Below are 72089 nucleotides of genomic sequence, written 5' to 3' on the forward strand. Positions count from 1 at the left end.
CAAACTGAACGATCGGAATCAAGTTATTGTAAGGACAGCTTTCACATTAGACAAGATATATTCACGAAATTTCATATATGTTATTTTATAAGGCAACAATGTATTCTCCGAAGAAATTGTTCAGATCGGTTAACTATAGCATATAGCTGCCATACAAACTGAACGATCGGAATCAAGTTCTTGTATGGACAACTTTCACATTTGACAAGATATATTCACGAAATTTGATATGTGTTATTTTCTAAGGCAACAATGTAATCTCCAAAGTAATTGTTCAGATCGGTTAACTATAGCATATAGCTGCCATACAAACTGAACGATCGGGATCAAGTTCTTGTAAGGACAACTTTCACATTAGACAAGATATATTCACGAAATTTCATATATGTTATTTTATAAGGCAACAATGTAATCTCCGAAGAAATTGTTCAGATCGGTTAACTATAGCATATAGCTGCCATACAAACTGAACGATCGGAATCAAGTTCTTGTATGGACAACTTTCACATTTGACAAGATATATTCACGAAATTTCATATATGTTATCATTGCATATGCTGTTGGTATGGCCAAATAAAATTTCGAAAAAGGGAAGTTCGACTTACTATCAGAAGTTATGTGAGGGAATTATTTCTGTGTTTCTTGTAAGTCGATTTTAACAATGACACGGCATTTTAATAACATTAATCAGCTTACCTAAATAAGGTGCCGTAGTACATACTTATCTTCAACCCATAATTTTATGATATCATTATATCATTCTCTGAAGTCGTATCTCCAGATGAAAAGCCGAGAGCGCGAAAAAGCCTGCACTTTTTGAGTACAAGTTATAGTAGTTACTACAATTTAATAAAATTATATATTTTCCGAACGTGTACAAACGCATTGACATTTAACAGATTGATCTTTACCACACAAGTATTATCCATGTAAGACACACACACACACACACACTTATGTTGATTTACAGATTATATCGGGTATTTCTCTAAGTGTTGTCTCGGTGGGAAAATAAATGCGCACGGGTGCTGCGGCTGTTGCTGCGCAGTCTCCATAAAATTGATATGCACTCGTAAATTTTAATATATTGCAAAAAACTGTCAGGGCGATAAATTAAGAAATAAATTTCAATTTCACTTTAACTTGAAAAGTTGTTAAAGTCATTACTCTGTATTTTTTTGTTGTGAGTGTGTGTTTTGTTTTTTTTTTTTTGCTGACTTTATCTCGTTTATTGCAATCATATTTTCCACAACCCAGCCGGGCGCACAGTGACTGCTGCCGCCACACAACCACTGTATGCAACCTCAAAAAAAAAACAACAAAAATAACAAACAATATTTCTATTTATTTGACGGTACTACCGCATTGTTAATGTTGTTGTTGTATATTCAAGTAAACACTTTATTGCATTGTTTTGTAGTTGTCGTTATTGCCATATCTGTGTATTGTGTCGTTATTGTGTTAAAATTGTGTGGCGTTTTCCATTTGCCTCGGCACAGTTGCGTTCGCTGTGGCTCGTTCGTTACGCTGCAGCACACAAATTGTGATAAATTTATTTTAAAGTGAATTATATGCCGGACAGCTGGACAATAATAAATTTCATAGACATTTGTATGCCCAATATTCGTACAAATGCACATGCATTCACTAAGCATTCAAACATTAATACACACAAACACATATACACATATAAATACATGTATACAAACATATATGTATGTAAGGATACATGCATGTAATATACGTATGTTGGCTTGGCGCGCACAATGGGTGCGCTCAGCCGAATGACAGCCAACAAATAACAATTGCAGCATGGCAGGCAGCCCTTCGGCATTGTTGTTGTTGTTGCTTTCAACAAGTACACTAAAAGAAATCGCATTTTATCAAACACACGCTGAGGTCAAGAAATATACTAATTGTGACAGTTTGAATGCAAGAGTCAGCCCTTCTTTAATAAGTCAATGGTGAGTAATGGGCGTTTAGAGATTTATGCGCAATGACCCCTAGAAGTGTGCTCTTGTATTAAAACCATACAATTATTTTTAAGGAAAACAAGAAAAAATCTTCACTTCGATTGCATCGAAGCTATAATACTCTTCAGAAATTCCATGTAAGAACTTTATTCCGATCATTCAGTTTGTATGGTAGCTATTTTCCATAGTGATCCGATATCGGCGGTTCCGAAAAATGAGCAGCTTCTTAGGAAGAAAATAACGCATGCAAAGAGTTAGATCGATATCTCAAAACTAAACAACTGGTTCCCATGTACACAGACAAATGACAAGACGGACATTCATACTACTTAGAAGGCGGAAAATTATATATTAATGGTGTCGCTGCCCAGCTACTTGCTGCTTTCGTTAGAATAAAGACTGCCATCAGCGCCGACCAAGAAGTGCGATGGACAGTACAAGGACTGAGGACATATAAAGGAGCGGAAATTCGGTGTTGGATTCATAGTGGGAGAGAGACTACGTCGCCTAGTACTGGCATTCACCCCGGTTGATCGGCCAATATTTGAGAATTTCAATGCAAATTTCAAAACCTGTTGTACTAATAACGGAATATCTTTGTGCCTAAAATAGATACAATTGGATTTTTAAACATTTGCTCCATATGATTGGTGCTTATATGTGAGGTACCTTAATTAAACCCTGGGAACATTTAATACTAATAATGGATAAAATCGGGTCGATAGTACCCCAACTCCCATATAATACATTTAATGATTTTCGTTTTTGTAACAAATCTTATGTGACTATCAGTGGATGAGTTATATATAGTATATGTATATATAAAATTGCTTAGATTTCGATACTCAGGTTGACGTTTTACATCTTAAGGTATTTCCCTGGCTTTAATTCTTGCAAGTTGCAATAGTATAAACTGTTCGGTTACATCTGAACTTAGCCCTATCTTACTTGTTTGTTTAAAATCTTCTGTATAACTTTTCCGTTATTTTCGTTTACGTCAATTTATTTACTAAATATATGTAATTGGGTGCAGTAAACCTGAATTTTTAAAGAGAACATATCGTCCCCTTTTTGAGAAATTATAGTGTATGTAATATTTTACGAAATTGAGTTTTTGATGAAAGGTTTGGTAAAATATTATAATTACAGATGCGCCAAGTTTGCGCTGATTCCTTGCAATGATAGCGAAGGCGATGAAATTAAAACTGTTTCGGAAAGTGCGGTAATAAATAAAACTGGATGTGCAAGTTCTTATGAATAATCTTCAATTTCCAAAAGCATTGCTAAAGCATCCTACAAGGACACCCATAAAAGACATAACAGATCTTCGGCATATACATTCGCACAAATAACCTTCCGATGTTTTTGGCTGTAATTTTTTTAAAAAATGAAAAGCTTTGATTCTGCTTGTGGACTATTTTTATTTGGTTTTTTAAATTTTTTTACATCAAGTCGAGAATTTGATATCGTGTAAATGGCAGCCGCCACAGTTGATTATCCTTTGAGCCCTTTTTATGGCATTTTCCATCACTTTGGCCAGAACTTCCGGCGATAGGTCCTCACATTCTTGACGTATATTGTCTTTAAGAGTTGCAAGAGGCTTGTTGACATAAACCCGCGACTTCTAAAAGCCCCACAAAACGAAGTCTGGAGCGGTACATAATTAGCTTAATAAACGAACATGTCGAAAACTGATAATGAAAATTTTGAAATTTTCTCAAATGATGGTTGAGTATACACTTTAACAATAAACTTGGATGTCTTCTTCTGTCATGTAAAGGAGGATACTTAAACAATTTTTACCTAAAAAAGGTATCTCAAATAAATATCATAAAGAGTATCTAAATTTAAAATATTCAATAAATATAAAATGATAAAAATGAATCCAAGAGGAATAATGAATTTTATGAATTAAAAAAAATTCCGTGAAAAACTAAAATCCTTTTTTTATAAGTTAAAATTAAGCTTTTATACGCATTTTAGCCGTCGTTGCCAAAGTTAATCACTGCATGGTCAAAACTTTTGAATTTAATGTAATGCCTATGAATGGCAATATTTACAACATGTGAGGAAGAGCTAGGTTCAGATGTAACCGAACATAGCATACTCTTAAAACTTGCAAGGATCAAATACGAGGAAATATCTTCAGTCAAAACTTAATATTAACAATCTCTCAACTTGCAAGGATTAAAGCCGGGATACTACTACCTTCAGGTACATAAGGCTTGCTAGCTACAGGTTTATGGGGTGTAGGACAAGTATTTACCCAATTTTATTCATTCTAGGCACAAATATGCACCGTTATTAGAAAAACACGCTCTCTCAATTTTATTATAATAAGATAACTCATATATTGTCCGATATATGCGATATAAAGTTACCCGGAAGTTCGAAAATCTTTATATTAGACCTCTTATACCTAAGGAAAGTATCCACTCGATTCACCCATTTGTAACAGATAGACATACTATTATCAGGAAATAGTTCTCTCTGAATTTCAGTTATACCTTACACATTAACCGATATTTTCGGTAAGAAGTTCACAATGGGAATTGGGGTTCACATACTCGATATCTGGGAGCTTGAGTAGTTATCAGACTTGGACTACTTTTGGTCATAAGGCGGCATACCTCAAAGGCACTATTCGTGTAAATTCTTATCCGTATACTTTGTTTGGCTCTTGATTTGTATACTCTGGAAAGTTAAAGTATCAGATGGAATTTGAATTTGTGTTGATTAGGAAGTAGGAATGGTTGTGGACCGATTTCGTCCATTTTCTTGCTGTAATGTAGGAATGTAAAGATAATATTACCTACCAAATTTGGTTAAAGTTGTTCGTGTAAGTTCTGGGTTTTTACCTAAATGTTGGCGGTGCCACGCCCATTGTCTTATTTTGACTTTCTCCTATTTCCTATAAAGCTTTATTGGTTTAGAAGATACATATGTACATTAAACCTTTCAGAGCGCGGGAGCACATCCATTCTGCCAATACCTTTAGCCCACAGCTGTCATTTTCTAGCATGGGTTAATTTATTATATTAGAGTGCAACTAGAAATTTATTATTGATTTATGGAGAAAAGCTACCAACTATTACAAAATGAGTTTGTTTTTAATTTTCTAACGGTATGCTGAATAAAATAATTTCCGTTTCCGAGTAGGAAGGTACGTTTTCATACATACATAAGTACGTGTAGCTAATAGACAAACTGTCAAATCACCTCCACTTAATGGTGGAAGATTGTTGTTATTGTTTTCAATGCCGTTGTAGAGCATTTGAATGTTCGTGTGTATTTTTGTTGCACACCAAGCTGGGTGCGTGCGTACATAGTATTTATTAAAATGCCACAAATCAATTTAAACTTGACAACTTAACAGTCTAATCGAAAACAGCACCAACAACAACTACAAAGAATCATCGTAGAGGCGGCATTTCACGCTTGGCGCACCCCCCGCTGACAAATGCCAAACGCTACTTTGGAAAAAATAGCTTTTTTACTTATTGCTATTGTTGTTGTTGTTCGTGTTTCCGTATTGTATGCGCGCATGCCGCTTGTCGCTGCGCAGCCGCTCGCCGCAGCTGTCATATTGCATGCGCAGGCAGCTCAGCGTAAATGTTGAAAATCATGGCAAAACTAATAAATTACAATGTTGCAGCCACAATTTTAAAAGGCGGTGGTTCATACTCAATAAACAACAAAATTTCGTGCGCACATAATTAATCGATTGGCTCTGCGCGAGCCCCACTGTCCCCCTCCCTCCAACACACATCCCGTGCAACACACAAACCAATTCAGTGACTTCCTCAGCTTACCCCTTTTATGCACGCAAATAAGATTAAGATATATGAGACCATACATACTTATGTATATGTGTCTGCATAGCGTCAAGGTAGAAGGTATGGCGATTGGAACTGTTCAATTCAGCAACCACCCCACTCTCTGGCCAAGTAAATTGAATGTAAAACGTCGAATAATGCGAGGCTGGTAAATAAGTTGAACATATTTGAATTTCAAAGGAAAAATCGCATGAAACTTTTAATAGCCACACCATAATCGTAAATCTTTTACGCTGCGCATTCAACATTCTCATACCTCCTTGCGCGCAAGCCTTTATAATACGGCTCGTATACACACATACATACCTAGATCTGTGCAGCTTTGCCCAGCTATTTATCTGTAAAAAGTCATAACAACAACAAATGACATAACTGCAATATTAACAAGTAAACAAGAACTGCAAAAAAGTTTCACTTTTCACAACTTTATTTTGAACCTTAGCTTTTGCACGGCAAGCAGGAGGGAACACTTGTGTGCTATATATAAACAAATTATATATAGACTGTATTTATTTTGGGTGTGTTTTAGACATGTGATCTTTCCAAAGAAACAAATCACATATACATACATACATAGCTAAATGTTTAAACCTTTATTATAAAGATGAGGGTTTGCTATTATGATTTCAAAATGATTTCGAGTGACCGCCCCAGATTGCTCGAAAGAATTCAAGTCGAGAAGCCCAACTTTCGAACACATTTTGTAGCAATTGAGGTCGTATGCTAACAATAACGCGCCTATTATCTCCTCCAAAGCGTCGATCGTCTTGGAATTATCCGACTGGACAAGCGATTTCTCATAACTAAGCAAAAAATAATCCAGCGATGTTAAGTCGCACGATCTTGGCGCTCATCCTTCCTTTAATAAATTGACTGTTTCGCTGGCTGAAAGGCATGTAGCGCCTTTTGTCGGACCCAAAGGTCGACCAGACTAACGTCATCCAATTCAATCACAAAAGAGTCATTAATCATGGCGTTCCTCATTGGTTGTAACATTATGATCAGCTTTATTTTCAAATTAATATGGAATAATAATTCCCTTTGTACTTGGAGTACACCACATAGCGACTTCAAGAGGATGTAACGGCGTCTCAGCCGAGGTTTGTGAGTTATCATCACTGAAAAGGAGACTATTCGATTTAATGCAAGATGAAATTTATCTCTTGTGAAAATGAAGATCGGTGATTCACTAAACGTGCGACACGCTGGATATTTTGTACTAGTTGGACTTGTAAGCCCGCAAACCAAGATCAGTCTCCAGAATCTTCCATAAAGTGTATGAGCACAGCTCCAATTTTTGCGCGAGATGGCAGAGGGACCCATCCGGGTCTTCTTCGACACTCTGCTCTACAGCAGTAATAGCGTCTTCGGCTCCTTGGTAGATTATCTAATAAATTTACATTATTCAAAAATGTTATTCCATTGTATGTCTATTCCTTATGAAATGGCAAACATAACTAATTATAAATCAAGTAACAGCTGACAAAACGACCAACTTCGCAAAAAGTATTGCCTCATTGAAAATCACACGTCTAAAAAACAATCGCTAAATTCATATCAACAATTCTGTTGTCATTATTTTCAACATTCTTTGTAAAGAGAGAAATTGCAAACAATTCAGATTCATTGGAAATCTCTTCTAGTCTATAACCAAAATCAGCGTAAATACCTGGGACGATGTTAACGTCGTAGGCCACCTTAGTTTTCCTAAGCCTAAATTAGTAACTCAGAAGAAGAATTATAAGGGTATAGAAATAAAGAAATACTAACAATAAATAAGATCAATATAATAAATTAATTTCTTATAGTTATGTATATTTAGTCAGGACTATAAAAATCGATAGTTTTGTTCCCAGCTATACATCATGCGTTTCAGGAACTTAAAGATTTTGGTGGTTTTTGTAGGGGCGCGAATTATTCCATAAATAATTCTAAGTATGACGATCAGTTGACAGCTAAAATCTGGGTGCCTTGAAGAAAATGCTTTTGATACATTCTAAACGGTGTCTACATCTGGATCTCAAAGGCTCACTTCACCGGTTTGTATTCACATAACCCACAGAGAGAAAAAATTACTAAATCAAATTTGGATATATCAGCATTCAGCAGTTTTTGTTCCACTGTTCAATTCACGTTTGGAAGTACTTGCATAGTAGGACGTGAATCGGTCGGTCGCCAACTGAGCACACGCCGCCTGAACTCGCCATAAAATGTCAATTTGCCAGGAATGTACGCGCTATGCTTAGTAGCAAGCATACCTATACATATGTACATGTGTATGTAAAAACGAGTTAACTGCACAGCATATGACCTCCCCCTTTTTCGCGACGCGCCGTATCATCGACTCGTCTGTTCGCTGTCTGTCGCGGCACATAAAACTTTACCAAAACTCACCCATAAAATTTAATAGTGCCCTGACTGTGATTGAGTTTTTAATAACCCGCAGACACTTTGAACGCCACAAAAGGAACGCTGTAATAATAATAGTATGTGTTCAAATAAAACCGTGAGCGTAAAAAGGAACAAAACAAGCTGTTAAATTGATTTACGGCCAGCAGTTGGAGAGGTAAAAATAAGTCGCCACAAAAGCCGGCTACAACATTTAGTGCACAACGTGTTGACGTTCACCTATAAACAAGACAAATTCAGGCAAATGTGCTGTAACCATCAATCAGTAAATTAATTTACGATTATATGGCAACATAAATTACTAGATTGCAGTTTTACAGATTAACCAATAAATCTTGCAAGTGTTCACAAAATAGTACACACACCGCAGTTGAAGTAATTAAAAACAAGGGGCTAGAGCAAAGTTAATAAACTTGCAAAATATAGGGACGAACTCATCGAATTTAATACCTGATGTATGGAGGAAAAGAAAACTAACTAAGAACATCGTTAAGCACGATACTGCCTTGACTACCTGTTAAACTTGACTTAAGTATGCATAAGAAAAACCAAAATTGTATACTTTCGCAACATTTTTGGAGTGTTATGGATTTGTTAAGGTACACAGTATTACCAGCGTTAACCAAACGAATGGAACTTAATACATAAGACTTCAAATTGTCGGAGCTAACGGATTGATGGAGGTTCTCGAATGTGTTATTGGTACACATGTTCCTTTGGGTAAGTTTGTGTCCACAAGTAATACGTTCTACAAGGTGCGTTCCAAAGTAAACAGGACTTAAAAAAAACTTAACAAATGGTTTTTTCGGCAAAATCAATTTATTTTTTTCAAAATAGTCTCCTTCTGCTTCAATAAACGTTTTTTGCACGGTCCAAAAGCATGTCGAACGAGTGTTTTAGCTCGTTGGCCGGTATGTCCGCCAGTATGCCAGTGCAAGCCTTTTGAATGGTCTGCATAACGCTTTCCCTTCATGGGCAAATGCATTTTTCCAAAAAGGAAGAAGTCGCACGATGCCATATCAGGTGAATACGGGGAATGGTTAATGGTTAAAATGTGATTTTTGGTCAAATAATCGGTTTAATGACGTCGAATGTTGCATTCTGAGCAATTTTTGGTCGTCAGTCAATTTGTGCGGAATAAATCGTGCATCGTAAGCCCAAATGTTCGGTCAAAATGCGAAAAATCGATGTTTTGGAGATGTTCAATGGTCGCTTGGTCGAAATAAGAGTTTGTTCTAAGTGCTAAATTCCATTTGTGTTTGTTCCACCTAAGTACATAAAAAAATCGTACCAAAACCACACAAATTCCCATATTGAAGCTTATTTGATCTGGGAGAAGATATTAACAGATACATTTGCTTTTACGGATAACATTTTTAAGATCTCTCACATACAAATCGATATCTATGTAGTATATGTTATAAAGTAAAACGGAGGACTCGAGGAAAGTATTTGTAAATTTTGCTCATTGCCAGTACCAAGTTACAGCACTAAAGTACAGTACTAAACGAATTCTGGTCCCCAAATTTTACTTCGATTTCTTTCATACTGTCAGATATACTTGTAGAAGTATTATCTCAACTAAAGGGATGATACTCGGACAATATTCTCAGAAAACTTCTGGTATAGCGTGTTAGCCGACATCATTTATTTTTAGTATCGAAATTTTATTGTGTATCATCTTGAAGACTACTTACGGCTACTTTATCACGAATAAAGGTATTTGAGGGGAACCAAAAAAATGTGAAGGTGGTGAAGAGTTAAAGAAACTGTGCTTGAATTCATCAGAAGGATATCAGAGAATTTGAACATCTCTTATGAATCGATTCAAGACATTTGGTTTATGTTTTGGGTATGGATTGTGTCAAAGTTAAGGTAGACCCGTACTAAAAGACGGAAGTTTTTGCTGAAATTACGTTGAGTGCGGGTCGCAAATGGGATGCTTGACAACTTAGTTGCGGTTCAATTGTCAAAAATGTATTTTTTAGTTTCTAAGAGATTGGCGATTCTCGCTTGTTAAAAACAAAAAAATCAAAGAACTTTTTCGTGAATTCTTCTCCAAAAAAAATATTTTAACGATACCTCGATTCGCCAGACATGGCTCCGTATGCCTTTTTCCTATTTGAAAAGATTTTCTACGATTAGAAGGAGAGCTTGCCTGAATGCTTAATAACGAATGGGAACTGTTTTGAAATCGGCAACGCCTGTATTAAACTAGACTAATGAATCATTTTTATACTCTTGCAACCAGTTGCTACAGAGTATTGTTCACCTAACGGTTGTATGTATCATTTAAAACTAGTCGAGATAGATTAGTTATATATAAATAATCGAGTTATATACTTACAAATAATCGGGACGATCAGAAAAATTGAAATCCGGTTGTCTGTATGTCTGTCCGTCCGTCCATCCGTGCAAGCTGTAACTTGAGTAAATATGATATATCTCGATTAAACTTGGTATGTGGGTTTCTTAGGACTAAAAAAAATCGAGCTCGTAGATGGACGCAATCGGACCATTGCCAAATCGCCATTAACCAAAAACATATAAATTGCCATAACTAAACTAAGCACTAAATGATGGTATAAAACTGTAATTTAACACAGCGGATCGGAGTAGTCAGGATCATCATGTATAACATTTTTATCATACGCTGTGAAAATAAGTGAAATCGAAACCCCGCCTTCTTTCATAACACAACTTTAACTTCAATTCAATCTTTCACTTCCAGTATAAACATCAAGCACCAATTAACTCATCGGGATAAGATTGTACACAAGTAGTACCTTAAAGTATTTGATACTATACCCAAAAATTTTCGAAATCGGGCTATAACTTTTCATGGACCCAAACACCAAATATATGGAACACAGTGCATATGGCTGATTTTTTACCAAACATATACAATATGTAGGTCAATCTATGTGGTCCAATATTGTAATTCATAGATACTATTTTTATAATAATAGCTTGTCCTCACACCAAAAGTGGATGAAATCGGGTTAATACTTCCCCAATATACCTAATGTAAGTATTTTCGAACAGCCAGCTGACTTTATACAGCATCTATCGGTCAATAAATAAGAAAAAATGCAATACTTGCTACATTGATTAAAATATATACGGAAATCACGTTTATATAAACTTGCGATAGTACAAAATGTTCGGTTATACCCGCACATTGCACTTCCTTACTTTTTTTAATATTTGTTTTTGAAAATAGCGGTTTGATTACGGTATTGCCGTCGGAACATCTTGTTCAGTTCAGACCACTAAAGGAGATGGCTGCCATACAAACTTACCGACTAATAGCAGAATCAGCGAATTCCGATCCTCCCTTCCTCAGATGCCGCCTGTAGCGGGCAAAATGTGTCAAAAGTTGAGCCCGTAGAAATCAGCCATCTTTTTGTGTTTTCATTTGATCAATGTTGGCATTGCTCAATACACATATATATATTTGGTTTGAACACAACTAAGTTTTCAATTACAATTTTTCATAATATAAAATATCAAAACTGAAATTAAGCTATTAAAAATAGTTTATATATTTATAAACAATAGCATTCGACTCTGATTTTGAGTTAGTTTAAGAAAATTTCAAACATATTGAAGACAATTTTTATAATTACTACAGTATATCGAGACTGGCAACCCTGCGTTGTGAGAGAGCAATCAGCTGACACGTTTCTACGAGAAAAATCCAAATCGTGGGAAATTCTTCTGTATCCTACGGTAAAGCGGGCGGTAGAAGCGTTTTAGGTCATATCAGCTGATTCGGACTGCGGTTTTGCGGCGTTCGCTGATTCTGCTATAACACAAGTTCCTGTATAAATTCTTTTGTTTTTATGAATGGTATATTTGCTTCGATTCCACAGAAGTTAACTTTTTTTCTTGTTTTCTTTACTTTAAATAGGAAATCGCTATGAATATTTTTAAGCTTCTCTAAAGTGATCAAGAAGGTCAGTTTTGCATTTGCCGAAGTTCTATTCGGTTAGCTTTGGCTCCAAAACGCTCTTATTATAACCGATATTTGCTAAAAACTAAGGAAATAATTATTTAAGGGAGTATTATTTCACCTAAATGTGTATAATGAGCAATTTGAGGAAGCGTATTAAATTCTCTATGCAAATATGTACTTATACATATGTACTCAATATACTTTGTATATGCATATACCATATGTGTGTATGTGGCGTTTAGTAAATAGGTATAAAATACCAAAAGATGAGTGGTGAATAAACACAAAAACAAACGCAAATATAAATGTGAACGAAACGCGCGCCTTGATTAAAATATCACTTTTCCATATTTATTTTGACACAAAACTGACGGGACCCATTATGCACACTGCCGCTTTTCATTGTTACTTTATTACGGGCGATGATTATTATGAGCATGATTGAATGAGTGCTTTCGCGCGTACGTCGGCTTCGCAACGCAGAGGGGGTGTAGCACAATACGGCTTTGTAACACCTAAAATAAGTATGCGCACACTTGTGCTTGTTATGTACATACAAACATACGTATGTTTATATAGACGCATATATGTATGTAAATACACCGTCACCTCGATCAAGCCACTTCAACACAACCACCGACACGATGTGTTGATGAGGAGGACTGTAAAAACCACTTGAAAACTACTCTTTAAAGTACTTCAAGTGCTGCCAACGGATGTCTAAACGATGGACAGACAGGCAAGCAATCGGACCTACGGACAGCCGCCATGACGTTGAACTGGGCACGCAAAGGCCAAATGTAAACAGGGGCTAGGGAAAGCGAAAAACGAACGAAATAAAATACATTATTTTTGTGTGTTATTTGTTTTGCTCGTCTTTGCGTGCTCTTTACTCTGTCTATGCGGCGGCCCATTCAACGCTTGTGACTCTGACACGCACTGACAGTTGATACTGACACATAAACTGACAGTTTCAAATTGAGGCTGTTACTTTGATGGCGTGTCATGTCACTTTTTAGAGTGGAAACATATGAAATGTGCAGATAAAATAAATGTGGCAAAAGCAAGAGCGGCGTTAAAGCGCTAAAGTGCCTGTATATCTACGCAACGTAACAAACATAAACCGTACTTCGGCTTCTTTTTTCGATAGCATGCAATATGGTTGGCAGACAGCACGTTTATGTAGTGGTTAAAGAGCCGCACAATGTGAGTCACTGTTTTGAAAATGGTACGCGTGCTTGTTTTTTATACGGTACTTCTCGTGTCTGCTTACCAATGTGTGTATGTGTGGTTGGGTTGTTAAGTTTTAAATGTGTTGCGTGCGTGCATTAACATTTGACAAGTTGACGTCTAAATGTCAAAAGATACGATCATCGTGTTGCGGTTTCAGTGATCTCTTCAAACAAGCGCGCCAACGAGAGTGAAAGGAAAATTGAGTTTGTAAGCGGCCTAGATTAACTTAATGCTGCGGCGTCGGGCGTTAAGTCACTGAAAATTGTTATTTAATTAAATCGAGAGATAGTACGGTTAGAGTGGTGGCGATACCGGCCAATTATCGTACATCAAATGGCTAGATACTGGTGGATTGGTCGATAACCAAAATATTTGCAACTACTAGTAATTATTGAATGCGTTAAGTAATTTGTAAGCAGGTTATTTATTGTACAAATCTATTAAGTCGGTCATAAAAAATTTTCTTTGTAAATACTGTGTAACACAATTAAAATAATGTGAAACAAAAAAAAACTAACTTCGGTTACACCGAAGCTTTACTGCCCTTTACAAATACGAAAGATCCCTTACAAGAACTTCGATCAGTCAGTTTTACATACATAAGTAAGTATATGCTATAATAACACAATCTGAACAATTGCTCCGGAGATTGCACCAATACTTTACCCAATAATCCATGCCGAGTTTGGTGAAGATTTTTCTACTTTATATGGTCTCTGACATTTCGTAATGGGTTCTACAAGCTTCGTGGCAAATTTAATATACCGTGTTCAGGATATACATAATTACACATAGTTTATTACCACTGGTTATACTATAAGTCTCTCAGGTTTATGGGTCTTTAAAAATGGTTAGAGGTGTACTCCCTGAGAAGGCAAATGTTATCCCAATTAGCCTCAAATGTGTCTCTTAAATCGAAGTCAAGCTCAACTGAAGTGAAAAGTATCTTTTAATACGATCAATTTAAAATATTGGATAGTCAAAAAAGTCTTTTCGTATTTTGTCAATAAATGTTGCAGTCGTATATCTTATTACATTGTGTCATACCATATAGCATTGGAAATTTGAGATTTTAAGCTTCATTTAACCAAAAACTAAATTTTGAAATTTATTATTTATTTATTATTATTAACATAAACAAAAATAAGTTGAAGTTTGATTAGAAATACCAAAAAAGACTTTTTCAACAACCCAATATTCACAATGCGTCTTTGGCATAGTTCACTTATTGTTAGAAATATGCATTGCAACGACATAGGAATGTCATTCTTACATTGTGATTGTGCCTCAGAATGTGCATATTTCAATCTCTCCAGTAGACACTGAATATACCCTGAGCATTTCTGTTGCATCTTTCATAATTTTCTTACTAACTACGGCATCTTTGAAACCCTTGCAAACTCTATGAAACGTGTCAGCTTTTATTAGCCAAAAATGGACAATACAGATAGTTGTGAACGAAATAATTCAATTATCAGATTTGAAGCCTGAAATAAATTCTCAACAAGCAAATTATTATCTTATTTACTGTCTGTTAGTTCACCCTATAAAATAGGGTTCTGATTTTTTTCTGGTCGCACTAGACCAATGAAAATAGCTTTACGTGATGGAATATTTTTGAAATCAAATGCGTAATCAAGACATCTCAAATACCATAAAGACCTTTTAGCATATCAGTGGCAAACTTTTATAGTCTTGCAGCCAGTTGCTACAGAGTATTATAGTTTTCTTCAACTAACGGTTGTACGTCTCACCTTAAACTAATCGAAATAGATATAGGCTTTTATATGTATGTATATATAAATGATCAGCGTGACGAGAAAAGTTAAAATCCGGTTGATTGTGTGTCTGTCCGTCCATCCGTCCGTCCGTGCAAGCATTATTTGAGTAAAAATTAAGATATTTTGATGGTATGCAGGTTTCTTAGTACAAAGAAAAAGTTCGAGCTCATAGATGGGCGTAATTGGACCATTACCACGCCCACAAATCCCCATTAACCGAATACACATAAAATGCCATAACTAAGCACTAATTTAAGATTTAAACTCATTTTTGGCACAGGGACTCGCATTAGTCAAGGGCACCTTATGGAAAAATATTTTGAAAAAATGGGTGTGACCTCGCCTTCTAATAAGTTTAGTGTATATATCTCCTAAACGACTCAAGCTACAATAACCAAATTCGCTCAGCAACAATATTGCACTACAACCTATAGTGTGAAAATGAACAAAATCGAATGAAACCCCCGTTTACTCCCCACAGAACGGTACTTCTCAAAACTACTAAAAGCACGATAAATCAATAACTAAATGCGCCAGAGACGCAAAAACTTGCCTCCGTGATGGTATGATAAGGCCTTATAGGGAGCGGGGTGAAAGTTGGACGATAGGCCTGGCACCGCCTACCTTTTGGTCAAATCCCATATCTCGGTACCTGATTGACCGATTTCGACAAAATTCGATATGTGTAATTTTTTTAATATTTCTATATCACGTTGCTAAAATGAGCGAAATTGTACAATAACCACGCCTATTGCCCATATAGCACAATTTTAAATTACACTGGATTCTTTTACTTTCCACTACATAAACCAAGAAGCAAATAATATAGCAGGATTAAACTTTGCTCGAATAATGCCTTTAGTATATGCCATCTTATGATCACAAATTTTCCAAATATACATAAGTTGGACGAAAATATCGGTCAATGTGTGGGTTATATAATTGAAATTCAGGGATAGTATTTCTCTGAAAATGTTATGTCTGTGTGTTAAAAATGGCTCCCCCCTATTACTTATTTTAAAGATTTTCGAACTTGCAGGTGACTTTATGCTGAATATATCAATATTTGAGTTATGTCAATAAAAATTACAGAGCGTGTTTTACTCATAACAATGTATTTTTGTGCCTAAAATAGATAAATTTGAGTGAATACTTGACTTACGCCTCAAATAACTAATATCAGGATTTTCGAACAACCGTCTGACTTTTTCTCTATATGAGTGGTTATTTAGTATGTCGCATGTTAATATTATGTGGTATTAGGAAAAATAGATAAAATCTGGTCGATACTACCCCAACTTTCATATACTACATATAGTATAAAGGTTTTCGTTTTTCTAACAAATCTTTTGGGTCTATCGGGATATGAGTTATACATATTTAGTATGTATGTATATGTATATAAAATGGCTTGGATTTCGATACTCACGTTGACGTTTTACACCATAAACTATTTTCCTGGCTTTGATTCTTGTAAGTTGAAATAGTATAATATGTTCGGTTGCACCCGAACTTAGCCCTTCCTTACTTGTTTCTTCATATTGTTGAGTAGTGTTATCATTAAGAGTTTGAGAAATTTCATTCCCAAGCTTCAGTGAAATTTATCGCAACTCAAAGTTCATATACAATCTGTAACACTGCTAACATCCAGTTTTGGTAATTTTTAGTTAAGGCTATAGCTTAGTATCCAGCTCTCAAATTTTAAAAACTTCATATAAAAAATGCAGATCCGAAGAAATTTTTAACACATTTTTTCAATGAAATGCGAATATGGCAATGCTGGTTTTGCGAAGAAACATGAAATGAACAATTGTTTCTTGAAGGAAATTCAAAGTACTTAATCATTAAATTCATCCTACATTTAATTAAAGTCATTATTATGAAATATAGTTCATTTTGAAATATTGTATAAAATTTACCAATCATCAACCACATTATCCTTAAATCACAATGAAAGTATTTATATACTTACACTAAGTTTATTTTCTTTGTTTACTTTCTTTTGTTCTTCTAATGTGGATCATTCACAATGCAACCAGCTGTAAAAATTACTTGACAACAGCTCAAGAAATAAGGAATTTTTTTTCTTAAGCAATTACTTAAGAGCTGGATACGGACCTTAACCCTCTAACAGGCAAGACCGCCCTGAGGCGGCTTTTAATAAATTGTCACAAACTCATTAGAAATTTTATTTTTGTTTTCAACTGTTATAAGAACCGTTAGATGATACATCAACTCATATTTTCTTAGTATCATCAAATGTATTGTGGTGTTTCGTTTTATTGTTATCGTCAGTTGAATGTAGAAATTCAGTGTTAAAGTTCAATTAATTCCGGCGCCGATTTTAAAATTTTCAAAGCTAAAATAAATACGTATTGTGTTATCGAAATATTCATACGGAAGAATTTTTTTGTGAATAAGTAAGTTAATTAATTTTAAGTTCTTATACTTTTTAATAAAAAATAAAAAGCATTTTGAGTTTTACATACATACATACATATGTATGTATGTTTTATGGGTATTGAAAATATCTCAAAAAGTGCAAATGATTTTTTAAACATTATTTGGCGAAACAACAATATGCGTTTGCATGTGAATGGCTTTTCGCGGCAACTCACGCTTACAGCCGCGTATCACAAAGCTTGCCAACAGTCAGTTTAAGATCGACGCTGAAGGAATTTTTAAATACATTGGCGTATATGTCCGTTTACCGTTATCGGAATTTGGTGAGTTATTGGAGTAGAAATGCTTTCAATAAAATTCAAGAAATAATAACTGTAACATAGTTTTAGGCAATAAAAAGATATTTGTCTTTTAGAGATAAAAAGGAATATGGATTGAAGAAGGTTAACCGCTTCGAAGTCTATAACGGCGCTTGCGATAACAGGTCAACCGGATCTTGGAAATACAGCAAATGGTTGTGCTACATGGCTATCACAAACAACACCTGATGTTGCTCATCACATTCTTTGTTAGTATAGTTATTCACGAATAAGGGGCATCTGCAGCTTGGGCACGATACGAGCGAACCGAATACCAAAATGCAATGTTCCGTTGGATAAGGGTGTAAAGAACGAAGAAAGAGGCTACTTAAATGTCGATATTAACACGGTTTTGTGGAAAACCAACAAGACAGTCCGATTAGCATTAACTTACGTTCATTCAGCCATCTCAAGAAGAAAATGAAAACGAGCAATCGGCCAAAGTTGCACGCTACGATCGAAAAGCAAGAGCAGCATATTGAAGTAGATTGCCCCCAAATTATACGGAAATATAACCGCCATATGTGGGGAGTAGACTTAATGCGTGGATTTATGGGTCGTTACGATATCCACGCAAAGACTCGAAATCCGATGGCACGGCTTTTACCATTTCGTAGACATGGCTGCGACAAATGCATATATTTTGTATCGACATCTGCATTTAGAAAATTGCAACAACAATCTATCAGCATAAGATGACAAGCTGTTAAAGTTGCCTGAGTTCCGTGAAGAAATTGCTGATGGTCTTGTCGTTTACAAACTCAATCATCCTGTTTTTTCGACTATCATCACAAAACTTAATAAACTTTGCTATTTGAATTCCCCTAGTTATTGAAATTCTTCTTTCTTATTTTCTTTTCTTTTGAAATAAAATGAATTTTTAATTGAAACCACACATATTTCTTTATTTTAACCTAAACCGGCAAGGCTGCCCTTTGGCAGGATTTAAATTATTCTCATCATGATATGTTTGAGGTTAATGGAGCCTAATTGCCCTAGAAAAAAAATCCCAATCTTTTCTGTCCACGATTTTAGTTTTGCCTGTTAGAGGGTTAAAGTGGTGCAAATTAATCCAATAACCCCTACTTTGTCACAAGAAAACTGCGTTCAAGTCTATAACTATTCAGGACACAGCCTGGAATAGGATTATACGAGTATAAAGAATAAAGAGTCTATACTACTATCAGCCAAATGGGACTCTAACCGCATTTTCTCTGCTGTAATAAATAATTCAATTGTAATTGAACTAACCAATTTATACCGAAAGTAGCAAACATTTCCTAGACCCATATTTCCTATTTTCTAATTATTATTAGGAGACATGGGATTTATAACTATGTACTATATGTATGTGCAAAGTCTACACCAACTTTACACAACCGGCGTATCTACACTTGTATAGAGATTTTTTTCTTTATACCTATTTTATATAAGATATATGAACTTCGCTCGAGTTACTCTCTGAAAACAAGAATAATTGGACTTACAGACAGGGATTTGTCATATAAGTGCAGGTGCTCAACCAAACTCTTTTGTTGTGCAAACTCGTAGTTTATAAAGGACTCCGAGTTGTTCTCGCTCAGTTTTATTCGTATATAAAAATGCACTATATAAAAAAAAATTTGTGAAAATAATGAGGAAAGATAAATATTAACTAATGATATACATTGATAAGAACGGATTAAATGACGTTACAAGAATTTTATATTATTTTGAAAAAGGTAATGCAGAAAATAGTGCGATTCAAGTGAAGAAAAATAGAATTTTCAGATAATAAAAAACAATAGCTACCGTGTGTAAACCAGATTGAAGATCTATATTTACACGCTGTATGCATCTTTAAACAATTATGTTGTTTCAAACTAAAACTAGCAAAACTATTATACTCTATCCAGCATATAGCGAGGGTATAAAGTCATCTATGCATCTATGAGTTTGAAGGATTATAGCACAATTAATCGTGTAGTGCCTCCACTAGCAGAAAATTCTATGACAGGCAATTAATTATGCGCTTAAATATGTATATATATAGTATGTATATATCTTTATCTCAAATATCTCTTAAAGCGCCCATACACGAGCACACAAGTGCGTTCGATCGGTATGTGTGCGCTTGCGGTTTATCGTGTATGGGCTTGTTCGCGTACCGATCCATGTTCGCGAAAATGTTTGATTTTTTACGATCGGTGCGCGAACATGTTTATCGTGTATGGCGTTGTCGGCGCACAAAATCTCATTTTTCTCGTGTCGCCGAACAGTGAAGATCGCGGACAATGGCAAGTGTTAAGGGGAGAGCCTGCTTTCGAGGCTTCAAAAAATCGATTTTTTTGAGGATTTTTTTTTGGGAGGGAAAGAAATAATTGATTGAAGAGAAATTTCTAGGCTTTATAGTTATATATTTGAACATCTTTCACAAATTTTTTGGATACGAAATCTTTGATATTCTGCCTTTGGGAAGCAATTACCCGATGCATCTCGCATGTGCATTTTTCGGACGGCGGGCAGGATGCAGGTCGCAATTTCTATCGGAAACAAAAAATTCAAAGAGATTAATATTTTTTATTAATTTATCTTCTAGCTAAACTAAGAAAATTCCAAAAAAATGTGTAAAATTTAAAATTTTATTAAAAATTGAATAAATAGTGGCTTCTGATCAAAAGAATTTTACTTTATGCTGTTTAAAAATATGTTAAAACTTGACTTTTCTTAATATATTTTTTAGTTTAAATATAAGATCATTTTATGTCAATGATAATAAACTTTGCCCTAATTCCATACGACTTTTAGTTTTTTTCCTATCCTGCCCGTCAATTAAGAATAATCGTAAAAATTAAAAACCGAGAAATCACGCTTCAAAGTTTTCGCTTTTTGCCTAAAAGCTCATACATATACATATTTAGTGTAAGAAAAATAAAAGTTGGAATAACTTATTAACGAAATACAATGAAATAGATAAAAATGCTACATTAGAAATAAATTCCAAGAAATGTTCCGCTTGCCTGTCGCATATGTTAACTCTGTGAAGAACGAACGCAAAATGGATTTGTGTGTCGTGTATGGGCAAACGAATTCATACCGATCGAACGCACTTGTGTGCTCGTGTATGGGCACTATTAAGCAACACACCATATACAGTTCACAGCTATTGCATTTTTTCAACCGCTGATTAATAAAACACTTCTTCTTCCTCTATATTCGTTCACGTGCAGATGAATCCATACATACATACATATGTGTGTGCATACATCCTTGTTAGTTTTTTCCATTGGTGCCTGCCGAACGCGCTTTAGAGAAATCAATTAAATTTTAAAGGCCAAGCAATGTGATACGCATGCAACATATGTATGTTTGTGCACAGACGTATCAGTACTCGTACAAGTTGTAACTTAGACCGCAACAGCTAAAGCCACAACAACAACAAAATAATAACAAATTGCGCGCAGCAATTTCCGCTGTGTTGCTGGCACATCAAATAGGCAAACAAACATACATACATATACATACGTATGTATGCATGTACACGGAGTGAAGTGAAGTGAATGCAATGCCAATGTGGCAGCAACATTTGTTTAAACGTCACTTTGCCACATGTTTACAAATAAATTTAATTGATCAATCAGAGCAGTTCGGAGAGATCACACAGTGCGAGAGATCAAAGCGTTGTATGTAGTTGGAAGAACATACATTCAAATTTAGGAATAAATCAGCAGTAGAGAAACAGCGTACACACGAACATGAATCAACAACCTTTATGAGCATTTGAAAATGTTTGGACTTATTTATATCCTCCATGAAGTATTTCTAAAGATGTTTCATATGTATATAAAAGTATACCAATTTCACTGACACCGAAACCAGAATCGAATTTGATTGTTTTGTCGATGACACCTGCTACGAGCTTTGTGCATATACAAGGAAATTGAAAGAATCATCTGCAGTCATGGCTACGAAAAGGCGATGTTCGAAAACTCAAGTCACAAAATTACTTTCAATTAAGACAAAATTGAGATGATACATATTTCTGACACTTTAAAGATATCAAGGAAAGGTTTTGGACCGTTCGCTCATTAATATTGGATTTGGTAAAGTAATTGCCGTGGGAAATCACTATGAACCAAAAACAGCAAAGATTGATTTTGAGCAGTATTTGGAACTTCCATCGAAATAAACCCGCTTTTTCTCGGCGATACATATGTCTCCATAATTTCTCTTCGGCGTCCAATTTACAGTCATCTGAATGGACAACGAACGAATACAAGAAGAACAACTAAGGAATGGCCAAGTTCGGGTGCAACCGAACATTTTACACTCTTGCAACTTGAAAAAATCGAAGCCAGGGAAATACTGTAACTGTAACTGTGTAAAATCAATCATATAGAGCAAAGACAGCCTGGCTAGGCCAAATTTTTGCCCAAATTTAACTATTTTTGGAACAAAGATACACTATTATGTGTAAAATATGCCGTCTTATTTCCTCTGAGATAACTCACATATTGGCCGATATATGCGGTACCAAGTCACCCGGAAGTTCGAAAATCTTTATTTTAACTACATATGTATATGGGGGCTAAGGGAAGTGTTGGTCCGATTCAACCCGTTTTTGACTTACAGACATGCCATTATAAGAGAAGGATTACCTCTTAATTTAAGTTATATACATATATCACACATTGACCGAGATTTTCGAACAAAAGTCAACTATAGGTACCGGGGTCTAAATATTCGCTACCTAGGGGCTTGAATAGTTTTTATTGGACTATATCATAAGGTGGCACACACTAAAGATATTATTAGTGCAAGATTTCATCCCGTTTTTTGATTTGTGAACTGGAAACTGATCGATTGAAGTGGAATTTAGAATTGTGCTATATGGGAAGTAGGCGTGGTTATTGTCCGATTTCGATCATTTTCACAACGTGACATAGAAAAATTAAAAAATACAACATACGAAATTTTGTCGAAATCGGTCAGTCGGATCTCGAAATATGGGATTTCGCCAAAACGTGGGCGGAGCCACGCCCATCGTCCAAATTTTCACACCGGCTCTCATAAAGTTCTCCTCTACCATCTCGGTGGTAAAATTTAATGTTTTTGGCATATTTTGTTATTGATTTATATTGCGCTTTTAGTAGTTTTTAACAGTACCGTTATATAAGAAAAGAACTCGGGTTCTTATAATATTCGTGCTGAGAGAATTTGGTTTTTGTAGCTTGAGTAGTTTATGAGATATATACACTAAACTTATTAGAGGACGGGGTCACCACCATTTTTTCAAAGTATTTTTCCAAAAGGTGCCCCTGACTACTGCGAGTCCCTGTGCCAAATATCTTAATTTAGTGCTTAGTTATGGCATTTTATATGTTTTCGGTTAAATGCGATTGGTGGGCGTGGCGGTGGTCCGATTAAGCTCATCTACGAACTCGATCTTTCTTTTGTTCTAAGAAACCTGCATATCAAGTTATCAATTCAAGATATCTCAATTTTTACTCAAGTTTTCTCGCCACCCTGATCATTTATGTATATATGTATAACCCTTTACATATCTCGATTAGTTTTAGGTGATACGTACAACTGTTAGGTGAACAAAACTATAACACTCTGTAGCAACAAGTTGCAAGAGTATAAAAAGTGCAACAACTTGTAAGTAGAGTCCGCCACTATGTTTTAGAAACCGAATAGTTTCCACTCACTATCTTAAAAATGGGAAACCAACTGCAGTGTCTATTAAAATACTTCAAAGGAGCATTTTACGTAAAAAACGGGTCCATTCGAAAAAAAGATAACATTGTTATAGAAACGGGATACAAATCACCAAAACGGTGACAAAATTACATGAAATGGATTTCGAAAGGCTTCTGCAATCATTGTCTTCTCCGGAACTGTTCTCCTGCGAATTTTTTTCAGCAACATGAAATAACAAAATCCCCTTTCGGCTAACAGACCGTCTAGCATCTTCCAAGCAGAGATCGCAGCAAGCATTCTTGTTCTGAAAAAAAGAGTGCACACAACAAGAAACATATTTATATATACAGTTAACCTATCCGAAGTTGTTTTGTCTTTATCATTGAAGTTTTTTGTTTTACGTGGCGAGTTCTAAATATTTTGGGCTGGTCCGCCTTCTCGCTTTAGCTGGCCTTCAAACGGATATATAGAGGATTCGTGGTCTAAGACCGGAAGTAGTGAGCTGTTTGAGACATGTGTAAAAGAATAACTTCTGGCCATTCTCTAGTGAATGGCGCTCAGAGAACTTTCCTCTCTTGCCTGAACTTCTACACATGGATCCATCCGCTAGATATTCATCATGCGCCAAATCTTGAAAAAGACCCGTTAAAAGCGGATGGACATAACCCATCTTTTCGACGATTTCAAAGCTGCTTTTGACAGCACAAAAATGAACTGCTTTTATACCGCTCTGAATTATATACTGCCATCAAACAAACAGTCGTCGCAATATTTGAAAACACTCGAGCTCTGAGAGCATTCGACGCAGTAACCGCTGGAAAAAGCAGAGAAAGAGGAAGACCTCTACTTCATTGGTTGAAGACCAGTTGAAGAAAATCCGGGCCACACTTCAAATATCTAATTGACGCCAAACCGGGAAAAGGAAGAACGGCTTGGGCGCTATTGTAACTAAAAAGGTCTCTTAGGATTTCATAGAATATGGTGAAAAAATGCTAAGATATTTTAGGGGATCTAACATCCTAATTCACGATAAACACGCAATACAATAACGATAGAACTCTAGTTGGAGACTAACAGGTTACCGGCGAATTGGCAAACATACCAGCAGACTGGAAATATGCCACAACAACTATTGTAGAAGCTGTCAAGTGGTAGAAGAGACTATAGAACGTATTCAATGCGAATGCGAGGTTTTGTATAGAAAAAGAATCGGAAATATCAAACGAAGGTTTCGTGACGATATCTCGGAGATTGCACAAATAAAACTTTTTTTATTGATTTCATAATAGAGACTTCTAAACGTTTAGGTGTCGACACTTAAGGCTATTTTGAAGAAGAAGGCAAACGTACAAAAATACTTCTAACGAAAAGTTGGATGATCGCCATAAAACGATATGGACTTTTCAGCGCCTATAAAGGTACACATTCTATTTGGGATACATACTACAACGTTGTCCCTCCTTCATGCTTATACATTTTATGGTAGGTTCTTATACATATATATATTTCACATTTCTAATAGTCGGGCTTCCGTCCGGAGGCAGTACTTCCTTACTTTTTCTTTGCTTCCACCAAATCTTTCTCAATCATACTAATTGACAGGGAGAAGGGGCTGATTGTTGCTTTATTACACTTGCATTACTTTAACGCATACATCATTTACAAGTGTGAAGAGAATTGAGATAAATTCGATGAAATCACAATGTTTTGATTGCTAACATTCATTAAATGCTATTGTGATTTTATTTATTTTTCTTTCTCACAGTTGCAGCAGCTGTAATTAATCACATTCGATACACACCCCAAATGATATCAGTATTTGAAGTTTAAATTGAATATGGACACATACTTATAAATGAACACCCGAACATGTGTACGATGGCTTGCCGCCAAAATTAAGCGGTTTTGTGCCAGTCTGTTAGCGCTGTTGATTGCCCCTCAGCAACAACTAGCAATACTCAGCATGCAGCAGGAGAAAACTTCAACAACAACAAACCCCAAAATCAATTGCAGTCAAAAAATAATGTCAGTGTTGAAATGCAATTTAAATATCTGAAACGCCAAATTGATTTTTATAAATTATGTGTTAATTGTAACTGGCGTTAGCGCTAAATTTGACGCTGTCGCCGACATTGAGGTCGCTACCCCAAATATTGGCGTTCAAGTATTTTAGCTTTGACGTTGATAAAGTATTTATATTCGGCACAAATGTGGCAGTAATACTTAATGAAAACGCATGAGAGTGTCAGTGAAACACAAATTGTTTTATGATCGTGCTTTTTCAGTTTTTAAATGATGAAATAATTGCAAAATGTGGCATGTTCGTAGCCAAAACATTTCAAGAAGTGGTATTTAATTGAAGTTATCTAGATCCTGGCAAGGAGAAAAAATTGTCATCGAGAGCGTAAGACATTTGCCTCGGCAATTACAGTGCGTTCAAAAACAACACGTTTTTCGTTTACGCGATCAATTTGTGAAAAACCATTTTTATTTTCTTGTAACTAACTTCAAAGGTGATCATTGACACGTACAATTCAATTTTTTTTTTCGATATTCTTAATGTTCAGATCGTATCAGTATAAGAAACTTTTTAAAGTAGCTTTTCTAACGAAGTATTCTAAGTATTTAGGTTGCATATTTCGAGATTTGGCAGCACTAGTGTTACAATTTGGACACTCACAATTTTATTGTAAAGTTTGACATTTTTGATGGTATGCATACATGGGTAAAAAACAGCTTTTTTTAAACAATTTTTTTCTCATATAAAAAAATAAAAATTTTATTTGAATATTTTATTGCTACAAACACCCACTATTAACAAAGAAATTCTGAAATTTTTGGAAAAAAATAATTTAAACTCGTTCATTACGACGCCATTTCCAGTGACCCCAAAAAAAAAAAAGCGCCTACGTTAGCAGAATAACTCCTACAGGATCATCTAAAGTCAAAAATACGTGTTTTAGTTAAAGCCTTATCTTAGAAATTGGACGAAGGAAAAAACTAAAACTCAAAGAACTGTGTAAAATTTCATGAAAATCAGTTGAGTAGTTCTCGAGAAATCTTTCCAACCGACTTCAAAAACCCTGTTTCAAGAAAAACGCGTTTAAAAACACCGCCATAGCCTAGCTAGCCTCGAGCGCACAAGTTCTCAAGGCAGTATCTCCAAAACTATTACTCGGATCAACTTGCAAATTTGGGACAATATTCTATACGTACCGTAGAATTTAATAAGACAATAAAAATTGAAAGCCGTAAAGCTTGTTTGAGGGTCCTTTACGTTCATTATCTCCGGTGCTCATTTCACCACGTCTCAACCGGGATGGTTGATTATCCTGGCCCAGTATCCGAAAACTCGTCATCAAGCCAAGTTTTTGCTTTAACTGCATTTTTGCCATCAAAAAGCAGTATTTTATCAACACGTGAAATATGTTTTTATCCATTTTATTACAATAACAAAAGTTGCTTCAAATGATATAATTCACAAACTAATGATCCAACAGCTGTCAAATTTATAACGCGCAATAAATCGAAAAATAAAAAATATTTGAAGACTTATCCCATTGAATACCACCAGCTTAGTCCTATTAAGTATGTAGAGATGTTTTGAGTCAGTATAGTTCTTAAAATTCATAAACTATCTAACTCTCCCTTACGATTTCTGATATTAATGGAAAATTTAATTCGGTTTCTCTATGAAACCATAGATATAAGTATAATTGATAGCGTACAGCGATAGCATTGATATCCACGGATTATATATCGCCTGCTTCAGTCTCTCTGTCTGAATGACAGCTATACAAAAAATTGACTGTTATCAAAAAAAAGTGGATGCTGCTAGCGAAACTCTAGATACCGGTGAGACTCTAGATAATTTCTATACTTTGGATTCACTTCAAACATCCCGCAAGTCCAACGTATTGTTCTTGAAATTCAATCAATATGTTCCGGCTTTGCAGTAAACCTAACATTAATTAATCTTATGTTCAGATGGGGCTATAAAGTAATTAATACCTTAACATATACATATATAGATATCTTTATAATTGTTTTAGCAGTTAATAAAATTACACGCATATATAGGCATTAAATTCTAGCTGACATCTACGTAGCATATTTGATGTAGACCATATGAGGAGCTCTTCACGAATCTCAGTAGGGAATACTTTAACATCCACAAGAAGCACTTTTACCGTTGCAGAGCAACGATAAATTCCATCTAAAATGTGTAAATTATAAATATGTGCAATTATTTTAACTCTACTTAACAAATTACCAACAGAGGCAAAGGCAGCTGCGAGCCAAATACGACGCTGAGCAGCAGCGACACTGTCCCTCTATGCCTGGTGCATATGTGCTATGCGCTATGTGTCATGACTTAACTTCCTGCGCGTTTGTGGCATAAATTATCAGCAAGAGACATTTACGACAAAAAGAAGGTGGGTATATCTGGTGAAATTTACGCGAAACGAACATACATACATACACTTTTGCGCGCATGGAACAACTTACCTGACGGATACAGCCGTCGCCGCTTGTATGTGGCATGTTAATGGATAAAGTGAGTATTTTCATACAAGCAATGTCTATCTACCGCTGTGCCACATTGTGGCATCGCTTAATTGAGTGAAAAAGTAGTGTGTGTGGGTTCGCACATTTGCACATGTGTGCATGTGTATGGTAAGCGCTCAGTTTGTTTTAAGGACTTTACACGCTCTTTGCGGCTGAAAAGTTTTCAAATTGCCAGCATTTATTGCACATAGACAAAGTTTAAACTTTTACTCTCACCTTCATGACAGAAATAGATACGCAGAGCTCATAGGAAGCGAGGTAAATCGAGGCTTTCACTATGTTGCCATTTCACAGTATGTGTTCGTATAATTTGCTTTCAGAGCTTTATTATTACATTGTGTGATATTTAAATGTTGCTTAAGCATGCTCCTATTATTTATAGTGTTACATACGCAATTACTATACTTATAGATAAAAGTTAATTCACTAATAATTAAGTGAGTTCCTTCTAGTCCAGTAAACTTCGAATTTTCCGATACTTAACGTGTTAATGATAAATATTTCACTTCAATCTTCTAAGATATATAAGATTGTATGCCTGCTAATTTCTTAGTCTTACGGCAAAAATCTCCGTTGAGTATCTTGACCCGTTCATTCCTTTGAAACTAAAATACAGGATATAACAGATAGTTACACCTTCATTACTTTTCTGGGCATAACAGAAATTTTAAAATAATTAATATAATTTCGTTGTCTACTGCTCAATACTTTCTGGAGGATTGGAAACTGCTTAATAATACTTTTCTCACATTATTTTTATTTAGATCTCACTTTTCATTTGCTTAGCATAAACCGTCTATCTAAAAAACTAAAAATAATGTACCAAATTTATCATAACCTAAGGAATGCAATAAAAATGTATGTAGTTTTTCAAAAGTTATTTCATAATTTATTCTTTTAAGAGCTTGTGACCACTGACAAACATTGTATGGTAATTTCCTAAACATTTCGTCGTTTTTTTTATGAACTTGTTAGTTTGGTATAGAGATTTAAGAGCATACTTGCTTATTTAATACATATAACATTGTAATAAAAACAAGTAACAACTTTAAACTCGTCTACACTAAAGCTAGAATACCCTTCACAGAAACATTTCTTATGGTTTAAAAACCACTTTATTTTGCTATATCATAGTAATACGATCTGAACAATATTGTCGGAGCCTGTACTGTTGCACAATAAATCATTGTAAATATCAAATAGCCGATAACCGCGATTCAAAGAGAGACACAAAGGCCGTGTACATAATTGCAGATCCATATCTGAAAAACTGAGAGGCTAGTTTACTTATATACAGACAGACGAACAAATAAACAGACCGAGAGTGGATAAATCGATTCATCTCATCATGCTGAGCATTTATGTGGAAACAAAGAAAGGACACACTAGAAGTAGGCGTACGGGGTATAAATAAAACGAAATTTTTTCAATCATCATCCAAATGTATGTATTTTATCAAAGTAACATCCATTTGAAGCGATACAAATGTGTGAACGCTTCTTCTAATCGTCAAAACATTTTTTATAGACTTTACGGGATGGCCCTCAGCTCTCGCGTCGAATTTGTTTTGATGTCTTCAATTGAGTCGAAGCGTGTTGCCCGAAGTGGATATTTCAGTGTGAAGAATAAGAAAAAGTTAGAGAAGGTCGTATCAGGTTCAGACGGTGCTTGTTCAATAATATTTGTTGAGTATTTGGCCAAAAATTCATTCGCAATGATGGCTTTTGTTGGCCCACAAACTCCTCAGGATAATACTCTTTGTTGACGGTTTGATTACTTGGAACGTATTCATAATAGACGACACCACGAATATCGAAGAAAAAAATGAGCATTACCTTCACTTCCGATCGACTTTGGCGTGGTTTTTTCGGGCTTGGCGCGCCTTTGGGCCGTCATTCGGATGATTGCTGGTTCGTAAGTGTGTCATATTCGTAAACCCATGTCTCATCACCAGTAATTATGCGTTCCATAAAGGTGGGATTTGAATTGGCTCAAGTCTTGCAGCAACGCGTAGCATGTCCAATTTTTCGTGTACGAGTATAATCGTACGTACGCTCTGGTGTGACATCTCCACTTTATGGGCAATCTCTCTCAAGCTCACATGGCCATTTTCGGCAACAATTTCCTTCATTTTTTCAACGTTAACATCGGTCATACTCGATGAAGGCCGTTCAAAACGAGTCAAGTCTTCGACGGTCTCCCGACCCCCCTTGACTGCCCTGTACCACTCGTAAGTGGGCGTTTTTGATAAAGCAGATTCGCCAAAATTCTTCTGCAACATTTTCAATGTATCGGCACACGAAAATTCGTTCGCAACACAAAATTTAACACAAATACGTTGATCAATATTTTTGGTCATTGTAAAATTTGACAAACACTACTGAGGTCGACTGACATAAACAGCTGCTGTAAACACCCTGCACTGTCCAACACTGTCAACCAGGACAGATCGCGCAAATTTTTGGCATCATAATTAAGGGCAGGGTACTAACCTAGGAAAAAAAATTTACCTATCTTCCATATAAGCAGGAGATTTAAATGAAGAATTCCCGATATTTTCTTGACAGGGTGTAGTTTGGTTTACCTAACCTTTGTTTGAATTCCGCATGTCTGTCTCTCCGTTCATCTGTTCGTGCAAAGCTCCACGTCCATTAAGCGAAAATCTATAAATTGCCATAACTAACCTCTACACTCTGATAAAACTGAAATATAGTACAGGACGTCGTTGTAGCAAGGGGCATCTGTGGGCAAAAAAATTTAAAAAAATGGGCGTGGCCCTCTAAGAGGTTTAATATAAATATCTCCTAAACCACTTAAGGTACAATATCCAAATTCACTCAATATAAATAACTAAGTACTCCAAGCGATACTGTAAAAATGGATGAAATCATCTGTTAACCCCGCCCATTCCTCATATAATGGTTGCGTTAAAAAGTACCAAAAGCGCGATAAATCAATAAATAGATACTCCAGAAGCATTAAATTTTACACCTGTTGTTATACAAGAGGATCGCATTACGATGAAAAGCCATACCTCAGGACTAACTTGACCGATATTGACTATATTTTGTGTGTAATATTCGCAATACTCGCAAGAGTATAAAATGTTCGGTTGCACACGAACTTAGACCTTCCTTACTTGTTTTTAATATATGACTTTAGTTATCTTTTAGAATTGACTTTAAAGAAGATTTCGCTCTGTGTTCACTGGTATTGACAGTGAATTATTTACTTTGAGCACTTCTCGCCTATGATCAAACACTTAATTCAAATCCTTACTATCCACAGTTCGACCGTCTGAGAGAAGCAAGCGTCAATAAGCGGTCAACTCTGGTCATTACGGAAAGTGTTGCGTTCTATTAGGACAACGCCAGGCCACACACATCGATAGTGATTCGCCGGGCTCTATATCTCGATTAAAAGCTCCTTGTTGTCAAAAAATTATGTTCTAGCACTAAAAAATATATGTATAGACTGAAGCTGGAAGCCATTAAGATCAAAGTACAGATTATGAATTCTGTTAATTTTTAAAAGGATATAGGAAATATAAACTACCTGATTACTTTATGTAAAACACACGTAGCAATTGATAATATCTATACTAATAGTGCTTCAGTTGGTTGGATTGTTAGAAATTTATGATGTACGAACCAGTTCTTACACACCGACATAAGGTTATAATTAGAGCTCATAAAATCTCACCTGTCGTTAAAGAAGGGTGTGTACAGCTGTTTTTTCCTTCCCGAAAAGGCGGCTTGATAACGCGTAACTTTGATCTGACACAAAATGCTGCATTTTTACAAGCAAATTGGAACATTTTCCATTTATGCATTTATAGTTTTATTGCAGGGAGTAAACGTGGCGTTGCATTTAACGGAATACTGCGGAATCGCTGGTTCGTTCGTTGCAAAGGTGCGGCGCAGACGCCACATCCGCTGCGGGGATTTACAAATTAACGCTGAAGAACTAAAACACCAACACCAACAATGCTGCAGACAATTGCATGTTAGCGGAATGTGTGGCTGGCGTGCCTTTAACATGCGCGGCCTAATCAGAAATGCTTTGAAGATTGCGCGTGAACTGCAGCGCATTTATTGCACATTTTACGAGTTTATATCATTCCACAAAGCACTAAGAACGCAAAAACAAACACAAATAGTAAGCAGAAAACCATCAGCAACAACACACTGCTATGTTAATATGCGCTTGGCGAAAAATTCAAGGAAGTCGGCGGTAAAAACAGCTCAACTCATCATCGGCTACTCACATTGGCCGCGTCGGGATGTATTGTTTTGTTTGTTTGTATTTTCATACAAATGCACATATTTGATGCTTGAAATAGTGTGATAATTAGGTTATCTCATGCAGCAACTAGGCACACATAACACTTCACTCCGTCACTCATTCGCCAGCTTTTTAGCAGTTTCATCCATCCATCCATCCAGCCGACTTTCCGTCAGTCATGCGTCGGCTAAGATCAAAGCGTTTGTCAGGATTTGTTCATATGTATGTGCGTATGCGCGCGTGTGTGTATGTATTTTAATTTGCTTAGCCGCCATCATCGTCGCTGTTGTTAAATAGTTTTATTGTCTAAACACACACGCACTGGCAAATTGACAGGCGTGCCTACGCAAATACATAAAAGTGATTACACATAAACAACAAACAAGCTGCAAATGAGCAAATAGTCGCTGTTTGTATATTTCTATATACACATACATAAGTATGTTTGTATACGGAGTGCTGAAATCCAGGGGAGCTCTAAGTATGATTTATGAATTCAAAGAATTACAGCAATTACCTCTGCTGCCCTCGCTTGAGCGTTTTCTGATTGCACACAAGTTCTCGTATAAATTAACAACTATTTGTTGAATAACCGGACATCTATGAGAAAACTTGGCGATAAAATATTACGTACCATGCAATAACAGTAATAAATTTGGTTTCAAATTTATGGTACACCTTTCCATCGCAATGAGATTTCACAAACAATTCTTCGGATTGAACATAATTTAAAAATTCTTAATTTATTCTTCAAAATCTATGTCGTTCCCTAACATAGCAGTCCAAAGTAGTCACCCTTGGACTCAGCACGCTTGGGCCAAAGTTTTTTCCAAACCTCGAAACATTTGTTGAACTCAATTTACGGAATAGCCGATCGTTTGAGTTTGATAAATAGCCAGAAGTTGCACGGAGCTAAATGAGACGAATACGGTGGTTGCAGCAGGATATATGTAGAAAATTTGACGAAAAACTCATGAAGAATCAATGCGACGGTGCAAAAACCAATAGTTGTTGGCCCATAATTCTGAATAGCTTCACGCAAACGACGCATAATCCAAGAAAACTGTCAACATAACCTTGATTTCTGATCCGCTCTGACGTGATTTTTTCCATTTGTCTCACCTTTGCCAATTGATCGTATGTTTCCGGGTCGTACCATTGATCAACGGCTCACCCCCAGTATTAATACGCCTCATGACATCCAAGTAGTCGGAAAGCATTGTTTCACAGACGAGGCGTTTTTTCGAAAAAATGATTTTGGAACAATAGTGCTTTCACTTTTCTTAGACTCAAATAATCTAGTAAGCTTTGCCCACAATTCTTTAACACAATTTGCTGCAGTTCTTAAACAGTTTTCAACGAATGCATAAGTAGCATGCCTTTTATATTTCGCTATTTGTGTTGTTTACAGTAACTTAAAATATTATTCTCAGCCAAAAAATTTAACATTTTAACACGATTATTTTTTACAACTTCGATGTAGGTTTTCTCAGCAATTTTTGGTGATGAAGCTCTATTAAGAACATTGTTTATCGGTGGTATGGTGAATTCAATTGAGGCTGTAGATCACCTCAAAACGGATTTCGTTCTAATTATTGTTACAGAAACTTTTTATGCTGTGCGCAGACTGATATTGTATGATCGTCATTTGACCTAAGGTTAGACAACTACAGGTATTAGTGGTACCAGTATACTTTAAATATTGCATGGAACTGTAAACAAAAATTTGTTCACGTTGGATCCCAAACAATTTATCAATCGCTCAAAAATAAATTCGTGTCAATCAGTCGGAGAGAATCCTTAACAAAATTCGATAGCGGGGCTTCGAAACACGTGTTCGACATCGTGGCAGGTGATAAATCGTGGAGCTACGCGTATGAACACGAAAGTAAAAAGCAGTCAACCGTATGGGTATTTCAAGATGACCTGAATCCAATAAAAATTGCTCGCGCACGAAGTATGTACTGACAAGCAAATGGTTGATCGTTTTTGGAAAAAACTAGACATATAGCACCATAGCACTGGAACAACAGTAAATTCTGAGTGGTAGCAAAACAGTTGGTTGCCAGTTGTCTTTCAAGAAATTGGGAAAATCAACCGCCTAACACGGATCTCTCTTCTCGCCTGAATCAACATTTTTGAGCATGCCGGCACCGAATGACTCCGTTTTATTCCCGAATGAAGAAAATAAACTAAGAGTTCTACTTTTTGAGACACCTAAAGAGGCAGTTGATGCGTTCAGAACGCATGTTTGGAGATACCTCAATCAGAGTGACAAAAGAACTTCGACCATTGGTTCAAGCGCATGAAAAGTGTATGGATCTTAATGGATAATATCAATCTATATATATATAAAAGAAAGTTGTTGTTAGTTACACCATTTATAACTCAAGAACGGCTGAACCGATTTGGCTGAAAATTGGTGGGGAAGAAGCTTAGAACCAGGGTAAGGACATAGGATACCTTTTATATCTTTATGTCAAAATTGAATTTTTCCTTTTCATTGGTATTGTTTTTTACGTGGCGGGTCCCAATCCCAGCGCACAACCCTATGTAGGGAATGTTTCGCCTTCTCACTTTAGCTCACCTTCGAACGGATGTTCTTAGGCTAACCAGAGGATACTTGGTCAAAGACCGGAAGTCGTGAGCTGCTTGAGTCATATGTAAAAGAATCGTTTCTGGCCACTCCCAAGTGAATGGCGATCAGAGAACTTTCCTCACTTGCGTGAACTTCTACACATGACCCCATCCTCCCAACTCATAAATACAAAAATTATATTTCAAATAATAAGCATTTTTTAAAAATTTTAATATTTCATTTCTTCAAAAAAAAAACAATAACAAAAACAATAAAAAAAACCTCACTTCAAATGAATATATGCCTACAATTTTAAACAGATTCTTCTTCAAAAATAATACAATTGCTAAGTATTTGTAATAGTATAAAAGAACTGCAACCAAATAAGCAGTACAATGGTTTATAACTGGCTCAGTAATCAGTCGTTGAGTATGTATTATACAACATGCATACAAAAAGACTGATGACCTCCAGTGGCAAATGATGGAGCTATGTTTCTATTGTTACACACCGACGCAAAAATTCGGTTTTATTACGATTAAAGAGCGCTCAAATACTTCCCAGAATCAGTTATTCGTTGTTTTTATTGGATTATGAACTTGCGAGGCAGCTACTTTGCACATAGCATTCGAATCCTTAGAGCATCATTGTCCTCAGTGCTCATTTCGCCTGTTTCCAGCTTAGCAAATGTCTTTTCAGCGGTGGATTTCCCTGAGCCAAAATTCAACATTATTTTCCCCAAAAAAGCACTGCTTTATTAACACACGAAATGCTTTATGATCAATTTTGCTGTAAACTAACACAAAAATGCTATATCTTATTAACTAATAGTTATAATCCAACTAATAGACTTATAGATGGTAGTAGTAGTATTATCTATGTATCAGCCACAGTGAAGCGTGGACGGGTCCTCTAGTAATATATTAAAGCTATAAAGTGACTTTCCATGAAAAAAAATTGTTTCTGTTGTCGATTCCCGAAATTTAAAAGCAAACCTACGTATAGTACATATTCGAAATGATATATTAATTTTGAACCATTTTGAACCGAGGTAACGTAAATACCAGAATAAATCGAAAATATCGTACCGAAATGTATTTATGAGACTATGCCTAGGATTGGCTCTGTTTGGATGCAATTTACCATTTCTAGGTCATTTCGTCATTTCGTAAGACTTTAATGTAATAGATCAGTTATGTTCGACTATATCGAACTTTGAAGCAGAGCTACTAACGGGATGGATCATTCAAAGTAAAAGCATTTAAAAGAGTAATATGAACCACAAAATCAGAGTCCCAATTTTTGTACAGGAATCAGTAATAGTCATAACCATGTAAACTGTGTGTTGTAAGGTAAAAACGATTTAAAATCTTTATTTGATATTATCCACATTATTTCAATGAATAATGACTTCTCTAAAGAGACTCATTATTTTTGCGAACTAATGACGATAATATAGGGTATTATATCGAAATGATCATTATTCGAATCGATTTTAAAATATTCATCTCTCCGTCCATTAACCGAATATATAAACATGGCAAAGTGATATCAATCTCAAGTTTCGAATGTCGGACGTATGGACGTATACACAAAAATTTTGAGTTTTATTGCACATTTAAGGGGAGAGCCTGCTTTAGAGGCTTCAAAAAATCGGTTTTTGAGGATTTTTTTGGAAGGAAAAGAAATAATTGATTAAAACGAAATTTATTAGGTTTATAGTTATGTACATATATCATCGGCCAATTTTTTGGATACGAAATATTTCATATTCCGCCTTTGGGAAGCGATTCCCCCATGCATCTCGAATGTGAATTTGTCGGACGGCGGGCAGGATGCAGGTCGCAATTTCTATCGGAAACAAAATTGAAAAAGATTCATATTTTTTAATAATTCATATTCTAGTTAAACTAAGAAAATTCCAACAATAGTGTAAAATTCTACAATTTTTTAAAAATTGTAAAAAAGTGGTTTTTGATCAAAAAATTGTTACTTTATGTTGTTTGAAAATATGTTCAAACTTGACTTTTTTTAGTTTAAATAGAAGATAGTCCCAAAAATAATAAATTATTCTCCAATTCCATATAACGTTTACATTTTTTCTCTCCTGCCCGCCAATTAAGGAAAATCGTAAAAATTAAAAACCGATAAATCGCGCGTAAAAGATTTGGCTTTTTGCCCACGCGCTCATACACCTGCTAGACTCTCGGCCGCTATGTCGATTTCCCGTCTATATCTTTGGGGACATACAAGTATTCTTAAATAATTTCTAAAAAGATTTAAGCAAAAAAATCCATTTTTTGGAGCTTCTAAAGCAGGCTCCCCCCTTAAGGACGGCAAGTGGGTTACCAGAGAAAACGACGAAATTTATTGATGGTCGTGTTTACACCCTAATATATGTACATACATGGTTTTAATGCATATTTAACCCTCAGGATAGCAGTCACGATATATGTATGTACCATAAGAACCCTGAAAAGTGTATATTAAAATTTGCTACGATGTTTGTAACACCCAAAAGGAAACGTCGGTGACTCTATAAAGTATACACATGCAAGTAAATGAGCAGCGGGAGGAGCTAAGTCAATTTAGTCACTTCCGTTTGTTCCTTCGTCCATTCGTATATATGCAAACGATTTTCTCAGTTTTTGAGATATCATTCTGAAATTTTCTAACCGTTCCTTTCTTACTAAGAAGCTGCTTATTTGTAGGAAACACTGATATCAGACCATTATAACATTTAGCTGTCATACCACCTGAATGATCGGAATCAAGTGCTTGTATGGAAAACTTGTTTTACTTGACAATATATAGTATCTCGAAATTCGGCACAGATTGTCCAAAGATCGAATTTATTGGACAATAATCTGTGTAAAATTTAGAGATATATTATATTGCTCAAATCGGATTTCTATAGCATACAAAGTTCTTATAAAGATATAAACAAGAATTTTACTTTGGTCAATTAGTTTGAAATGAGGCATTAATTATTGTCCAAAGCAACGCTGTAATCTCCGAATATATTGTTAAGATCGGACAACTGCAACATATGGTTGTTATACAAGATGACCGATAAAGACAAAGATCTTTTATAGCCTTTTATGCCATAGAAATGCACCTATGAAGCGTATTATTGCTTCGATGCAGCCGAAATGAACGTTTTTTTCTTGTTTTCTTTAACTCTGCTCCATATCGACTGGGAAAAACAAAATTTCTATTTATTTTTACAGTTTCTCAGGAAAAATTGTGCTATAATGTATTTGCTACACGCTTTTTGCCATAATTTTTTGCTATAATTTCATTTCCACGACTTTTTAACACATAAATTGTTTCTATCACATGTGCCGAGCACACAGTAATTTATAGCTCATAAATTATAAGTTTATCGCTAAACACAGCATCCGATATAAGGCAACAAAAAGTACAATTCCGAAAAACAATTGACTTACCACATAGAAATTTGTAATAAATACATATGTGAAATACCGAAATAACTGCGATTTGTGTATGTAATTTTTGCATTAAATGAATTAAAATATAGTATTTATGGAAAGCTGAACCGTAATACAACAAGCGCGAATTCTCTAAGCGCATTTGACATAAATTAACATAGAAACTAATAAATAATACCATGCCAAGCACTGCAGCAGTCAATGATTTGTTCAAATGATAATACCAACAATAAATACCACCAGTACATGGCATTACCTACAGTGCTTTCCGTTGCACCAGTAGTCATGGCACTAAATTAAACTCAATTTCATAAATTTTTGCACAATAAAATCGTCGATTATTTTTTACACAAACTAGTCACAAATTTTGCATGATAACTAACGCACATACACAAACATTGTTTACTTCCTGTTCATAGCAGGATGTTCATATTTTCACAAAATATTATCCATACACACACATTAGAACGCATATATGTGTGCCAGTTGGCTGTATTATTAGTATTATTGCATATAAATTATGATAATATATTTTAAATATTAATGTTTGCAATTTATACGATACGGCGCCTAAGCGCATAGAGGACAGGACAGGAATAACACTGATTTATTATACAGATACACAAAAGCAAAATTTATTGCAAATATTTTCTATGTTTATTTTCGTTAAAATACGCCCTGGTCTGGTATTTATGATAGTTATTTATTGGCAATTCTGTGTAACAAATAATCGGCATTTTAATACCAATTAAATACTTAACATTTGTAATTAATAAATATTTGGTTGTAAGGTGGCAGAGATTTTAGTATTATATTTAAGTAAACTTGGTCATCCGCGTTCACTTGGCGCTTAAGCTATTGAATTGTACCGACGCCTCGAGATAATAAAATATTACAATTATTAAACTTTCGGTGTTTTGTTATGGCTTCAAATCTTCACAACAATTCGTAACGAAATAGAATATGTTTTCGTTCTGGCCGTATATGCATCTAATGAGACCATTCTGTCAGTTTAAATTTATATCAATTTGTCCATCAACCGAACATTTTTATTACGCATAGACTTGAAGTATTGAAATAACATGCGGTAGGTGGTCAATTGGTAGGTAAGCCAGTTCCCAGCTGGACTAACTTTGTTTGCAGCCTCACGTTATTTACTCTCACAATGCGCATGATTTCAAAGCGTAGAAATATTTGCAGATGTCAGCAGAACAAAGAAACCGGATGTCGAATAAAATGCGTTCCATTTTATTCAGAGTCATTACATTTTAACATTTGTCTGTGACATAGTATGGTCCATCGGATTTTCATTGGCGTATTCGCAGAGGTCTTTGGAACGAGAGAGTTTGCTTCTTTTTATTGCTTTCTTGAGGTCACGACGTTTCTTTTTAACACCTTCGTGTTAGTTGGTGTATTCTGGTGATCTTCGTCTTCTCTAGCAGATTCACCTGGCTTTATTGCAACCAGTTCTCAGGCTGTCAATAACACTATTCTACTTTGCTGACATGCCTCACCAATTTCTTCGCCTGTCATTATTTATCTTTTCTATTTCAAGGTTGTCATCCAGCATAAGTCGGAAACGATCTTCGTCAAATGTTTCGGCTTTCCATCCTGTAATCTGTAATTCCTTAGGGTGTATGTTTTGCAGTCCTAAAGGCCAAGAGGCTGATCATACCAAAGGGCTGCTAACAAACGTGCTGTCAATGACGAAGCCACGACCATTTTTATCGAAAGTGTTTCTATTTTCTGTGGAATACTCGGTGGCATATGGCAGCTATAAAAGTTGATTCTAAAGATCTTGGCTCGTGTGAAGTAGATCTTTCCTAATAGCGGCTTTTCCCGTAAAGCGACCATATGACGGTCATGCTCGTAGTGTTGGAGACACATGTTGCATTGGCTAAGTTTTTGTAGTGTTCGCACTGTATTGCTACGTCCACCTTCTGCTCAAAAACTGTCTGTTTAAGCAGGTTTTGCAGCCTCACAGTGATTCAGGTTTATGTAGCTGTATAACTTTCATTTATGGTACTCTTTATACGCTTCCTGGTATAAGGGACATTTTTTGCTACCTATTTGATGATTTGGTTTGAGTTTTCGCAACCCTTGTGTTTGCTCGGAACATAAAACGAAAATCACCATAAAATATCGGAAAAATGTGCTCATTTTATTTTATAAAGATATCTTCCAGATTTGCCTATATTTTGGTCATAAAGTCAGCCAGAGGCAATGAGCTTGGTATGTGAAGTTTAAAAGGTACAGGCGGTGTTCGACCCTTTTTAGACTGTGAAAAATAAAAAATTCATTCATCAAATAAAGATGCATTCATATAAAATTTCTCTCAGATATTAACTTTGTGTATTCGTGCGTTCCTTTTTTTAAACGTTGAATGTCTAGATATGTAATTACATACATCTATAATAATCTTATTCAAGTATTGTCCATCATCTTTCTGGCAATCTAATGAGATTATATTCTAAACAAACTGCGAGAGAGACAAATTTTGCAACATGAGGCCGAGCGTTTTCATGATGGAAAATTATTGCCTCGGATCTAGTCCCGATTGCACGTATAGGTTTCCGATAATCGCTCGCTCCAGTTTGATTAATTGTTGACGGTATGTATTTAGAAGCTCATAATATAAGATGCTATTCTGATTACATCAAATACAAAGCATTACTTGGAAGTCATGGATATTCAACTTTGTCGTTGATTTGGCTGATTGTACAGGTTTCACATATAATTATTTTGCATAATGGGTTGCGTAATGCATCCATTTTCCATCAAATACTTAAAACTATAGTTAAAAATTTTATTAGAGGTTTAAACTATAAAAAGCAATAGAGCAAGATAACCGTCATTGCATACTTTATGTGACCGAATCATGTCAGGAGGGGTAGACTTATCAGTTAACGATCTCATGTTGTTTGACTCGGATAGCCTCTGACTTTATGCCAGCTCAATGCTATATGCTGATATCCATTTTTGAATGATGGCGCAAAAGAGAACCCACAGAACCACAGTCTTTCAAAACACCAAAAATGCTGTTCCAACACCCAGTTTGAAGACATTTTAGAACAAATAAAGTCATATATTTTTCTACTTCATTTTAAATTATGAAAGTTTATCATTATTTTATCAAAACACCAGACAGTGTTATTCATATATATTCGAGTTTTTTTTTGAACTATTAATTTTTTTCAATCCCATCATGAAATTTCCGTTGAAATACCCTAAAAAAAATTCCCTGAAAATTTGGGCCCTTAATATTATCATTTAGGACTGGACCAAGACATGTAAAATTTTTCTATTGAAAATACACGACAATCGTGATTTTTTATCCTTAAATGACTGAAAAAAATGAGTACTTCAAAAAAAAAAGCCTTATATATACATATGTATGTAAAATATTTTCGAACACATTTTTTTATACTCGTATTTCTATCAATCTGGATACAGTTTCTGAAATAGTAAATATTCTTCGCAGCATCCGTTTCAAACAGTTCCTCGGACTGCCTTATACACATTATTTTGAACATATCTCTCAAGCTCTCAATAAAAACATATATATGGCTAGAGGTATACCATTTGACAACTCATTATCTCATTTCCTCCTTTCATTATTAAACAACCGTGGCAGCGTTCGTGATGCTCAGAATGTAATTTTATTCAACCGCATCGACAGCAGAAAATATAAAATGGATACAACAACATCAGTAACTCTACCAAGGAGTGCAACTGAAGGGCCAAACAAATGACATCATTAACAACAACGACAACAATAACAATAAGATCAACATCAGCCCCAACATCATGAACAACAAGATGCCACCGCATGAGCTGCAACTGCCACCGAATGAGTCGCTAAATATTGGATACCGTATACTATCGTGGTAAGTATGTAGAAGATCCATACATATCTACAAACATATATGCATATGTATTGGAGTTTATGTGCCTTTCATGCTCGTTGAGTGCTGTTCTGTCTGCTGCAGTTTCGGTTGCGCTGTTGCTTCACCGCGTGAAAGATTTATGCCGAAATTCTTTCGACGATTAATAATTATCAACAGTTGCCGCGGTGGTCCACCACTTTGAGAAATCACTTTGCTGCTGCTGTGAGGCATAAAGTAGTCGCATACACGCTTGTGTAAATAAACCTGCATCTCCACATGTACATATGTAAATATATATACATATGTACCCATGTATGTGTGTGCATATTCAAACAAATAAACATGCCATAAAACACATTTGGATTGCCTGCTAGTGTCATTAGCTTCCATTTTCGTTGTTGCTGTTATTTTTGTCGCCGCTGTTCACTTGGTGGTGGCTGATGAGGATGGCGTTGGCGATAGTGTTGTTTGGCCACTGCCTCTTCCACTCCAGTTGCTGTTAAACTTCTTGATGGCCTGCTGTTGTTTTTGTTGCTATTGTATCGTTGGTGGCATACCAGTGTGTTGTCGTCGGCGCGCTCGCTGCATGTCGCCTGGTGCGGCATAATATGCTAAGCCATGCAATAGTAACAGAGACAACAGCAGCAACATGCAATCCGACAGCCCATACGTCGTCTTTGTTGACTTTGTAGTCGTTGCTGTTAAATTTGTGACGACGTACTGCTCAGAGAATGGAAAGAGGTTAGCAATGCCTTAACAAAAAGGTAGTTCTATTACCATTATTAGCATGACGAATTGAGTCTGTGAAGCCATGTTTATCTGTCTGTCTATATACGCGAACTAGTTCCTCACTTTAAGAGATATCAAACTGAAAATCTGCAGAAGCTGCTTATACATATGTAGGAATTGCCAATATCGTATCATTATAGTATATAGCTGTCATACTAACTGAACGATCGGAATCAAGCCGTTGTGTGAGAAACTTTTTTAGCTGACGAGTTATCTTCACGAATTTCGGCATAAATTATTGTGCAAAGCAACGGTACAATCTCCGATGAAACCATAGCATATAGCGGCCATAATGATTGATCGAACAAAATTCAGTCCTCGTTTGGAAATAAAGATCACAAGAATCTTTGGTACTTTATTGTTTCCCAATATCGGCTGTGAAATGTTTTACGTAGGTTGCCTTTTATATTTCGGGATTAGAGAATCCCAGTGTTGAAAACATGTGATTCACGCCTTTAAAGTAAAATTTAACATTTTTGATGGTATGGGTACTCAAAACATTTTTTTTAATATTTATTTCGGCCAAAAAATCGCGAAAATTTTCAGTCAATCATTTACAACTTTCGATGTAGGGTTTCTCAGCAACAGTGCTTCGATAAATGAAATTCAACTTTTGGCGACAAAGCTCTATTAAGGACCAGTATATTTCGATGGTATGGTGTATCCATTTGAGGTCGTACATCACTCTAAGACAAATTTCGTGAAGATCGTCTAAAATCAGTTCATGCTCGGGAATTTATTGAAACTTTGGGCAAACTGCTATTGCAAGATCGTCATGTGTTATATCGTAGGATTAAGGCACTTATGGGGAGTAGTGGGAGCAGTGAATGCGCAAACTAAATAAAATTCCTGCTTGTGCGCCAAAGTCAGCTATTAATGCAAATTTATTCCTAGAATGTTTTCTTTTAAGAATTTAAAATCGGACAAGAAAAATCCTAAGTCTCCTTAAATTGCCTTATGATGGAAGTATGTTATAAGATCGTTGGAAAACATTCATGTTTCAAAGTCGGTTCCATTGTTCTCGTGATGAGGGTTTACTGAGCTCTTGCCGCTGCCAAGCTGTCCGCGCATTGGATGTGACAGCATGCCATGACATTTAAATTAATGCCTTCGCATGTGTTTTGATAAGACGCGCGAGATATTAGTGCCAGCGAGAGCAGCACGGCAAGATAGACGTTTTGACAGCAAACAAAAAACGACAAATGCATACGCGTAAAGTACTTTTTCTTAATTTTCGATAGCCACTGCTAACTCTTTGACTTTAGCTGTGGTATTATCTTCTGCTGCCTCCCATGCATGCGCTATTGCGGCGTCTTACGGAGCGCCCTTTATCGCCTTGGTTTGCCCTCAACTCTCCGTTGTGTGGCGTTGCCGCTGTCATTGGTTTTCATTTATTGTTTTTGTACAACAATATTCTGTTTTTTTCGGAAACATTAATTAGGTGTTTTAAATATGTGGCTTTTATTCTAAAGGTACGCCAACTAAAGTATAAGTTGAACCAATTCCACTTTTCATTCCACTGAAGCTGTCAGCGTCTATTCATTTACATATACATATGCATGCACATACACACAATTGTATATTTTTTTGGGGTTTTTAGTTGCTGCCGACCGCTGTCGTCATTTCATGTGTGTGTTAATGACATTTTTAACTGTCGCCTAATTTATTCCATGCTGTGATTTATGTTATTGGTTTAAATTAAAAAGTATTTGCTTTGTTTACTGTGATACTTTATGTATCATCGCGTCGCATCTATCGTCGCTCTGTGCTCGTTTACTTTCCCTTCCCTTCGTGCGAGTATAATTTGTTTCTTTCTGTCGCTTTTTTTCGCTCCCCTACTTTGCGGGCCTAATTCATGTTATTTTGACATTAACAAATTTATTTTTATTAAGATCTTCATGCTTTCATAGAGTGAAAATGATGCTTTCGAAATTATCGGCAACTTCCATCGAAATGTTGTTGTGATTTATGGACTTGGAAGCTTATTTAGTTTGGGTGTTATGGCCCGCCCGTTGCGTTGGTCGTTTAGACGGGTGCGTTGATTCGGCTATCGTATTTTGGGCATTATGGTAATTTTACCCTTCCATGAAAAGATCTGGCAAAATTAGTGGTAAGTAGTTGTAGTTATACATATGCACGGATTTTCAGACATATATAATACCTATATATAAATGTATATACTTTGTATATATCTCTTAATAGGTTTAGTCTTGCTGTATTCGATTTTTGAAGGAATAGTCTTCAGAACAATCGCATTATCTCTGTGCGGCTAATAGCAAATTTCACGAAAATACACCTTACGGAAATGGGCTTAGATTTTAAAATCTGTAAGAAACATGTATAAATCATTGAACTAATTCTCTGTGTCTGATCACCTACTACTAAGTGAGTTAATTCGTGTAGAAAGTTTTACTTCGCAACTTGCACAACAAAGTGCAGTACTAAGGTTGCTGCATAATGCGCAGTGGAGCAACACCGCTTGAAATACAAAAATACTTATACACTTTGTTTCATTGCTATAAAGATATTAAATTTTTGTGAAATACTGAAAAAAATGTGTTGGCTTTCCAAAAACAAATGATGTTACTTTAAAGCTCTGTGATAAATCCAACAATTTTATCCAATGCCTTCCGCTGATTGTGAAGTTTTGCTCTAAGGCCTAAATCGAAGCGGGTTTGTCTGCATAGACTTTAGAATTTATATATCCCCGCAGCAAAAAGAGATATCACATGATCTTGGTGGCCAATTGACCAGCCCAAAATGTGAAATTATATACTCATCGAAATTTTCACTCAATAAATCCATTGATTGGTGCGTTGTGAGGAAAGTGGCGCCATCTTGTTGAAACTAAATGTCGCTGAGATCACCGTCTTCAAGTAGTTGACTATCATGGCGCGATAATGATCGCCATTCACGGTTACGTTCTCACCGGCATCATTTTTGAAGAAATGTAGATAGATTATTCCATCGGCCCACAAACCACACCAAACCGTTGTTCTTTCTGGATGCAATGACAGCTCTTGAATGTCTTCAGGTTCTTCTTAGTCTAGAAATGGAACTCATTATTGAGCGAAAATAGACTACAAAACGTTGGATCTTCTTAGAACTTTTCAACTGCCCATTGAACGAAGCGAATCTGCGTTGTAAAGTCTAGTACTGCGAACGGCGCTGAAACGACTCTCCATGGCCTTCGTGCACACTCTTAGCTACGGGAGCTATATTTTCTTCACTGCGTACTGGACGTAGTCTATTTGGTGGAATATTATCCAATAATGAATACTGTTTTTCAAGATGGATGATAGTGTTGCGAATGATACGCTCAGTAGGCCGATTATATTGACCATAAGTTGAGCGAAGCGCGTAAAACGCATTCTCTAGAGAACGTGAATTTTCATAATAAAGTTGAACGATTTGTAAACGTTGTTCAGACGTAAGTACTTCCATGATGAAATACCAAACAATATGAACAAAATTAACATGACAACTTAACATGACACAATCGTAGTTTGTCAAGAACAGGATATTGAAAAAAGTGGCTCCACTTAGATCCTCCGTTATATTAATAGAAACCGCTTTTGACATATAAATGATAAATATATGTTACAATAGACCATTATATAATAATAATACACTAATTACACAGGTCCACAAAAATAAATCTAGTGCATTATATATATTATATATTATCTGAAGTCCGTTTTACCCCATCACGTAATGATTTTTTTCTAACCTCATAACACATGAAGGATTTTGAGTGGCAAACTCTACTTTTTAAAATTTTTTAAAATTATAATTTCTGTTTCGTTTATAGGGAATATGTTGTTAGAAGCGTTCGAAAAAGATTACAGATTTATTTAAATCTAATTAAAGGAAATTTTTCGGTATAGAAAGTAATGAGATAGCCAATGATTGAACTCCGAAAGAGATATGCTTAAAGCGTGGTTTGCAACTCAAGATACATAAAACATGAACGTTTGCTTATCGAATGAGCTGGCGTGAATCAAATAATCATGAAAAAGATTAATATTTTTGTTTAACTTGTCCTTTTGGACACAGCTCATACACAACTTGTTTCACTCTTTCACGCATTCAGAAAGCAGATTTACAAAATACGAGTACCCATGTTTTTTATGCGAATGAGATAGTCGACCTCCGGCAAGCATTAATTGCAAAAGGTTTGTCCCATTAGAACACTTTACTCCAGATTCTAAAAACGTCACAAAAGAGTGTCCAATACCAGAGAGTAAAGTAGTTCTTCAACCACTCCATATGAAAGTGGGTCTTGTAAAATATTTTAATAAAGCGATGAGAAATACGTAAAGCAAAGCTTTTAGGTATCTGTTCGAAAATTTTCCAAATTGTCTGAAACGGAAATAAAAGGAATCATTTTGAATGAGCCACAGGTAAGAGACCTTTTGGAAGACACTGAATTTGAAAAAATAATTACTACGTTGGAGACAGCAGTCCGGCTAAGTTTAAGAGAAATCTCAACAAAGTTTTTACGAAATACAAAAGATCCTAATTACGCAGGCATTGTTGACAAAATGGTGAAGAGTTTTCAAAAATTTGTATGCCTAATGAATCTAAAACTATACTTTGTTCAGTCACGTGTTGAATATATCCGTGAAAATTTGGGTGACTTATGTGAAGAGCAGAGTGAAAAATTCAACCGAGTTTATAAGATTGATCACTAAAAAGAGACACATCAAAGCAACATATGTTAAAAAAAACACTAAGATGATCATTAGCAATTAAATGAGATAGTTATCACTGAGTCAAGACATATAATTATAAATTTTTTAACCTAACCTAAGGATAGTGAGAGGCAAGAAAACTCACTTTAAGTAAAGCACCCCAAAGGAAGCTGAAGCCTGCCACGTTCAAATTAAAGGACCTCTTAACAAAATGTATATTGGATATTAATTTAAAAAATGTGAAATCAAATTCTAAGCCAGCGATCCCGGAAACATCCCTAATAACGAGGTTCAAGCGACTCCGATCAGTTGTTAACTTTTCGTCCGCCATATTAGATCCGCATTGGTCAATATTTAAAAAAGTTTAAAGTGTTGAGTTTGTCACTCAAAAACTACTATGTTTTTTGAGTTTAGAAACAAATCAAAAAATTGTGATGGAGGAAAAAGGATTTCGAGTTCGTGCTCAACGACCACAAAAACATATAATACACCAGGTTTGGTGAAAGGAACACTTCAACGATTTTTTTCTGTGGACCTGTGTTACTTTTAACATAAATTGTTAAGTTCGACTGCGATGAACTGCCTAGGTTCTAAAGCAGAAACCATCGTGGGAAAATGTCCATCTGCGAATCGCTGCTGAATCATACACATCGATAGGCCAGAAACGCCCAGAACATGGTTGGGAGAATGTTACGCGCCCACCTTATAGATTTGTCGCCTCAAGAAAAGCTTTTGAAAACCGTCTGACCCAGCTTTTTGCCAAAAGTTGCGAGAGTTTCAGTGAAATTGACATTATAAAATTGCCTTCTAAATGGCAACAAGTTGTCGAAAAAAGATGCGCTTATTTCTCCGAAAACGAATTTATATTTGTCCTACATAAACCTTTTTTACTAGACCTGATATATAGATGTTAAAAACTCTTAAATTACGAAAACAATAAATATTTGAAACTTTGGAAGGTATGATATCTACGGCCACCCTACATATACTTCAACCAAAAATGTAGTTCTCGAAATAATTATTTTGGGTTAAAATAGGAAACGGAGAAGCACACTGAGAATATAGAAAGCAAGTGAAGACTCATGGATGAGGGATGAGCGAATTTATTGCAGCGTTTGTGGAGGCAAGAATAGTGTACAATGTAATGATCGAGCGCGTGTAACAGGAGAAGGATAATGCCCGACGGTAAGAGACTAAGTTTTGATTAACATTGGACACTGAGAAGCAAAACCATTGAACTTTTCCTATTTTTTGTTTTCAATATTACTAATTATTTGTAAAACTAATGAGGTATCTACCATAGTATATATTACCACTGTGATTGAAAAGTAAAGTGAGAGGATTATCGTGGCAGCGTGCACTATGAACTTTTTCTGCCGGGCCAAACTGTCAAAAAACAGTATTATTTGGACGTTATTCAGCATAAATTCAGCAAAAACCCGATTTGAAGACTCCGTTTTGACATGATTGAGGAAATGAAAACCGAATAAATTGAATAAAATTTTGAAGGCTATAACAATAAATTCGTATTCAGACTGTTTCGACGACTGAAAAAAGCGTTAACAAAACTGCGTTTTATCGGGCGACAATTAATGTAATATTTTTTATACTTCTGCAACATGTTGCTACAGAGTATAATAGCTTTATTCATCTAAACGTTGTACCTATCATCGAAAAACTTGGTACAAATGCTCCTTGGAAAAACACTAAGACAGCGACAGACATTAAAAAAACTTACAGAGATCCACAACTAAGCACTAAAATAAGATTTGGAACTGTAATTTCACACAGAGAAATGCAGTAGCAAGGGGCAACTGTAACAGCGGCCACTTTTAGGTAACATCACTTATCTCTGGACCTATTCGGCTAATTTCACTCTATTTCACAGTGTGAAAATGAGCGAATTGTCACCTTCTTATGCACAAATAAGCAATTAATATAACCGGATAAAACTTTGCATGAATAATCCCTTTAGATCAAAAATTTTTTTCAAATTCAGCAAACCGAATATTTAGACCCCAGGATCTGTAGTTGACTTCTTACCGCAAAATCGGTCCGTGTGTGAGATATATAACAGAAATTCAGGGAAAATCTATTCCTGACAATGGTATGCATGTGTATCAAAAATGGGTTGAATCGTGTCAATATTTAATTTAGCTCCCATATACCCAACACATCGATTTTTAACTTTCACTCTATGAATATGGTAGAGCGTGTTTTACTAATAATTGTGCATCTTTGTGGCTAAATCGGATAAAATTAGGCGAAAACTTGACCAAGCCCTTGTATAAGAAACATATAAAATCTGGATGACTTTACTCTATATGATATTTGATGGTTTCTTAATGAACCTCAAGGAAAATTTTATTAGTATGTGATTTATTAGTAGTAGATAGTATTGACAAAAGTAGATAAATTCCCTGGCTTTGATTCTGACAAGTCGCAAGAGTCGAAATATTCGGTTGCATCCGAAAATAGGTCTTCCTTACTTGTTTATATAATAGGTTGTAAAAAAGTCAGTTGGCGCTGAAAGCGCGTAGTTCTAGTTTTATTCGTCGCATCGGGTCATGCTATACCTTTTTGGAAAGCTCATTTCACGTGTTTGATTGACTGTCGTTTCTTTTAAGTCGTTCGTGAGTTATAGCACCGCAAACATGGAGCAAAATAAAGAGAAAATACGGCATATTTTACAGTACTACTACTATAAAGGCAAAAATGCATCTCAAGCCGCCAATAAAATTTGTGCAGTTTATGGACCCGATACAGTTTCCATTTCCACCGCACAACGATGGTTTCAACGTTTTCGTTCTGGTGTAGAGGTGGTCGAACATGCGCCACGCTCCTGAAGGCCTGTCGTCGAAAATTGCGATAAAATCGCTGAATTGGTCGAAAGAGACCGGCATAGTAGCAGCCGTACATCGGTCAAGAGCTGGGCATTAGTCATCAAAAATTCATTTCAATTTCAATAAAAAAAAAAATTCTATAAAATACCGCAAGACTTTTTTGACAACCCATTATTAATTACAATTTTTTAGATCACAGTTTTATTCGTTTAAGTTTTAATAACTCCCTTTTTATCTTGCTACACTTTATACAATACTTCGTTCACGTTTAAATTTTCTTGACTTTGTTTTTAAAACTATATGGTCATAAATTCTGAAGACTGCATAGTGAAATTGACATAATATCTTTTCCATTCATGATTCTTAGTTTTTATTTCCTTGTTCTTTGGTTGTTAGAACACCGTTAAACTAATAATTTCACATCACAACCATGAGTGTCTCCTAAAAGAATTTCCTTCAGACTTAAAACGGAAATAGAGATTCGATGTAAAAATGCACGCCACTTAAAAGCATTTGAGTATTTACCGACCGTAGATCAGAAGATATGATTATTGTTTTAGGATTTCTCTATATATGGCTACTTTCTAATAGAGGCAAAGTGTAAGTATGAACAGACAAATACTCAAAAATATATAATAAAGCTGCATATTTACATATATCTAAAATATTATTGTAGCACTATGCCAAAATTGCTACATTTGTAACAACAATGTACAAATACAAGTCTGCATTTATATGCACACATATTTCCAAAATACTGTCAAGGCTATAAAACATATAATTTATTTTGTGTTTACATAGTTGAATCGTTTCATTGACCATTTGGCTTCGTTTACTATATGTATGCCTAAGCATTTTGGCACATCTCATTTTTCTTTATCCACGCCTCGTTCTTACTCTCTATTACTGCATTTACCAACAAAACACACACACACAAATGTACATGACCTGGCAACTCGGCTGTGTGCGCACTCCCCACTGTTAAACGACTTAAATATGGCCATAAAATAATTTAATTAACACATAAATCACGACAAGAACGACTGAAAATGTAATTTAGTTTTAATTCTTGCACTTGTTCGGTGGCACTAAATTACATGCAGAAAGGCCGTAATTCCTAGCCGCAAACACACACCAAGCCACATCAGTTACACGCGTTCACCTAAAAACATGCGCACACACTAACACATTATGCCATATGCGTGTGTGTGTATATGCAGACTAACTGGCCCAAACAGTCAGCAAGTCGCATCGAAATATGGCTCTCTAGCTGTGTGGTCCATTATTTGTAGCATAAATAGCAAGAGAAACAGCAGGAGCACTAGCTCGAGTAACAAAAGTAACAACAAAAGCAATAAAATGGCTTATAACCAACAACTAGCAATGATAGAGGGCAACGCGCCTAAAATTATGCTGCAATGCTGTGGGCTACAGTGACTTTGAAAAGCCGTTTACATGCAAATTAGGGGCCAAATCAGACGCAATTCGGTTAACAGCCTCCAGCGGAAGGTGCATGAATTTGTGTATCTATGCAGTAGTAGCTGCTTACTAGTTGAGATCAAGCTCTTTAGGATTGTGTGTGAGAGCGTGAACCAGACTTTGATATTTTCGAGTGGTTTGCTGTTATTGACGCTGTTAGCTTTTTATGAGGACAAGCGCAATTTTATTGCTGCATAAATTTGTGAGCGAGTGATTTGTATAGTTGATTTAGTGATATTTCCATTAGTGTGGTCATGGTCGTGGTCGGGAATATCGGTGGTATATTGAGGCAGCATATTTTAGAAAATTTGTATAAATGTATAAAATTTAATTTTGGATTGCATTGTGGATAGTGTTTCATGATTAATTAATTTCGCTTCATCAATTTATGTCCAACGTCCTTAATACATCTAGCCCTGCCAACAGAAAAAATGCTCCGAATTTGCTAGAACCTCAAAACTGATTTGAGCTTCTGTTACCGCTTCCGCCAAGTGCGAAGTGTCAAGATGCTATTCTAGGTAAATCCGAAAGCATCTATCATAAGATGATAGATATATCAGGTCGCTCCAGAATAAAGTAATACGAAAATTGGAGCTGTACATACAATAAAAAATTTATCTGCGTGTAAAATGCATTCTCCACAGAAAATTCTCATAAAAGTAAAGAAAATTTTCAGCCAACTACAAATAATGGAGCAAATAAATCTAAAAAATAAAAAAAGGTCTTTATGGCTAATAGAGTCATTAGCATTACGAATTCCATTATTTTAAAATTCCGATTCTTATCGCTTACAAAACGAACCACCCACTTTTCCAACTATTTATTTGTGTCAATGAAGACATTTCTCCATCATTTCCAGCAATCTTCGTGCCGTCTCAACTAACCCATCCAGTCAGGTACAATAATTTAGTCATTGCATGTGCGCGTTGGCAAAAATCGTGTTCAGATTTGAATTAGTGAATGGCGTGAATTAAGAAAAGTCGTAAACTCAATCAATAATTTAACCACAAATGCTACACGCCTACTCGATCGTAAAATAATAGGAAAAGAGCAGAAATCTCCACTAAGGTATCGACAGCCGTTGAAGACCTTATTCGCAGGCAGTCTTACAAATCTAAGCGTATAAAAGAAATGCTCATAAAATCAATAAATAAAAGTCGGGATAATCGCGCTGTGGAAATAAAAGCGCACAAGTCGAAAATAACGTGCAAAAGCGGCAATTGAAGCCGACGTTCGGCATAAAACTAAGACATGCCCTATAGGGAAATACATCTTTGGCTTTACTTTCTAAATAACAACATAAGATCCATCAAGGACCAACTAAAATAGTAAGGGCGAATTGTACATATATATCAAGTATAAAAAATAAGGTTTGTTTAATTATCCACACCGTATGTGCTTTTGTCCGGTTTTGATAACATTTTGTCAACTTTGATTTGTACTTTGGAAAAGGATGTCGCCAAAGTTGAACTTTTGGTAAAAGAACATAGGTAAAGCAGGGAAAATGGATTGCATTGGAATCGCTGTAACTTGAATAAAAATTGAGATATCTTGATGAAACTTAATTCATGTATGTACTTCTTGACACTCTATTAAATAGTTGATCTGTGCAACATCCGAGACATCATTAAGAAACCCTCGTCCGATAGTTGTAATCCTTATTCTATACGAAGCCTTGCACTCGCATATAAGCTATTTAATAGTCTCCTCTTCCTCTACCTCCTGCATTTGTATGGTGTTCCCCATCTGCATGTCAGCTAATTACACAATGACCTGTTAGCTCTTCTACTCGACTTCTTATGTTTTATATTTGAATATCTCTCGAACTAGCTCGTCAGCTTTAGAAATATCCCTATGTTCTGTAATCCATTGCAAGTTCATCATGAAATAGGTTTTTAGAACCAGCAATAGATCAATGCATCCTTTCACAATCACAATTTGATGAAACCCTAAGATACTTCGTGATTTCAAAGCCGCTTGGCTATCTGTATACAGATTCGAATCTTTGTAACACCCGCAGATGTAATCCATTTGTGAACCGTCCCAGCTCTAGGAGTAAAGATTGATGGAACGCCTGGTCGATTAAACCAAAAAAAATTTCTAACAAATTGACCTGGTTTATTTTATGATCAATGTGGACTGTGGGCAAAAAATAGTAAAACTTTTTTATTTAAATTTTACACGAAAGCTAATTCATCGAAATTTTTTTTCTAGGTCGGTATGACTGTCAGTAACATCTGTGCTAAATATTGCATCAAAATAATCAATAGTGTTTAGTACACGCTTGTCTTTCTGAACTACATATAGTAAATTCGGCGATTTTTAAGATTAATGAAATTATTCAATAATGAAGTTCGATTAAATTTTGTGTGCGCAAAAAAATTTCTGGTGCCGAAACGTACAGAATGTTGGGCAATTTTTTGTCGCTAGCAAGTGATTTTGATTGCAACAAATTATATACAGAAAGTCGAAACCCACGTCCACGAGCCCATCAACATCAACTGATGATCGAAACGTCAATAAAATAAAGGAATTGATGCTTAGAATTGACAACTAAGAGTGAGAGATCTTACCGGCATCGTTGGAGTATCGAAAGGATCAGTAAAAAACATTTTGAACGATCATTTGGGCTTAAGAAAAGTGAAAACATGATTGTTTCCAAAATCACTAAATTTTTTCGAGAAACAACGATGCGTGTGTGAAACAATGTCTTCGGACTATCAAGATGTCATGAAACGTATTATTACTGCCAATGAGTCTTGGATCTAAGCTTACATCCCGGACACAGATGATCAATCAGCCGAATATCGCGGCAAAGATTAGCCTTAGCCGAAGCCGAAAAAGCCACGTCAAAGCAGGTCAAAAATCAAGGTTATGTTTACAGTTTTCTTATATTATCAAGATGTGGTGCATCCGTATTCATTCCGATCGGTCAAACTGTCAACAAGGAATACAATTTGATTGTAATGTGTCGTTTGCGTCAAGCTATTTGTAAAAAGAAGTCGGAATTATGGGCCGACAGCTTTTGGGTTTTTGCACCACGATAATACACCGTCTAATACTGCATTGATTCTTCGTGAGTTTTTCGCCAAATTTTCATCCAACAATGTGCGGCAGCCACCATATTCACCTGATTTAGCTCCGTGTAACTTCTGGGTATTCAGCAAACTCAAACGACCTCTTCGGGGAAATCGTTTTGAGTCACTTGAAGACATAAAACTTGAATCGCTAAGTGCACTGAAAAATATTTGGTACAACTGTTTCAAAGATAGGAAAAAGCGTTGGCACAAATATATTGTGACCAAGGGAGACTACAAGGGACTCCACTTTTGTTGAAAAGACATGCCCTTCCACGCCTTTCACTCGATTATCTAGTTTGGACTTATCTGTAAAGATATTTATCCCTGTGTTCGTGTACACCTCACCCCTGTCTCACTCTTCTCTGTAAGGGAAGGCACCGAGCTTAAGTTAAATCCTAATCTCGCGTCCAACACTCGTCGAAATTGGATAATAAATTTTCAAGTCCAAGTTGATAGCTGTTATCGAGCCTTAGGTGGAGTGTTCACCGTTTTCATTCATTATTTTGTTAGATATATTAGTGAAATTAAGCAGACTAGTTAATGTTCAGTGGAGGAGATACACAATATAATTTGAAGGAAATATTACTTTCAGCAGCTCATGTTTATTGCCAACTTCTCAACATCTTTACAAATCCATATTTCCAATATAGCGGTTTCCCTAGATTATATTTAATATTCCTAGGTTATATTTCGTATTCTTATGTAATTCGGTACTTTTCTAAACTCTAATTTTGCCAAATATTTTTCGTTTCTTTACGAATACTAGAACCTTACATAACCTTAGTTAGGTTAGTGTAATGCTTCTTAAAGTGCAACTATTTCTACAGGGTTGTTTAGGCTATTTCATTTGATGATTCTATATTTGGTATGAGTACATAAGTTCGTATTTGTTTGTGTGCATTTGTAAGTGAGTAATAAATTGAAAAGCAATAAAATGCAAAAACTTTGTTTGGCAATTTCCGCCCATAAATGTTGTTGATTTTTACCAGCATTTACCGTTTAGATGATAGGCAGTAAAACTATGTTTGTATGTAAATAACCGCAGACGGCGCGCAATTTCGTTGGTAAAGGTGGCTTTCGGTTGTATCTAATGGCTATGACCTTTACAAGCATTTTCGATAAGTTACCTACATTACTATTCATTCAGCAAGTTCATGAGTTGGTTTATTAAGAGTAACATGCCTAAGACCTGGGTTTATGTACCGTATATACTTATGTATAGTATGTATGTATACGGCTGTCGGAAGTAATTTGTGTGCTTGTAAAATTAACTGAAGCTAATATACAACAACTAATTAAGTGTTAAACTTCGTTAGGATGTTATAACCTCTACAAAACAAAAAGAGGCCATAAACGATAACACATATAAAGTAACGGAAAGTGAAATCGAAATCTCAACACAAAAAAATCATTACCCTTTTATTTCAATAAAATAACTTACATTATTTATATTTAAAGCTCACCGGTAGATGGAAAACTGTTATATTTGTTGTGTAGAGGGCTATAATAAAATCAGGATTGTTGCTCAATTTATATTTAAACTATGGTAAACTTAAGAAAGCAATATCACATAAATGTCTTCATATCAACTAAAATATACGATAAAAATTCAATCCGAGAGCAGTTAGACCATTTTGAGATGAGAGTTCTATCATATTTGGAGACGTTGTTTATAAATTTTTGTTTCGGTTCTCTCACTGTTTGTGATTTATCTGCCAGGAATGCTGAAAATTGCGTATCCTTATTAAAAAATAAGTATTTTTGGCAAAATAATGCTTCTCGTTTAATATTTTTATTATCGATATGATCAAAGCGATTTGTTATATTAAATTTTAGATTCCAACAAAAACCGTGGTACGAGTTGTCTTTTTGCTCAACATAAGTCTTACCTAACTCGAGTAATTATTGATTATTGCTAATTTTTCAGTGAACATTCTTTTTAGCATCAAGAAAAGAAAATGTAGCTAGGCTCCGCTGAATACGTTACTTACGAGATCGTCTCAGTGTGACCCTCCGAAAAATCACTGATTTTCGCTGCTTATACCCTGAACAGGATTATAATAAGTTTGCTAACACCCAGAAGGAAGCGTCGGAGACCCTATAAAGTATATATATAAATGATCAGTATGTTGAGCTGAGTCGATTTAGTCATGTTCGTCTGTCTGTCTGTCCGTCTCTCTGTATATATACGAACTAGTCCCTCAGTTTTAAAGATATCGCTTTGAAATTTTGCAATCGTCATTTTCTCTTCAAGAAGCTGCTAATTTGTCGGAACTGTCGATATCGGACCGCTATAACATATAGCTGCCATACAAAGTGAACGATCGGAATCAAATTATTGTAAGGAAAACTTTCACATTTGGCAATGTATCTTCACAAAAGTTGGCAGAGGTTATTTTGTAAAATAATAATTTAATATACGAAGAAATCGTTCAGATCGGCTTACTATAGCAAATAACTACTATACAAACCGAACGATTGGAATCTAGTGCTGGTATGGAAAACTTTTGCAGACAGTCGATAAGATATATTCACAAAATTTGGTATGAGTTTTGTTCATGGAAATAATGTAACCTCCGAAGAATTGTTCACATCGGATTACTATAGCATACAGCTGCCATACAAACCAAACGATCGGAATTAAGGGCTTGAATGGAAAACTTTCGCATTTGACGTGGTATCTTCACGAAATTTGACAAGGAGTACTGTTAAGGTAATAATATAATCTCCGGAAAAACTATTCACATCCGATTACTAATGCATATAGCTTCCATACAAACTGAACGATCGGAATTAAATGCTTGCATTGGAGACTTTTTCAGTTAATGATAAATATTCTGCAAATTCTTCGTGGTTTATTCTTTTTGAAGAAATTTTGGGATAACAATGCCATACAAAACGTCTAAAATATCCATTTTCTTTATTAACTAGCCTTAATATTTCTAGCAAACAACGTGGCTAAAAAGAAATAGTAAAATGTTTTTTTTTTGGATGAAAGCCACTGGCCGGTTACGTCTTTAGATTTACTTAAAAACATAGTTACTAAAAGAAATGTACCTGTGAAGGGTATATTAGCTTCGGTGCAGCCGAAGTTAACGTTTTTTCTTGTTTTTTTTTAATGTTGGAATTAATTAATCAGTCCGATTTCTTGTTTATTAATAAATACATTCATGACGAATACAAAATGATTATTTCATGTTTATTTATTGGGTGTATAATAGTTAAATAAATTGTTGAAATGACGCGTAAAAAAGGTCCTTTACGATGTCCACGATTGCGGCCGCAATTTTGGTTTGAAACAAAAATTTCAAAAAGATTATGAATCTGTATGAAAGACGCTATCGGGCTATGAAAGCTTTTTTTTTTTTGAAATTTGGCATAATGGCGGCGGTATGAACAAAAACTATCCAATTTTGCCCTTTTTTCGACAGTTTTTCGAAATATAAAGATTTCAAAAAAAGCGACCGTAAATTTGAATTTCGATTTCAAACTTTGAGAGAATATTTATTATAGTACTATCCGATATTGCTACAAGAAAAAAATCGATTTCTTGAAAATTTCACATTGAGACGATCCCTTCGAAGCCTTATTCACTGATTTGTTTTGATGAAACTTAAAGCTATCTTCAAATTGTACCAAACCTATCTGAAATAAATGTTTTATTTCAAATTACTCAGCTATGCATTTATCTCAGTTAAGAACTTCTCTGAATATTTCTTAATACAACTTTGACGCAATGGGAGTTGAACATATTAGAGATAATAAATGTCTTCTTTTAGAAATATATCTGCAATTTTTTAAATTAACTATTTTCGTGACTAATGAAATGAAGACGAATTATTTAAACCAAAATACCGCAAGAGGAATGTATACATACATGTATATCTATAATACATCTGTTAAAAATAATGTGAAAATAATCATATTTCCATCAAATCCTTATAATTGCGTGCTGCACCCAGCTCATTCATATAACAGCTGTTCGTTAAACCGGTAATGAAAGGTGTACAGCGCGCGAATATACCTTCCACCAAACAACTATAAACTCATTTGATATTGACATACATACATATTATACTACATAGCACATTGTATATTGGTAATACCAATACACATCTCACGTTAGTTGCATTTGGTAATAAAGGTGTTACCGTGCACGATTCACTGTCATTTAACTTGTTATTTTATTGCTGTTATCGGTGATCTCCTCTGCAGTAGATTGCTTATTGACGCCATTGGAATTTTTGGAAATAAATTTTATTTATTTTTTATCCTATTATTCTGAGGACATGTTTTTGAACCAAAATATGAAATTCACTGTTCAAAATTTCATCCAGATCATTAAATTTTCCAAACTTCATATATTTTGTTTCGATCTTTGCCAAACTTTATGTATATATTTTCTTTCGTATATTATTTAATGTTATGGCACATAATTCTGCTATATTGTGAAGATATTTGCCATTTTGTTTTAAAAAGGATTTCGGGTAAGTGACCGTCGAAGTTGGCTCGAATAAATTCCAGCCTGAAGGTTATTTTACAACAACATCAATTGAATTATATATACATTGAAATCAAAGAAGCTGAAATTTGACAGTTAAAAGATAAAGCCGAAGTCCAAAAATATTTTCCTTAATTATTTACGAGTAAAAAGACTTCATTGAATGTCACAGCATTTATTTTATAGGAATTACTATAAAAATATAGTAATCAAATTATATAAATAATCCTAATACGTTGCCAAACCAAGAGCCTCGCCACGTCTGCTAACTCCCAAATTTAACTTATCAGATTCTTTTACAACAAACACCGCAAGGCAATGCTACACCCCAACAGCTTGCCAAATAAAGTTGTTTTCCCGCCCCATTTGCACGCCGAAAATAAGCGATTTGCCATGAAAAGAGAAGTACAAAATATTTTAACAAAGAAATAAAAATCGCCGAGAAATTGCTTTATTTCATTTCGTAAAAGCATCGTTGCCCATTGTCTTGCAACAAAGGATGACTTAAAAACCGTTTGCTGCGTTGTGGCAAGTTGAGTGCGCTTACCAGGCGTGTCTAGGCCCACCTCGAAAACTAATAGCAACAATCTAAGACGTGTACAACAACTAAATTGCAACAACTGGTATAATCGAAAACACGGAAAAAAGTGCTTGAATTTTTTATTAGATATTTTTGTTGCTGTTTTGATTGTTGTGTATTTTTTGCAAGCTACAAAAACGCGCCTCAAGCGGCCGGATGAGCGAGCATTGCTGCTGCGGTTTTATTGTACGAGTACTCGTACATGCTGCTAAGTAATGTGGAGTAGTGGTGTTGTGGAGGCAGGCAGCTGCAGACAACAGTCAGCGGTCGGCAGCCGGCAATAACGAATTTATTATTTATTTCACCTGACATCATAAACAACAGACATCATAAATTCACTTCAACGCCAAAACTGCCAAAATGTGTGCGCTCCGCCACAACGAAGATGTGTTGCCGTGCTCGGCTATTTTTCATCATGTTTTTCCATTTCATTTTCATTTTTTTTTTATTGCTTCCCAAAAACCTCGTACTTCATGCGTCTTTAAGCTATTGTTGATTATTGTTGTTGTGCGTCAGACGTCGCTTGTCTGTCGGCCAGTTAGTCTGCTGACTCGCGCCGCCATATCAACACGCCATGGTGAAGGTGAAAATTTATGATGGCAATGCACGACATCCGCATGAAGCGCAATCAAAAGCCAGTGCGAGCACTTTTAACCTTACGTACACATATACTGTTATATCGGACCACTAACACACGCATTGCTTTAAAAAATCGTCAATCTTGGAATTGCTCCATAAATTAGTGCATACTCTGATTTCGCGTTTCCTCTAATCTTCGAATAGGGAGAAATATGTTAACGCTGCACGTAAATAGCGACCGAAATTCGATATGGCATGAGTCGAGGGCGGTGACTACAAAACGATTTTTTTTTACACAACATAACATGCAAATGGTTACTTGATCGATTGGGCTTGGACATCTCTCTAGAATCCTTCCGGCAACGGTACTAAGAGATATTATTTGTATAATTTGAACTGAACATTTGGGTAAACGGAAGCTTTGCTTTTTTGCTTTTTCCACATGAATTAAATGTTATCCTAGCCATACGAGCAGCAGCAACGGAGCTGCTGAGGAACATTCCTACTAATTACATGAAAAATTGTTGATCGTTCCAAACATTGTTTTAGTCTAATGGAACCTTTGGAACTTGTTACAACTTATCTAATATAACCTAGACAGTCTAATTTTTAAACCCTAAGCAGGCAATATTAAGTTCGCTTTGCTGTTGTTGTTGGACCGAATTAACATCTGCAATTCGAACCATTTCTGAAGCGAATGGTAACAGTAGACGAAAAGTCGATCAAATACGACAATAATGTGCGAAAAAAATCATGGTCCAAGCGTGGTGAAGCTCAACAAATGGTCGAAATGCCAGGGTTGACGTCTCGAAAGGTTATGCTGAGTGATTGGTGGGATTGGAAAGGAATCATTCACCATGACCTGCTCCAGCCCGATCGAACAATTGATTCTATATTTTACTGTCAACAACTTCGTCTTCCATCAGGACAACGCTAAAACACACACATCTTTGATGACTCAGCAAAAACTGGGAGAGCTTGGCTGGGAAGTTTTAATGCATCCAACATATAACACTGATCTTGCAACATCGCACCATCATTTGTTTTGGTCAATGCAGAACTCCCTTAATCGAGTAGAGTTGGCTTCAATAGAAGCCTGTGAAATTTACTTATCGCAATTTTTCGCCGAGATACCAGAAAATTTGTATACTGATGGAATAATGTCTCTAGCGGAAATGAAAAAAAGTGGTCGACCAAAATGGTACATATTTGGTTCATAAAAGTTCATTATAAATATAAAAAAATAAGTTGAGGTTTGATTGGAAATGCGACTACCCGCGACGAGTTGAGTCGATTTTTACATACGGAAACTAGTTCCTCAGTTTTTTGTAATATCGATCTGAAATTTTGCAAACCACTTTTCCTCTCCAAGAAGCAGCTAATTTTATGGAAACGTTCAATTCAAATCAAGTTCTCGAATAGTAAACTTTTTTATTTAACAAAATAAATTTATGAAAACAGATTTCCTGTGCAATCCCTTAAAAAATTCTTCTTCGAATTTTTGTTCGAATCTTTTTTATATGTGAAGTGTATTAAAGCTTCGGATCAAGCGATTTTTTTTTCTTGCTTTTTTATATTAGTTCCAAGTGACTCAGAACACAAAATCTTTCCTTTCTAAACGCATTAAAATTTTTTTATATTATCATCATAAAAACCATAATTTTCTTTTGTGTACGCCGTATTAACTTTCCACCCGCGCTAACCAGCAACATGACACACAGTGCGCGATTCAAAAATTAACGCGAGCATTCGACGTCTTCCTGCGTCGTTCACTCTGTCAAAATGTCTCGTTTACCAATTGTTTATAATCAACACATTATTCACGAATGTCATAAAAGAAAAATTATGCGAATGCTGCTTGGCTGCTACAACTGCCAACTTACAACATGCGATTGCATATTCATACACATGTATGTACGTTCATACATATGTTTAATGGCCTATGGCCAGGCCGACAACTTCATTACCGAACGAACGAACGAGCGGTGTTGGTATTTTGGGCTGCCAAAAGCTCAAAGCAGCCTAACGTAGCAGAGGCAAGGCCGCAAAGCCACTGCCGGCTGCTAAGAAGGTTTTGAAAAATGAAAAATGATTGCTGAAGCAGCAGAATCGCACAGTTCATTTGCCACACCGATAGGAAGCGCACACCGAGCGAAGGCGGGGCCACAGAGAAGGTACAACGCCGTAGCCGTGGCAAGCCGAAGAAAAATTTTACAAACGACAACCACCGTGAGAGTGAGTATGCTTGCCATCCACATAATTGTGGGCGCGCTAAGCAACAACCATCGGCACGCAGCGCAGCGTAGCGCAGCTCGGCATAGCCATCTTACTACATGGGTTTACCTTGCTGCAACGTGGACGTGGTTTCGCCGACTTTGGTCTGTAAATCGCTTGTGGCGCAATTGGACGTTAAGCTTATTTGAACCTTCCGCACCAACGCTCAGCCAATATTTTATTATGAATTGCTCTTAACGATGTTCCATTTTTCATTTATGCTTTCATAAAGTATAAAACGCGCCCAATTGCCGTAGCATGCAGCGCTGCCATCAAACCATTTGCCATTGCCTCAAACCCGCTTAGGCGCACTTGAGCATTGTACGATGTGCCATGTATGCCTTGGGCCATCGAAGGTGTATTGCATTCACTGTAAATTATTGCAATTTGGTTGCCGTTCAGAAAAGTGTGCATACCATTATTTGTAATGATGAAAGGGGTAAGTGGACGAGGGAATAAGGTATAAATTTGTCGAGAGTTTAGAAGCAGTAAAATTTCTAAATAAGTAAGGAAAGCAAATAAAGCATTACTATAACCTATAACCTGGTACGAGTATAATGAAATATTTGTTTTTATAATGATAAAATGTGGACAATTGTTCTGAGATCTGGGATGAAACAACACTGAGAAGAGTAATAAGGGTTATTCTTTGTAGACAGGTGGTTTTCAAGAAGAAACTTAAAGTTATTGCCAAGAATTAAGCTTTATTATATGGTTAAGGGTTTGCCCTTACGTTTGGTAAATTATTTCGGGCACGTGTCAGACGGGGCTGGCCGGGAGCCCCAACGAAAAATGTTTGCAGGAATCTATTGCCATATGTCAGCAATAACGCCAGAATATTATCTTCAAAGGCGACAATTGTCTTTAGTGTATCTGCGTAGAGCAGCAACTTAATTCGCAAAAAGTTCCCATCAATTAAGTGCTTATTTCATTGGCTATATGGCATGTAGCGACATCTTGTTGGAACCTGAGGTCGTCCTCATTAACGTCCGCCATTTCAGGCACGAAAAAGTCATTACTCATGGTTCTATAGCGTTACCCATTGACTGTAACATTATGCCCGGCTCCGCATTTGAAAACATATGGGCAAAGTGACTTTTTGAGAATGTAACGGACTCTCAACAACGGCTTGTGGATTATCATCACTTCAAATGCAACAATCTCGTTTTGCGCCCAGTCATGAAAAGTACGTCGCGCTCGATAGTCGTTCGGCTTTAATTTTTGCACGACGTGGATTTTACAATCGAGCCTTATTATTGTGGCCTTTTTGTGAGCCTGTGTGTTATTGTGGCCTTTTTGGAAAAAAAAAATAGGTTAGGAGTTGGGAAATAGGGCGAAACTCTGCGATTATAAGCAATGATAAAAATTTTACATCGAAGATCCTACAATTAACAAGTAAGGAAGAAAATTTTAAGATACTAATTTTTCATTTCTTTTTTAATATAATTTTTTTCACAGCCTACATAGTATATGATTTGATAAGATTTTCAAGAATATAAAATGAGCAAAAGTAATGACAGCAAGTGATTATGCCATTTTGAGGAAGTATCTGAAAAGAGCCATAATGACTTGTACCTGCAATACTTAAATATGGGAATTGTGGCGCAAGCTCTACATGTAGTTATTTTGGACAAAGTTCAATTTAATGGAAGCTAATAATCCCTCATGACACGGACCTCTTGCAATACTATACTGTTATAAGCTAAAAACACTACTAGATCAGGTTACCGAAACTCTAGCACGACATTAATTTTGTTATTCTACTATTACATATACTTATAAATCTGACCCTATTAGCATATTGAAAACTAAACGTTTGCGTAACTCATTCACCCATTTAATTTACTCTCACGTCGCATACAAGGCCGACGTTTGCCATACGCCATCCCTACGCTATACTAAATGAACCATAAACTTAACTTCCTTCACGCCTACATGCACATACATACCTACTTATATATATACATATGTATATAGATGTACACCTAGGTCCTCGCTTGCGCCGTCACTTACGTTGACTTGGTTGCCGCTACCATGGCGGCAGCAGTGAAACTTATGCTCACAAATCATAAATTGCCGCCTTAAAATTTATCTTCAATTCTGGCGACCCCATGTGGTGCCGAGTGAATAGTGTTTTGAAATTTATTGCTGCATTTGCAATAAATATTGTTGTTATTATTAACATTGTTGTTGTTATATGCCGCAGTATGACTTGGCGCACTAGAAGCGCATACACATACACACATGGACACGTATGTAAGTATGTACAGATTTATATATTCATACTTATGTACTACGTTTTGCTGCTTGCCCCATCGGCCCAATGAGACACCGCGGCCACGGTGTGTTGTTTATTGTTTCGTTGTATATTAATACCCGTTGATTGCAACAAATGCGGCGAGCCTGTGTGAATGGGACGCACCACCGGAGACCCCAGGAGCGCGCAAACGATAGATAACGACACAACAACATCAAAAGCAAAGCGAACCGTAACGCAACGGGGCTGTTGATGCCGCTGATGGTCATATATTTTGTTATTGGAACTCTTAATTTTTCATTTACTTACTCTGTTGAAAAATTTTATTATACTCTCGCAACAAAGTTGCTAAGAAGAGTATTTTAGTTTTGTTCACATAACGGTTGTTTGTAAGTCCTAAAACTAAAAGAATCAGATATAGGATTATATATACCAAAGTAATCAGGGTGACGAGTTGAAATCCGGATGTCTGTCTGTCCGTCCGTCCGTCCGTCTGTCCGTCCGTGCAAGCTGTAACTTGAGTAAAAATTGAGATATCATGATGAAACTTCGTACACGTATATCTTGGCTCCACAAGAAGGTTAAAATGGGCAAAATCGGCCCACTGCCACGCCCACAAAATGGCGAAAACCGAAAACCTATAAAGTGTCATAACTAAGCCATAAATAAAGATATTAAAGTGAAATTTGGCACAAAGGATCGCATTAGGGAGGGGCATATTTGGAAGTAATTTTTTTGGAAAAGTGGGCGTGGCCCCGCCCTCCACTAAGCTTTTTGCACATATCTCGGAAACTACTATAGCTATGTCAACCAAACTCTATAGAGTCGTTTCCTTCAGGCATTTTCATATACAGTTCAAAAAAGAAATCGGATAATAACCACGCCCACCTCCCATACAACGTCAGAAACACTAAATTTTACGGAAGAAATGGCAGAAGGAATCTGCACCCAGGCTTTTTTTAAAAATTGAAAATGGGCGTGGCGCCGCCCACTTATGGACCAAAAACCATATCTCAGGAACTACTAAACTGATTTCAATGAAATTCGGTATATAATATTTTCTTAACACCCTGATGACATGTACGAAATATGGGTGAAATCGGTTCACAACCACGCCTTCTTCCAATATAACGCTATTTTGAATTCCATCTGATTCCTTCTCTGTATAATATACTAAAATCTGAATTGATTTTTTTGCACTTATTTAAACAATCTACATTTGCTTTATATTGCTCCATATAAATGTGTAATTGATACTGCGAACGTCACTAAAAATTATTGGACACATACATACATACATTAGAGCGGGTCCGTTTTTTTACTATAAGTTCGCGTATGCGGGAAATGTTGTACGGAACATTCTGGCAACTTTGCCTTAAAGACTATAGGTCTATAACTGGTTTCTAGTCAGCGATTTTTAAGATGATGTCTAAAATTCAGACTTCGGGACCCGCTCTAACATACATGCCTATGTGTGTAAACATGTGTCAAATAATGCTTTATTTTTGATCAGATGAAAACATTTTTTTATAAATCTGACAGGTTGACCTATATTTTCGGTCAATCTTTGCAATGGGAACCATATACTCCGCGCAGAGAGCAGTATTATTTTTTAAATTATTTATCCAATTTACTACAAAATGAGCGATAGAAGGTTGCAATATGATTCAATATAATATTTTTCTGTACTAAAAGTCAATAGGACTTACATCAGGAAAACAAGCTTGCCATTCCAAAAGATGGATATTTTTACGTGGAAGCCACGTTTTCTTGGACCTCCTTGTATGGATACATGCGTGGTCGTGTTGAAAAGAGACAGATTTTTGCGGATGACTCCGTATATAGAACAGCCGAATTGCGTCTAATACTTCCTGGTACTCGGAACTATTCATTCGGCAAGAAGGAAATGCCAACGGTACTGTCCCAGAATTTGAGAATGCGCCCCTTACCCCTTAGCCAAAATTGCGCTTTGAAAAATATCACATCTCTTTTCGTAAATCACTCCAGTATTCCAAAAAGCCGTCTGGACCATCAAGGTAAAATTTTTTGTCATCGAAAAAGATCACCTAGGACCAATAGTAAAGTTTTTTTGTAGGCCTATTGTCTACTTTGCTGTAACCGTGTAATTCATAATATTATTTTTCTTAATCTTACCTGATGTCAGTCTTTACTCATGTGATTTCAGGCAAAACTGGAACGAGATACTTTCTGGTGTGATTTCAAGCATTTCTGCATTTGCTCATGTACAGTGTTCGAATTTCGTTCCACCACATGACAAATTGTTGAAACTGATGCAGAAATTTGGTTCTCTCTTTTCACTTTCTATTGACGTCGTTTTATTTAATAACTGTCGACAAATTTCTCTTTCCTTTCGATTGTTAATATTTTTTTTGACCAGAGTAAGTTCTTTGGCCATAATTTTCTTTGTTATTCAGGTAATTATATATCATTGTTATCGGCCTTCCCAAATTCCAAGCAATGGCACAATTGATCAAAACCTCACCATTCAAAGCGTATAGACGCCACCTTTCTCTTTATCGTTAAGTGTGCTTTTGCGCGGCATTCTCCGATTAGCTAACACAATTTAATAAAATTATGTATAACTCTAAAGTGGCACTGATCGGTATGAGTGTCTTCATAGCAATGAAACACCGTTTCAGAGCATTCTGCTTACTACCTATAAGTAGGAAAAGTAACGTTAGAAAAAAAAACGAATTAACATCGGCGAATGGTAGCAGGAAACGAAAAGACGAAAGATTATGCTGAGTGTTTGGTGGGATTGGAAAGGAATCGTCTACTATGAGCTGCTCCAGCCTGGTGGAACGATTTATTCTACATTTTACTGTCAACAGCTGAAGAAATTGAAACAAACAATCGAAAAAAACGACCAGAACTGATCAACAGAAAGGGCTTCGTCTTCCATCAGGACAACGCTAGACCACGCACCATCGGACTACCATTTGTTTAGGTCAAGAGATTTAAGATAAAACGAAGACCGCCCAAATGTTACAGCTAGTGGGATATATCGGGCCATATGTAACGACTATTTCCGGTCTGAACTGGAGGATGTTGATACGGACGACGTTTACCTAAATGTTATACAGCAAACTAAGCAATCAATTAATGGAAGGAAATTTTTGGAGAGCGCATTAGTAAAGGTCGTGTACCTGTGGTCCGGTCTAACACCGCTGGATTATTTTTTGTGGGATTATGTGAAACCTCTTGTCTACGAAGACAAACCAGAGACGATTGAGGCCTTGGAAAAGAATATTCGCCACATTATTGGCGCCAAAGTTGTCCGGTCTAACACCGCTGGATTATTTTTTGTAGGATTATGTGAAGCCTCTTGTCTACGAAGACACCCCAGAGACGATTGACGCCTTGGAAAAGAATATTCGGCACATTATTGGCCCGCATATGGTCTCAAAAGCTATAAAAAGCGAGCGGAAATTGGGCTCTCGGCTGAAATTTATTTAAGCCTGCCACGGCGGTCACCCGAAAGCATTTTAAAACATATTGGCAAACCCGTGTCTTTATAATAAAGTTAAAGTTCTGGACATAAACTGATAAACAATTTTTTCCTGAAAACGGAATGCTTAAAGAACTTTTTGTATTTTTTCTGATACTCGTTTAATATTTTTTAGATTATGGCCAAATCACCCGACCACTAAGTTATGATACTGCACCAAAAAGTACACTCCATCACCAGCTAAAATCAGATAACGTTCGATGTTGAATCAGTTAAATTATTCATTGAATTTATGATGAATGTGTCGGTGAACAACCAAAGAAGAAAGGAACTCATCAATGGGAAATCAGTTGCCAACATGTTCGTAGACAGTGTTGGATTGTACGAAAGTGAAAAAGGTAAGAAAAGTTTTGCACGCAACTGTCAAATCTGTTACCTTGCAACATGCGCAGCAAATATAGCAGCATCGTGTGCCTGAACGATGTGTTGTTATTTGGACGCGTATACACATCAACACAAACATATATTTTGCCTTTTAGAAAATGTGTGCATGTTACTTAATCGAGTCGGAGACTCATCAATAATGATACTTGATGACTATGATCGATGACCATGTGGCAGAACGCCCCTAACCAACAAAGGCCGTGAGCAGCCACAAAAAATCAGAAGTGCTTGTTGCTGCTATTGCACATTAAAATCAGCCACAGACATAATATAGTACCGTATGTATTTATGTATGCAACACATGTGCTGGTCATTTATTGTTTGTTGCTCTGCGGCAAAGTTGTTGATGATGATGCTGTTGGTGGCAGTCACAAAGTTGCTGTCATCAGAAGCAGCGGTGCTGTTATCATCTTGGTCAACATTGTTGTTGTCATCGTTAGCTTTTGAACAATATACCAGTCGTCAGTGGTAAATGCAGCCACCAGCGGCAAGAGCGCAACAAAGATGTGTGATGGATAAAACAAACAAAGATGGATGGATGGTGCGGTGCTTCGCTCTCTGCACATGTGAAGGCGAACTCGTGGGCGCATTTGCCATACTCGCTAGTTTATGACAGCCATTTAACGTTAGAAAATATGGCAGAGGCGTCTCACCCACTGACATATATCACGAGTTTTTTAGATGACTCTTACTGACACTAAGCAAGAAGTGATTGATTTGCACTCGACGTTGTCATTTCTTTAACATAAATAATTTTGAAATTTATGTTGCCTTGCAATATAATTGCGATTGAAAGCGAAAACTTATTTGGCATTTACGTACGCCAACGTAATTGGACGATTTGATTAATGCATTTGGTTAATAATAACCAAAGAAAAAATCGAAGATTTTTTAATTAATTGAAGTTGAAGAAAATTTGGCGAAGTCTTTAATCGAGAGCTATCCGCTAACCTTTCAGACTACAATATAACTTCAAGTAGATGTAGCTACATTTAGATAGCTCTGCAATATATCTATATTTTAGTCTTAAGTTCATCAACTGCGAGTTGAAAACTTCATAATTATTGGCATGAATAATTTATAATTACAATTTTTTATTGGTGGCTGACTAAACGGGAGCGGTTGAAAAAGTTGAGCATGCAAAAAATTAAAATTGTTTCTAATTTCATCAGCCTTGATTGGAGCTTCTTTATGCGATTTAATACTAGGCGGCTGCAATGCACCTCGGCAGTAATGAAATACCGATAATTGTATGGATTCAATATACCTTGGGATAAGCAAACTATGTAGCTGCTCTCAACAAAGTTGACTGTAACTCTGTCTAACCGAATATTACCCAATGGGCATCGATACGTGCGGTCGGACGTTAATTATCGAGGAATATACAAGTATGTCTTCAGACAACCACCCAAATAGGCTGGAATCGAAATTACTTACTTTAACAGTGAATCAATGATAGATAGATGGATCCACAAGTGCTCTATTGTGATAAGCTTAGTTTCCAATGTCGAATCAGCTTTATAACCTAATCGAAACTACTTAATTATTTCCAATCAAAACTCGAAAAATTAATTGTCTCTTAAATCTCTTGTCTTAAAAACTTATGTGGGTTTATCATAAATCCTTTATTGAGGTATTTGACCAACTGAAAGATATGAAACCTTCTATAAAGTATCTTCGAGGTGCGCCTTACTATCGGATTCCTCTCTTCTTCTCTACAATTTCATGGTTCAATAGCGATCATAGTTCCTTTTATCCGCTACTGGGAACAACAATTGGAGATGTGCCCATCCTTTTTATAGAAAATTTTTAGGAAGGGTCTTTGCTTGTTGTCTTATAGGATTCAACTCGGGCAAGAATTGAACATTCATATCAGTAAATGGGCCCAGTGCCGGCTCGATACAATTTATGGTACCGCTCTGGACAAATGCCAAATTCTCCGATCCTTCTAAGCTTATTTTGCCTTAACAACAAAATGTAACAAAACTTTTTATTTTTGAAAATGGTTCAGGTCATTTTTTTAAAAAACTCAAAGGTTTGCCATTATAATTTAAAAGGAATATAATTAGTAGTACAAAAAAAATTAATTTAAATAATTTCGTGCCTTTCATTTCGAAAAGTTAGACACAGTCAAAACTGTCAGCTTTTCTTTTCTTTTACGGTCTGATCAATATTAAATAAAAATCCATAAGTTGTAATAACTTGTTTTAACGCATCGCTCATAATTCAAATGTCGTTTCTGTTTTCTCAAGCGTTTCCGATTCGAATATACATATCTACTTACATAATATGTAAAAAGTGTGTGCACATCAAAGAAATACTGATAGTACTACAACCACTGGATGCTACTACGAGGGTTGCCTTTTATATTTCGGGATTAGAGAAATATTCTTTTCAAAAATATTCTCCATTAAGATCTATAAACTATTGCATGCGTTTGAACCAATTGCCGAAGCACTTTTATCATCACCGTCAACCGCCTCTTGAGATGATGAAAAACGTTGACCTTTTGGTTAATATTTTTACGAACACGAATAAAATGAAGTTATTCGGTACCAAGTCAAGACTTTACGTTAGATTACACACCAAATTGATGCTTTAAGAACTAAAAATGCAGCTGTTTCAGTCGATGTGTGAGAGGTCGCATTGAGGTTGGTTTTTCTAATTATTCGAAAGACAACTGACAACCAACATCA

The 72089-nt window shown here is 35.9% G+C and overlaps 1 protein-coding gene across 1 annotated transcript; it reads right to left on the reverse strand.

Annotated features, from left to right (window-relative positions):
* Window positions 1–30160: 30160 nt before the first annotated feature.
* LOC120768746 (protein GVQW3-like) lies at window positions 30161–30562 on the reverse strand. The gene has a single exon (XM_040095518.1). It carries the CDS (start codon window positions 30560–30562, stop codon window positions 30161–30163), a length of 402 nt encoding a protein of 133 aa, XP_039951452.1.
* Between the last annotated feature and the right edge of the window lie 41527 nt (window positions 30563–72089).

Source organism: Bactrocera tryoni, chromosome 2 (genome assembly GCF_016617805.1).
Source record: "Bactrocera tryoni isolate S06 chromosome 2, CSIRO_BtryS06_freeze2, whole genome shotgun sequence".
Taxonomy (NCBI): domain Eukaryota; kingdom Metazoa; phylum Arthropoda; class Insecta; order Diptera; family Tephritidae; genus Bactrocera; species Bactrocera tryoni.

What these genes read in the sequence shown, in the direction of transcription:
- LOC120768746 (XM_040095518.1), bottom strand. Translation starts at nt 30,562, where the DNA reads ATGACCAAAAATATTGATCAACGTATTTGTGTTAAATTTTGTGTTGCG.